The sequence below is a fragment of the Argiope bruennichi genome, chromosome 1 (assembly GCF_947563725.1).
Source record: "Argiope bruennichi chromosome 1, qqArgBrue1.1, whole genome shotgun sequence".
Taxonomy (NCBI): domain Eukaryota; kingdom Metazoa; phylum Arthropoda; class Arachnida; order Araneae; family Araneidae; genus Argiope; species Argiope bruennichi.
In genome coordinates this window covers 108871447-108943535 of record NC_079151.1, presented here as the reverse complement: position 1 = coordinate 108943535, position 72089 = coordinate 108871447, and the positions used below count along the sequence as shown (strand labels likewise).

General features: G+C 27.8%; 3 protein-coding genes across 5 annotated transcripts; 1 reads left to right on the top strand and 2 right to left on the bottom strand.

Annotated features, from left to right (window-relative positions):
* Nucleotides 1-2880: 2880 nt before the first annotated feature.
* LOC129971912 (legumain-like) lies at nt 2881-20873 on the bottom strand. The gene is made up of 13 exons (XM_056085892.1): nt 20638-20873; nt 17614-17711; nt 17451-17532; nt 14168-14253; nt 11551-11623; nt 10270-10335; nt 9659-9728; nt 9243-9361; nt 7843-7932; nt 6720-6794; nt 6431-6547; nt 5572-5736; nt 2881-3204 (listed from the first exon to the last, which is right to left on the bottom strand). Exons 1-13 carry the CDS (start codon nt 20797-20799, stop codon nt 3079-3081), a joined length of 1329 nt encoding a protein of 442 aa, XP_055941867.1. The 5' UTR covers nt 20800-20873; the 3' UTR covers nt 2881-3078.
* A 16618-nt stretch (nt 20874-37491) lies between these two features.
* LOC129966556 (legumain-like) lies at nt 37492-54760 on the bottom strand. Its single transcript, XM_056081006.1, has 13 exons — nt 54450-54760; nt 52080-52177; nt 51911-51992; nt 50976-51061; nt 46465-46537; nt 45531-45596; nt 43255-43324; nt 41421-41539; nt 41238-41327; nt 40360-40434; nt 40089-40205; nt 39028-39192; nt 37492-37905 (listed from the first exon to the last, which is right to left on the bottom strand). The coding sequence occupies exons 1-13, from the start codon at nt 54636-54638 to the stop codon at nt 37780-37782; spliced, it is 1356 nt and encodes a 451-aa protein (XP_055936981.1). The 5' UTR covers nt 54639-54760; the 3' UTR covers nt 37492-37779.
* Nucleotides 54761-54998: 238 nt separating this feature from the next.
* Nucleotides 54999-64052, top strand: LOC129967749 (coiled-coil domain-containing protein 85C-A-like). Of its 3 annotated transcripts, none has more exons than XM_056081909.1 (9): nt 54999-55077; nt 55575-55827; nt 56039-56290; nt 57618-57834; nt 61190-61263; nt 61966-62037; nt 62261-62314; nt 62730-62831; nt 63458-64052. In XM_056081909.1, exons 2-9 carry the CDS (start codon nt 55672-55674, stop codon nt 63491-63493), a joined length of 963 nt encoding a protein of 320 aa, XP_055937884.1. In that variant the 5' UTR covers nt 54999-55077; nt 55575-55671; the 3' UTR covers nt 63494-64052. The 3 variants fall into 3 exon arrangements, with proteins under 3 accessions (XP_055937884.1, XP_055937885.1, XP_055937883.1); XM_056081910.1 differs by having other exon boundaries at nt 55029-55138; XM_056081908.1 differs by lacking the exon at nt 54999-55077 and adding an exon at nt 55287-55405.
* The last annotated feature ends 8037 nt before the right edge of the window (nt 64053-72089 follow it).

The window sequence follows — 72089 nt, the reverse complement described above, 5'->3', positions numbered from 1 at the left end:
CAATCAGAACACAAGAAATTTTTAATTTCCTTTATTCTGTTTTATTTTTACTCAAAAGTACTTCAGAATGAATCTGAAAGATCTATTCATTAACAATGTTTAGTTTTAAATGCATCAAACATTAAGAAAATAAACCGAATCGTTTGAAATAATCAGCCGAAAACCTGTTAAGCCTATCCTCTTTAGCATGGGGAAAAAAACTGAAGCCTTACTCATTTGGCGGTGGGGAAATGAAAAGATTTTTTTGTTGGGAAAGTTAGTTTTTAATTAATAAATAAAGTTTTAGTTAAAAATTAAAAAAAAAGGGACCCCAGGTGCACATTCCCGACCTCCAAGGTATGCATGTGCCAAATTTGGTAGCTGTAGGTTGAATGGTCTGGCCTGTAGAGCGCCAACACACACACACACACACACACACACACACACACACACACACACACACACACACACACACACACACACACACACACACACACACACACACACACAATTGAGCTTTATATAAGTATAGATTGTCAAATGGCAATAGTCAGATGTAAACTAATCACTGTATGAATTCCAGATTGCTTCATTGGGAGATTTTAAAGCAGCATTTAATTCGATGGTTCTCTTAATGAATTAATGGAGTTGCAAAATATTCGAAGTGTTCGGGAGTGCTCATGCCATGTTACCAAAAATCTTAACTGAGTTAGAAGGAAGAAAATGTAAAATATATCAATTTCATTTCCATAGATTTTTTTCTTCAATATTAATAAATATATTTAATTTAATTTGATCCACAATCTATTATAATATTTTCAATGTTAAGATGAAATTCAAATTCGTCCATCAAAACATCAACTTTTGCTAATCATTAACTTCGAAGTAAGTTTCTCACTTCCATTATTTATTTTGTAGTATATGTACTTTTTAATTTGCACGTATAGTAATTTAGAACGATTCAATTCAATCCATGTTTTTCAGTCGTATCTATCTTATCAAAAAGAATTTTTTAAAGAAAAATGTATTGTATATTTGCCATTAAAAGACTAAACATCAGTAATTTGGAATATCAAAGTGGTCACAAAAAGCAACTAATATTTCAATAATAAAGATAAAAAAAGATGAAAGTGTTAGAAATGTTAAAAGCTGTTTGCGAAAAGTGTTCTAAGGATAATCAACTTTTTAGATGCTTGCTGTTGTTGATGCCATTTGACTCCCTTGTGTTTAACACATACTATCTAATTAGACAATTCTTTTTTTCTATTATATCAACCGAAAATCGCAGGTCTGAGATTTTATAGGTAACTTGCCAAAGAGAATATAATGGAATCGATCTGAAAAATTGATAACCAAATAAATTTTTTTCTCCAGATTTTCTTTTCCATCTTTATGGAAAGTCATGACTCCGACAAGTTCCAAGCCCGATTTCATGAAAGATCACTCCATAAAGCTTTGTTCCGACGGCCCGTTGCCTTTACGGATATAGTCGAAAATCTGCCATCTCACCCACTGTAGGACCATTCTCACCTGTGGATGGCGATCGGAAGCTTCCCGCAAACTGTCGGTAAAATGAATAGACTTACCCTCCCCCCCCCCGGAAAATCACAAGTGATGGGGAAGAGGGTAAAATGCGTCGGATTCAAGGTGTGCATAGACCATCGGAATGGGGCTTAAACAAGATTTTGCAATACGCGTGTTGCATTTTACTCCGTGAAAATTATTTGTTTACACATTTTATAAAATTTTAATTGCTGGAATTCTCTTTTTAATAGCAGTTTATATTAAAGTGTATATATGTGTCATTACATGCGAGTATTTAATCTTAGGCCTATTATCGACTCTAAAAAGCTTTTATATTGCCTTTTCTTGACGTTATTAAAAATAAAATTTAATCTCTTAAGAAAGCTAGTATAAATTTTCGAAACTCAATATTTGAGATTAAAATTTTTTTGCCCGAAATTAATTAATTACCGTTAAATATCTTCAAACTTTTTGAGGAAATGAATATAAAATTGCACAACGTAAATGCATTTGTGTTTTAGTTTTTTTCTAGTCTACATATGGAGCATATAAACGCAGGCGTAGGCTTGGATGCAGCAGTTAATCCAGGATAATTTTTTTCATTGTAATGTCTAAAATGATTTTATTTAATTAGGGAGATGAGTGAAAATGTTTATTATTAAGACTGAATAAAAATACTGAATACTGAAACCTGTTTTCGAAAGAAAGAATACTAATTATTGGAAAAAAGTTAACATATTTTTCTAATAGTTGATTTTGTGTTCCAAAAATTAGTAAAAAATTAGTGGATTCAACAATACGTACTCTACACTCGTTCTATAATTTATATATACATAAAAAAATCATCATTAAATATACAAGCTCATTGGTTGTTTAAGTTATAGATTATTACTTATCTGCTAATTTCATTGGGTGGAATATATTATAATGCCTTTATTTTATTTAGAATTTTTAACATTTCAGCATTCAAATTATATTATAATTGACTTGTTTTAAAATAATTTCATTTAGAATAAGCTGTAAGCAAAATAATTTGCTGCATTCATTCGCATGAAAAAAATTCTTTAATTATTCTTGTAAATCATGAAAATAAAATGAAAATATAACTTTTATCAATATTTTGATTTCTTCCAGTCACTTGTAAAAACGATTTCAAGTCTCTTTACACATTACAAGACATATGATTCTTTAAATACTTCTAACAATAATTTTTAATACATGTTCATATTCATTTAATATTTTCTTTAATATTACTTTAAAGCCTAAATTAGATTAAGAGTGTAAGAAAGGTATGCTAATTTTACTAATTTAAAGGCTGAAAATGATTTATTCGTTGTTATAATTGACAATAGCAACTCATAAATAAGCAAAAATAACTGAAATACATTTTACTATTTATTTAGAAATATATGAACAAACAGATAAATGAGAACTAAAAAAAATGGAGGATTCATGCAAACGATTACTGAATTGGAAAACATTGACATCAGATTTTAATAAACAAAATTTTTTGAGAACTATTTTTTCTTGTCCAAAACTTTTTCTGTAATTCCACTGATGTATTAAAATATAGAATTAAAGAATGCCGTAAGTTGGAGGATGAATGCACACTCTGTCCATAGCTGCCATGATATCAGCAGGATGGACTCCTTTTTCACATAAGTTAACTAGAACATACATGAAATCTAAGGCATATGCATTCTGTAAAAAGAAAAAAGAAATTAATTAGACATATAAACATATCGTAGCTTTTAAATCAGAATGCTGTATTTGCGTTATTAATCAAAATAAATTTACCGTTTATCCTTATAAAGTAATATATCTTGACTTTTCTAAATTGATAAAATATTTTTAATTTCTCTTTATTCTCGAAAGAGAATTCTAAATTTAGAATTTTTATATTCGAAAATTTTTAGATAATTGAATGAGATTTTACTATTTTTGATGCTGCTTTTCCATAAGCATTATCTTAGGAGCATAATTCTTATTTTTTAATAATTTGGTAAAATCAATAAAAAAAAAACATGTTTTCTGCACAAATAGAAAATATAGATATTATTCTATTAAAGTATTATGAAATTAATTCCTTCTGTATATACAAATAATGAATGTATAAAATTATGATGAGCTTTTTTAAAGGAATTCTGGAAATATCCATAATTCGAAATGGTGCAGTCTATCCCATTTTCTTAAAAGTATAAAAGTATTAGTTCCTAAAATGCAAGATAAAATGGTCTACAAGACGTAGCTTGATTTCCTGAATTCCGAATCAGCATTTCCAATCCCTCCTAGTTAAAATGTTCTTCTACAGAGAAGCATTGAAAAAGATCGTTCCATAGCCACCAAATTAAACAGCTGCATCAATAAAACAAAATATAGTTACGTTATCACCATAAAACGTGTTAAAGGCTTCGGCCATTAAAGGAAGAAACTATCATGAAGTTCTAACACGTTTTCTTGAGTACTGATAAGTTGTCGTCTCTACTTCTGGAATCTGTGATCAGCTGCAGTTAATAGTATAATTTATTTACAAATTCTTGAATTGCTTGATTGCTTACATTGGACTTTTACCAGAATTGCTTGAAATTTTTACTTTTTAGTATAGCAAGATAAAAATACTGTAATTGCCAAAAACTTTTGTAATAAAATTTTGATGAATCTAAATGTTTTCAATCTCTGATTTTTTTTTTTCTTTTTAACAATTTGTGAGTGAGCACGATATTTCAAAAATAGAACGCCTAATAAAAATGAAATCGAATGTGATATTTAAATCAAAAGTATAATCTGATCAAATGTCGGACAAAATCCCTCAAGGAGAAAATCGATCCATGCGTTCGTCCATATGTGAACATTATTCAAAAACTCAATGAGCAAAAAGGAGTGAGAATTGGTATATGTTTTTGTCACCCAAATTGAAGGAGTGTATTAAATTTTGGACTAAATCCAACCCAGGGTGTAAATATATGTATGTCTGTCTACTCTTAAAAGGACATATCAAAATTAAAACAAACTGGATGAACGCATTTCCGTGCAAGCTTATCGCTTTAAAATTGTACATCTGCATTAAAATTTTTACCCAATCGATCAAAGAGAAAAAGTCGATTATATATATTCTATTTTCTCTCTGAAAAACTTATCTATATGCAAAAATGTGTCTGATTATAAGACATACACGAAAGTCCAAAGGAGAAATATTCTCTTTCTGGGTTATCTATTCAATTAATTTGAGTCGAAAATGTAATGAATATAAAATAATATAGAATTAAATTAATGAAAAACTGAAACAATTTCGAATGAACATTTTTTCGAAATATTGAACGAACTCTGATAATTAAACCAGCTGGAGTAGTTTCTCCAAAACTTTCTCGCATATTCTCTAATTATTAGAGAATATGTGAGAAAGTTTTAAAGTTTTAAAAGTTTAAAAGGTTTAAAGATGTTAACATCAGTTCTCTACCTTTCACACTGTTGGGTAAAAGTGCGAATAAATGACTGTATGGTTTTTACGAACGATATTTGCGAAATATAGATCTTCTGTAGATATTTTAAATCATTTTTATTGAAAATATCACCGAGAACTTTCGATATTAATTCCTTGGCATGCGGTTAATACACAAATACCCGAAAGTCGAATATGTATTTTGTATGCCTTTTTCCGACTGATTGGAATAAAAATTTAGCATAGAATTACAATTCTAGTAACAAGATCACATGCAAAATTTCATGTTTTAAAGTCACTGCGCATTTGAGTTATTGCGTTTACATGCATACTGATATATGGCCTGTTGATATATGGCCTGTTGATATATGGCCAACGTTTTGTCAGATTTAGTCCAAAATCTGATAAGGATCTACATTTTTGGTCCTAAACATATGTACCCAATTTTATCTATCTAATTCTCTTTGTTTAATCTTTGTTGAATTGTTTTGTACTCCGACAGTCGGACGAACTTAAAGGATATCATTCAAAATTTGTTAGCAATCTGCAAATTTGATGTAAAGTCTATATACCTAGTTTCATCTGTCTATTCATAGACAAAATTATAAATTAAAAAAAAGGCTCATTACCTTTGATAGGCGGAAGCATTCTTCGTTGAAGTGGGCTCGAACTGTATCGTAGCACTGGAAGTTTCTCAATTTGTATCTGTTATTCATAGTATCGCTTTCTTTTTCTTCATTTAGGAAAATTTCTGCAACGATGTGGGATACTGTGTTCTTCAAAAATTGCCTGTTCTAGAAGAGCAATGGTATGTTAATTAAGCAAATAATATAAGTGAGAATGTTGACTATCATTTAAACACTGGGTAACGCATGGTAAAAAAAAAAAAAAGAAAAAAAAAGTTATATCTTTGCACAGTGTAAAAAAGTGAAGAAAAACGTTTAATTTTTAAAAAATTAGATTGATTTAGATTATTGATAGTTAATCTAAATTTAAATTGAATAGATAAATTTCTGTGAAAATTGATTGTTCAAAATTAGAAAAATAATTTTAAAAAATAAATATAAATCTACAGTTACTGCAATTAATAAAATAGTACACGGATCGCTATTTTAATGAAAACAGTTTTCTTTGCACATTTCATATAGATGTTTCTCATTAATATTTTCTTATTAATATAAAATATTTTTTTACAATATGCACTCACAGTTTTTGTGACAATTATCATTATTATTTTTAAATTGCATAATTCATTAACGTAATAATTTGTTATATATCATTGCACTATATGTAACTTTTTCAATCTTCACAGAAGAATAATAGTAACGTGGGTGTCAAAATTTACTTCATTTGCTTTAAAGCATGAATCCATCCAGTGTGGGATACTGCACAGGATATTTGCTATAATTGCATATAAGCCTAGATTATGACTGCTATTTTAATGAAGCATTGTTTGCAATACAGATAAAATTTTACTTATGAACTTACTCTGTACATTTTGTTCAGTTTTTTGAGCAGAGCCGATTGTTCTTCTTCGGAATTAGCTTTTAAGAACTTCCTCCTGACGATTTCGATGGGCACATCGCGACTTCGAACCGAGTCTCTCTACAAGAATAAAATAATAAAATCTGAGTCTCTCCTCAAGAATAATAAGTTTGAAATTACAATAATTTTTCTAAAAGAAATTAAATTCAATTTATTGACATTTCTAAAGAAATTAATTTGGCTTTAGAACAGTAAAAAAAATTTGTCGGCGATACTTCTAAAACAAACTTACTTCTACTTCTGGCAGCACGATGGGTTCAGCATTCTTTCTTCCTTGGAATTCACTAACATGCATTTGGGCAATGCTCTGCAAAAGTAAATGTCTCAATTATGAATAAGCACACAGAAAAATTTCTACTAAAAATTATTAGACACATTTATGAATTATATAATTAAGGTAACTGAAACATTTTCTGCATGCAAAGCCGCGAATTATGTAAAGATCGGAAAGGAATAAATGTCCTCAGGCATCTGGATATTGTGAAATGAAAATAATGTATTTGCTCCTTTTTTAAAAAAGCTGAATACGATGATGGGAAGTGTAAAATAGCACTATATATAGGAATGCATCAGCATTGACAACAGGAAATAAAGTTGTGTAGCACCTCTTTTTCCCCTTGAGCAGAGAGCGCCCCCTTGTGGCGTTTTACAGAAGCCCCTTGTGGCGTTTACAGACAAGCAAGTAGTTGAATGGGAGACCTGCATCCTGAGGTCGACTTTTTCCGATGCGCAACCCTTGCGCTAACGCCGAATGCTTTCGGTTGAAAACGGTGGAATCCCTCCACCGTACTGTTTACTTTAACCTAATTGTCTATGTGTGTTTGTAAATTTTGTAGTGTAGCTATGTTTGTGTACATTAAAAATATTATATTTAAAACCGGGCAGTTCATTAGAAAATCACAACACACTCACTATAGTTGAAATTTCTTGTAACGTAGGATCTAATTCATCATGAGTATTTACTAAAGCCATCAAATCTCAATTAATCAATAATAAGAATTAAATTTTGTCTTGAGTTAAGATGTTTATCATGTAATTTTTTTATTGAGGCAATTTTGAAATAGGATTAATAGGACGAAGCTATATTGTATAATAAGAAATCACCTCCCAAATATGTATTTGTTAGATTTAATAGTTTTACAAAATACTGCAGAAAAAATTCCAATATTGCCTTCTTTTATCGATAATTATTTCACAGCAAATAATTTGTGGAATGGATTGGAATAGGATTCATTTTGCAAGAGACCTGCATTCACTTAGGTACAAATAAGAGCAATAAACTCAAAATTTGTAAAATGCTAACTAGTTCACGATTGTGTAATATAACATTCAAGTTTAATTTGTGATGTTCGTACCAAATCTCCATATTCCTGGACGTGGCTTTCGGTTGTTTCCTTCTTAACAATCTTGAATTGTTTCTGAAGAGTTTCACTAGTCAACACTTCCTGCAAGACAAACAATATATGTATTAATATTATTTGTGATAAGAATATTAGTAAATGCTAACGATATTTGTGGATAAGTTTTTTTTTTATCGTTGTAATAAAATTATAATATGAACGGGTTATGATTGATATATGCTTTCATTACTGTTGCTGTCAATTACATATTCGTTCAGAGAAAAAATTTATAAAGGAATCCAGCAGGAAATTTGGATTTATGCTACAAATTCAATAGTAATTTTTTTTTTTTTTTTAATATTTCGTAGTTGGCAATTTGTAAATTCTTTTACTAGGTCTTTTTCTGATGCAGATCTTTCTTAAATTTTTTTGACTATTTCTATTTCACAGCATTCTGCTTGATAAATTTATTATAAAAATTTCAAGATAATATTTGAAAAACTACAACACCATTTTTCTTTTAGTTTATGTGACAGCTTTAGTTTAATTTATTTATTGATAGTTTCTTATGGTTTCACTTTGCTTTCACCCCTTTTTTGGTTTAAAATTAGCCAAAAGAACTTAATAAACACATTTCAGCTTAATATGGTAGTTAGTTTCATATTTTTTTATATACATTCTAAAAACAGTTGAAAAGCAGCAGTAATTTTCGCCTTTTGTCCTAAAAAAAACAACAAAAATATAACACTATCCTTCCACAAATAAAAACAATTAAAAATGAAAAATAAATTTTTCAAGAAAAATTACCCTTTATGGAGAATTCTATGAAGTATATTATCTTTAAAGAATTCTATGAAGTATATTATTATCTGATCGACATTACGCATTTTGATTCCAAAAGGAATTTTATCACATCTGTTTTTGATATAAACAAAGATAATATCAATGATATCATTCATCAGTCGAATGTAGAAGAAACATGAAATATTTTTAATGAAAATATTCTTTTTTTTTTCGAAGAGAAATTTTGAATAACTTCGAAAAATTTGGTAGAACTTTACTAGAAGGTTATATATAAGATGCTTATATTACATATATATTCGCCAAAATGGTTACATTCTCGGGTTTACTTGGCGATTTTTATAATATACTAAGATCACCAACATTGAGTTGCCAATTGCCATGTTAGAAATAGTTCATTGTTTTTTGCGATCTACCGTGGAGGCCGTAAAAATAAACGAGTACCATTTGATATGATTTTTTTTTTAGTATTCTACAAAGGGGTAAGAACTGATACATTTAACTTCACCACAAATATTTTGTAGCGCTTTTATTAACATACACAAAATATATCAGTGTGCTAATTATAGTTTCTTCTAGTTACAACAAATATGAATTAAATTTCAAATTCTTACTTTGTCAGAATCTTCCATCCAGTGAACACTGTAGGAATCACCGAGATATGTTTCTCTTTCATCGTCGAAATAAATGGCATACGAAGATTCATCAGGGTTAGCGGCAGTAGTAGCATAAACTAAATTTTTAAAGAAAAAGTATTTTTTTAAAAAATAATATTTGGTATTTTTCAAATTACTATTTTCTTCTATCTATACAAAAACTTTAAACTTAGAATGAATTAGTCCACCCATCTCAAAGCAATATTATCAAAATGCTGCTGTTATTTTGAGATATAGATAAGAGTTATTTAGAGATGTGAACTAAAAATTTTGATATATGGACATAAAATAATAGGTTTATTCATAGATTTTAAATAATTTTGATGTGGTTATATTATGAACGGCAATATGATAAAACAAAGTTACGAAATTACCATTGATGTTGTTTGGAAGTAAGCCATCGAACATAGATCCAGATTCACAAGCTTCAATATAAAAGACCATCTGAAAGAAATCATCAATTTTTCTTTAAAATAATTTTAGATTCAAATGTGCAACATATCCCTCTGCATTTTTTAAAAATACCTTTCTAAAAATATTGCTCAACTACTACTTAATATAGTATTTGGTGCAATGTGAATGAGAAAATTTAGAGACATTTTATTCTGTAGGCTGCATTTTTTTTTTTTTTTTTTTGATCTGAGGATAATTTTATTCTTTAATTAAGGATTTTTTGGATTTTCTTTTACTATGTAAGAAATTAAGATAGGTTATAACAATGATTATAAGTTTTTCATTACTTTTTTAAACTCTCTAATATCGAAATAAAAGGCATTTGATTATCTCAAACCACTCGAACCATTATTATAAAGTTAAACATGCCAATTTATTTCTAATGTTAATGTCTGCTCAAAATTTATAATAAATTTACAAAAACTTTTCAATAATAACGCGTTTATCATTTTAAATAAATCGATAATCCTATTCAAAAATTATTAACTTTTATTACCTATTTATTGAAAAATAAGACTTTTCTTCTACTTACCTTTGCATACATTTTTTTCTGGTGCATGTATTTTATTGCGTTATTTAAATCAGTTGAAGAGAGTTCCTGAAAAAATGAAAATATAATTTTAAAATTTCATTCCAACAAAATTCTATTTTTCACTGCATTCGGCAACTTGCACAAAACTTGGCACTTTTAAAACACATAAAAAAAAAGGATTTTTTTTCGGAAAAGACGGACAATGTGTTCTATGGTGAAGCTGAGGACACGGTATATTTTACTTCAATGCAATATTTGGAAAAATGAACGAAAATCGTGTTCTGATCCCTTCCCTGGTACAATAAATAATTCAAAACTTTAATTAAATTCTTAATCTTTAGTTCTATGGTAAGAAGATCGTTTTTAACATAGTTGTTTATGAACTTATAAGTGTAATGCAAACCGAACTATCATGCGTCCCAAAAGATTTAGCAACTTGCTAAACTTTGTAACTCTACTTTTCTACTTTATTCCTTTGCTTTTATTTGTATAGCATTTACTATTATTTATTTTTATCATTTATTTTATGCTATCTAATTTCAATATATTTCTGATTTTTTTATTATTAATCGTATATTATTTATATATTTATTATTTTATTCTAGTTATTTACTCTCTTACTTATTTATTTTAATCGCGCTTTCTTATTTCTTCTTAGTATATACTTTTTTATTATTTGCTTCTCTTTATTTTAATTTTTTTTCTAAAAATTTCTAAATTAATGTATCATTTCATTCATTTAATTACTTCAAGACGAACTATGAAATTGGTGTTTTCAATAAAGGACTAGAAGGTTGAAATATCTCTGAATGGGTGAGTCAACATAAATCTTATTTTGTTGAAGACTTTCAAAACCAAGCTTCATTTGGTTTCATAAAAGCCTTAATATAACAGACTTTTTTGAGGACTTCCGGTCTGCAGGATCTCTCTCTTATGTATGCGTGGGAGGGTTGCTTCGTGGAGATTCTTCTTTGGCCATACGGCTTAAGCTAGGACGGACTTTGCGTTTCGGTCCAAACCTATGTCCAAACCTATATCCAAATCTACGCTTTATTTAGCTTCCCATTAGTATTTAAGCCCGCATCCTGATTTTGAGTAATTAAAAAAATGACAAATGTTTTTCAAAGTGACAGTAAAAGCACATAAAATATGACTTTTTACAATTAATTTTACTAAGAAAATATATATGTGAAACCAGCTTTAGATCTTACTCATAAACCAAAATAGTCTAATTCGTTAAAGGTATTTCTAAATTAATTTATAAAAACACTTTTCACTTACATCTTCAGGGAAAGCAATTATTCCTGGAGCCCCGTGATCAGCAAAATACACGAAAACATGGTCATTAGGACCACTGAAAAAATAAAAAAAAATCATGGTAAGGATAAAAATGTGGACTGATGCTGACTGATTGCTACAATCAAGAATATGTTGACGAAAAAAATAGAGATGTTAGTGTAGTTGGGTGTGATTATAGATGTCCGGTTGAAACTATTCAAGAATAATTCAAGCGTATTAGGCGCTCAGAGCCAAAGAAGAAATACAAGAAACCGATTATTATTGTTTACTTACATTTTCACATATGCATCACATATGTTTAACTTAGAATATGTATTTAAATTGAAACAAATCAAATAAAACCATCAGAAATAGTCTTCCCAAAACTTTCTCGCATACTCTCTAATAAAGGTGTTATTCCAGAGAATGGTTTGCATGGCATTGACGTACAATAGCTACGAAATATCAATCTTTGGGCTAAATTTAGCATTTTTACTGAATCTATCCGTAACATCGGAAATTCATTTTTATCGTTTTTTCCCTATGCGAATATTTGAATTGTCGACAAATTTATCAACTCCCAAGTTTTCTGCAAATTCTATCATATTGATATTACTGCCGGATAAATCATTTTCTTCAATCAAATATATACTTTTATCAATGGGCTTTTCTGAAATGATTACTGATATTGGCAATGAGGAAAACCTGTAAAAAAAAATAAGAATAGAACTCTGTTTTCTAATATCTAGTAAAATTTGGCAGTAAATCAATATTCGCAGTGTTCTCAGAAATTCATCTTGTATTGTTTGTATTTAGTCGCAATAAAAGCTCGAATACTTTCATTTCTATTAATCGAGGTGTCTTTTAAAGGGGGAAATATGATTTTGGGTATCTCATTAAAAAAATCAACAATTATTTCAAGAAGTATACCAAAATTTACATTTGAACTGTTAGTCACGATTACATCGAAAGTTTTTATCTCAACAATTTTAGAGGGAAAAGAAAATTAGAAACGTTCTGTTTTTAAGCACATCAATAACACTGTGAGTGTATCGCTTCCATTTTCATGAAAGAATTGCAATATAAAAATGTCGGAAACTTTCGTCTTGCTGAATTGGGAGAAATTTTTTGAGTGCATCTTTAAAGAAACTTTGGGAAAAATAGAAAGAAAAGCTGAAATCATTGTGGTAGCAATATTCCCGAATCTCCTCTTACTATTGATTGATTCCGTAGTTTGTTAAAAAGTGCATATGTGACAGCATTTGTAGGCTTTTTAAAAAAAAAATTTTTTTGGAAAGCTTTGTCGACGAAAGGAAATTATAATTTTATTTCTGTTAACCAATTTTCGACTATCCGAGGCGAATATGGTCCCAATTAGTTCAGATAATCGAGATACTATTTTACTTATATTTGTTTCATCAATATATTGATACATTTTATTTATAAGGTAACTTTCTATGTTAGAAAAAAAGAATGCTAGTTTTTCAGGACGGAGAAGCATGCCACTGATCAGGTACCCCTGGCCTGGTACTTATTGGTAATCCCGGCACTAAAGACAATTTGAATCTTGCATATTTATTTATTTCAGATGCTAAAATTCCACGAATACCCACTGTTGTATTTCTTTTGAGTTTTATAAACTTTGGCTTCTGAATTTGAAGTACGTTATTTGAAGTTTAGATTACAGATAATTTCTCTTAGCATCACAAAGGAACGCAAGGAAACAGAATTATTTTATCTATTAAAAAGGCAAAACAAACAAACAAAACAGACAAAGGGAAAGAATCATTATTTTTTTTTCAGATAAAAGGTTACAATAACTGATCCGTAAATAAGAAATGTGCCCAATGATTCGTGTTATCGTTAGTTGTTTACTACTATTAAACTCTTATGTAAGCAAGAAATACAACCAAGCCGATAAAATTAGAAAATATAAAGCAAGAACATAAATGGGAAGATAGAAATGGCATTTCAGTTTAAACACAACTGAAATTTCTATATATAGAAAAATATTTTTTATTATTATTATCTGTAAAATCAGATTTTACAAAAGAATGGGGGAAAATTAAAAAAAAAATATTTAAAAAATTGCTTAAAATTTGAGTAAGTTGTCATTTTAATATAATTAATTTCTTGTTCTTAGTACATAACCTGAGATATTTGTTCGTTCTCAAAAGTCAGTACTTATTAAGAAGCAATTAAGAAATACCTTTCATGATTTATGCTCAAGTAAGAAAATATGTGTTACAGAAAGAAGTAAAAAACAGGTATCTAAAAGAACTACAAAAGCAATCTATGGGCCGTTTCTATATTTTATTTTTAAAATAATTAATTCGAAATTCACCACCATTTTAGAATCGAATTAATATGTTTCAAAAAGGAATGGTATGCTCCATTTAGCCCTTTTTTAAATATCAAGTATATCAGGTTATTAAAATTTTTTAAAATTATTTTCAGATATTTGGACCTAAAAATAAAACAGCTTTTTCCTGTTTAATACAAAAAATTTTATTTCAGTGATATAAATGGATGAATTCTTTTCGGAATAATTATTTCTTTGAAATAAAAATTTGGCATTTCTATTAATTAATACATACAATGCTATGCTTTATGCTCATACCTTTCTAAGACCTTTCCGCTGCCGATACCATCCACCGCTTTCTTATCGCCCTTCAAAACAGCCAGGAAAGTTTTGGGTGTCACAGCCTAATAAGGAAATAATAGAAAATTCTAAAGCTCTAATGCTAAAAGATATTTGATAAATAAACATCGAAATAAGCATTTGATAAATAAAATAGGTGATACTCATTCTTAGAAAGAATATGTGAAAACATTTAACAACCTTCTATTAAAATACTCTGTTATATTGGACTAAAATTAAGGATTTCTAACTTACAAATGAAATTCACTGTCAATAAATGCACAAACTATATTTTATGTCAAATATTTGATAAAATTCTTAAAAGATATATTCTCACGCATTTATAAATAAAGTTTAGTAATAAAATGCAAATTGTTAAAGTAGTTATTAAATGTAATTAATGGAATCAATTTATTATTATGTGATAATCATCAAATGCGCCGAGCGAATTTAACGGAAATCTTTATTAACTTGTTAGAAAGGTAATCTCACGGCAAAGTAAGACCATGTAAATGTTAGGTTATATGCGAAATTATATTTGTCATGTGACTGTGACGTCATGCCAATTGATCCAGCCAATCATTCCTAGAAAACTGCAATTAAGTAGTAATTAATTGTAACTAGGGATTGCAATACCGGTATACCGGGATACCGAATACCGGTATTTCGAGCCATTTGTACAATTTCGTAATACCGGTATTCACAAGTTTAAATACCGATTTTTCGGTATTTACTAGAAATTTTTTAAATTGTCTCCACTACATGTTCAGCTATCGCGAAACATAGCAAAATAGTATACGTTTTTGTTTTTATGTCTCTCTAACGGGCGAAATTAATTAGCTAATTAATGGTTTAATTAATTGCTTAAATCTAAATTAGCAAAACATGGATTATCCCTGAAAGAAAATATTGTCACCTTAACGAATGATGTTGCAACAATTATGAAAAAAGATTAGGAGTAATAGATGTATTATACCAAAAAAATAAAGAACAGAAGAATCCAAATACTGTGGATATATAAATTTCAGATTCCAACTTTTAAAAGAGTAAGAGTGAGAGTGATATTGACAATGAAGATAATGACAATGTAATTGTTGAAGAAGATATTGCTAATGAGGATGAAATATTAACCTATCAAGAAATGCTTCCTATAATTTATAAAGTTTTTGTATGTGGATAACAATTCTAAATAGTCAAAAAGCAGTAATAATGAAGTCCGTATTTTTAGAATAATTTACTATTGGTTCTTTCTTTAATGTATTTTATATAATTTTAATTTATTTTATAAATATTTATGAATTTTTCAAATATAATTTTTTTTATTTAACACGAATTTTTCTTGTTATTAATAAGTGAGTTTTTTTAATCGCACTTATTGTATTATTTTGCATGATGACGAAAAAAATGGAATCTAATGGAAACGTTCATGTTGAATATTTTATTATAACATTTTCTTTTTTTAAAGGTTTGAAACCTAGAAGAAATTTTAGATTTATTAAAGCAAAATGCTTTATTTCTTGACAGCGATAGTACGAGGCCTAGTGACGGAGATAATAATGATCATATAATAATTAAGAGGACTTTGTAATTCTTAATGTGCTTAACACGACAACGAGATTGATTTTGCTATCTCCAACTACTGGATTCAATATGCTAAATTAAAAAAAAATAGTATTCAAAAATATAGAATTCTGACAGTTATATCATCTGACAGTTCTATATTCCTTTGATCTAATAAATTATAAAAGAAACAAAGACAAAAAAAAAGGGGGGGGGATTTTCGTCCATGGGAAATGATGAAAATGCGCCAGGACAGCACAAAACTGCTGCGAACTAATAAACAAAAGAAGTAGGACAAAATGAAGTAAGGTATTAAGTAAGACTTATGGATGACAAAAATGCTTCTAAATGCCAGGATGTAACATAATGAATAGAGTGCTATGCATAAAATACAATATGTATTTGTGTGTGGTGCAAAATATTGCCACGAAAAGCATAAATATAAATAAAAAAAAGATTTTTAATTTTTTTTAATTAATAAATGTTTCAAAATTAATTTAACTAAAAAAGTTTTTAAATTTTTTTTAATTAATAAATGTTTTAAAATTAATTTTTTGTAAATCGTTATTAATATTTATATTTTAAGCGAAGGCAAACCAATTTTGAGTGTTCCTTTTTAACTATTTGAAAATTCTTCGTTGTTATACTCCGTAAAATAAAGCTCACGTATGTGGATCTTAAATCATAAATCTCTTAAAAATCAGGCTCAGTAAAAAACAAAAAACAAATCAGATTCAGTTAAAAAAAAATTTTTTTATCAATAATGCCACAGTGTACATGTAAAAGCTGCGAAAGGAAATTTATGTTCTTATGATAGCTTTGGTCTGAATAAAATAAACACTGAACATCTGCTCAAATATAAGTGTGCGCAAATGTGGATGCCACATAACCACGAGATAGGATAAACACATAAAAAAACATATGAATTTTTACAAAGTTATTAAAATAACAATTAACCCAAAATGTTAACATAATGTTAAGCTAAAGATGTGAAACTAAATAGCTATTTTATTAAAAGTTTTATCTAAAAGTACTGCCAATAATCGCAAAATATTTAAATCTGTCACTATTAAAATATCACTCACTCTATGAATATGCGTTATGAGAAATTGTGCTGTATGGGAAATTTATCTTTGCAGGTGTCTTTAGTAAATAAATAATCTATACATCACGATTTCCAATAATACTTTTCCCCCAATGCGTGACTTTTTAACTGAGAGAATGAGAGTCTACTTCATTTATATGAGAATCTACTGCATTTCTATAATCGATTTTCTATCGAGGAAGAACGTTTTAATTTTTTTTCAAACTAAAATATACAAATGCGAATAAACAGTTGAAGCAAACAAAGACTGATTGAATTCGGAGATTTAAAATATTAATATCAATTTAAATTGTGACATATTTGGGGATCAATATCCTGATAGACATTCAATCAAAACAGAAAGTAGAACCCCTCCTCCTCCTGCTATTGAAATTATGGAATAAATAAGAAGTAGCCAGAAAAATAATGTTAAGAATAACTAGTTTCTACCTATCTTCTAATTTTTCTGTCTGTTCTGTATCATGTCTTTTTACTCAAGAAATTATAATTTAATAAAATTATAATTCTAGAAAATATTATTTTGTTTTTATGATGAAAAAATCTTATAAACTAGATTACTGATGAAAATAATCTAATATTTAATCATATTATTCTTACCTCTCCAGTGTAATCTTTAGGAACACCTTTGTAAACATCCTTTCCTTGAGGGTGGTTGATAACAATACCCTTAGTAGGATTTCTATAAGATAAAAAGAAATTATGTAGTCAGCGAAAAAATGAAGCAATTTTATTTTGTTTAAAAATTTTCTTGAATACTTACTGGTCGTTGTAGGCGATATCATCCTTCATCAAAACAATGATTCTCTCATCGGGGATTCCATGATTTTTCAGAATTTGATAGGAATGGCAGATATCAGCCTGAGCATAAGAAAAAAAACGTTACAAATGTCTTGAAACGAATTTTTAAATATTTAATTGAAAGTTTAAATACTTTTAACGAATTCTTTTGGCAAAGAATTCTGCAAGAAGAGGTTACTTGGGAAATGTAAGTCTCGTGTGCCAATAGACGGTCAACTAATAGTCGGATCTCAGTGACCGTGACTGAATTGAGACAGTCGATCTCACTGATGTCTAATTGTTGAGGGCAAACTTTTCAGATCTAACACCATATACAGCAAGGAAATTTTGACCCTTTTTTTCTGGAGTGTGGGTTATGGAGGCTTGATGGCAGTTTTAGTTTTAAGATAGGTTCACGTCCTAGTTCCATTAAAACTCTGCCATATATATTGTTTTGAAATGCAGGAAACGTATTGCCAAGACTCCTCAAACATTCGCACTATGGAATGGAGTTCAAATCTGAGGAATGAGTGCCAGCTCCTACGCTATTCCCTTAATGAAACAACATTCTGATTTTCGAAGTTCACCTCAAAATGCTCTTCAATTAGTTTCGCAATTAATAATGGAAACATTTACCTAAATAAATCGAATTGACCTCGATTGGATTAGAGTCAGCCTTAACTTAAATGATGACTTTTAGGTAAAAAAGTAGATAGTCCATTATATTTAAGTTAAGCCACTAACACATCGATTGACAAATGATAATAAGGGATTGTTTGTAATACTGAATTTCTACTTCACTTATTTAACTCACAGACATGTTGGTCGGCATCTTTCAATAAATATTTAGAATAAGCTTGGATATAAATTTTTATTTGCAGAGAATTCAAATCTATAATTATTGCAAAAAAATCTTTTTATTTATTGACGTAAATTCGGTTTGTGATACCAAATCCTCAAACTCTTGTTTCTGATATAGTAAAATAAAAACACGTTTTTGATATTAAAAAGTGATAATTACTTTTTTTTGTTACTTGCATGGAATTGAAAATGAACATTCTGTGTACAGAAGAATATAATTTTATTTTACACAAATGGTTTTGAGATTTGTGCTTATTATGACGCATCTCAAAGCATAAGACCAAACCCATTTTCGTTCCTTGATACACAAAACTCGAGTGAATAAATTTCTTTAGAAATATTTTTTTTTCAAATGAAAATAATGTTTGCCATTTAATTAGTTTATTGTTCTCGTCACACGTGTAATGCGATAAATAAATAAATAAAACATGTTTCTCAAATTATTAAGAGTAGAACTAGATGTATAAACAAGAATTTCAAAAAAAGATTCAAAGTTTAATTAATGCTTATGAAAGCTGTTCACTAAAAAAAGGGTATAATGTGAATGAAAGTTTCCAAAGAAAAAATAATTAAGGATGCTCAAGTTGCTGAATAAGACAGAAGTTTAATAAGAAGTGTATTAGCTTTAAAACACTATCACGACTATTTTTTAAGCTTTGATGGTAATAGAAAAATAGAATACGCATAGTAATATGTTTTTTTTTCTCATTTAATATATTACGATGCTGTTATAGAATGATGCTATAGAGCATTTCATAGGCCTATTTAGGCTGTCTCAAAATAATTGTTAGTGGCATTGTATTTCCAAGTAATACTATTTGATAATCCAACAACAATGTAAATTGTAATTTATTCATTAAAATGTAGACAGCAAGGCAATTTAGAAACAGAAAGAGGCTTAGAAATCGAAAATGAAGGAAGTATAAGAATTTTTACTATCCAAACCTATTTTTGAAAATTCATTTCTAATTTTACATTAGAATATTCATTGTGCATTAGAATAATTACTTATAATAATTATTTTCGTTCATTTCCATTATCATTACATTTTTGTTCCTTGCTGTAATATTGGCTTACCTTAGAAGAATATAAGAAATACCGTGTTTACCAAAAGAAAAAAAAGATGCATTTAAGTCTTAAAAGCTCGAATCAGGTAGAATTCCTCTGAAAGCACGAATCGTTACTTCTAATCGTAATCATGAAATGTAATCATACTCTCTTCTGATCATGACTAAGCATTCTTCTGTGAAAGCTGGTAGATACATGGTCATTACGAATTTTTTCATGTAAATGCAAGAACTGCCTTTCAATGATGCTATAGTAGTATCATTAACTTTCCGATCAGATGCAATCCTGAGTCTAATTGTGAAATGCAATAAATTGGCAATTACGTTTCGTTTTAATAATTTCTCCAAAAAAACTGCTTGATTGCATTAAAAATTTTACTACTTAGAGATAAGATTTGGAAGATATTAGCACTTCGGCTTGATAAAGCGTTTTTTAGTTTTGCTTTTGTAAAATACTGCACAACGCAGCATCAGAAATTATTGTGATATTTTTATTGATAAACTCCATATGAAAAATTAATCGAATTACTTGATTAACTATTTTATTAAAAAATTTAAATGAGACATCATCAAATATGTCTTCCAATAGTATTCCAAAATAATTTTGAAATTAATTGCTCAACTAAAGTATTGACGCATATAAAATAAAATTTTGGACGATATTTATATTGTTAACATTTTAAATATTTTCAGAAAACTTTTACTTAGTTATTTTAGTTAATCATTTAAATTCTGAGTTTCAGATCGTTGCAAAAATAAAGCAACGCTTAATACAAAGTTACTTAAAATTTATAAGTTAATGTGAGCAAAGAATTAAAACTGTTGACTGATATTTTATATATTATATAATAGAAAATATTCTTCTTTTTAAAATCATCGAATGCTGGAATTCGATAAGTGAAATATCATTAGAAATGTTATATCAGACCCAAGTGATGAAAATATTCCTAGTTTCAATAGTTATGGATTTTTTTGAACAACAGATTATTACAAAACATATTATTCAAACATTTATATAAGGAAATAGAATAATAAAAGTAAATCTAATTTGCACTGAAATTTTGAAACCATGTACTTACTTGGTGACGATAATTATCCCAAGTGTCAGATCCAGCAACAAGAACTGCCCACAATTTTCCTTCTGCAGCAGGTTCTTCCAAATGCTTTGGAATTCTGGTGAAAGCAGAAGTAGTTGCTGCAAATGCAACTACCAACAAGACAGCAGCACACCTGAAATCCATGTTCAACAACGATTACGAATTACTATGAAGTCGCTAATCGAAGAAGTAATTGCCCATCGATTGGAGCTAGTTTTATACACAGAAAAAAAAGATAAAATGTAACCCTTGTTTTTATTTTTCCTCTCCAGAGTCACACAAATTATCATATGGATCCATTGTCTGCCAAGTGATAAGAAGAATCTTATGATTAGAAAATAGAGATGACAGTATCACAAGTGACAAGATTAGCTCGCACGAGACGGTTTTATCAGCAATTTTATTTGTAATCCTATTTTTGGAAATGAAATATTGTAATTTCATACATATTAATTTTACTTGGTACGAGTCAGTAAATTAATAAACCATAATTATCATATACATAATTAGGAATACAAAAGAGCAAAGCCCTGATCCCAATCACTTATTCAATTTCATTAGTTTTTATTTCGTATGAAAGATAATATCCTCTAAAAAATTGTCTTCAGTAATCATTGTTCACTCACCGACTTTCATTTCAGAAAGGAATCTCAAAAACTCTACATTATTGTATGTTATGAAAAAAATACTAAAACACAATTTTCCAATCTCAACCCCTGCACTAATTTCGCACTTTTTATTTCACATAATGTTTATAACTCCTAGATTGATATTTTCCCTTAGGAGTTCTAAATATTTATTTTTTGTTCCCTAGAGGTATTTTTTTATATAAATAAAAAAATATATTATTTTTACTTCCAAGTACACGAGGAATATATATAAAAAAAAGTTGAAATTGTATTGCATTCGTCAAAAAATTCATTGATTAAATTTTGAGGAAATTCCATGCTTTAGACTCCCTTAAGACCGAAAAAGTCTATTTTTGAAATTTTTATACCTATAAGTGAGCAAGATGACTGATAAACTATTGGAGCAATGTGAATGAAATGTGGGAATAGTGAAACTAACAAAAATAAAGATTTGTAACAAATTTTGAATCACGTTCATTAATGGTAAGATTAATTTTTTGTCTATTTATCCCCGTGTGCGTTAACATGATATCTCAAAAATACAAGAAGCTAGATAAAGAATTGATATTGTTTTGAAACTCACCATTTCGAAATTGCGAGAAGTATAGAATACACCTGTTTTATTCCCTTCGACCAATTTTTTTTTCTTTCTTTCTGTTGTTTTATTTTAGATTAGCCACTTTTGACGACTAGTTGAATTGCCAGACTATTGGTGTGTTTAATTTCAATTAAATCTCTTATGCATAACTTCATATTCATGATTCCCTCATCAAAGTATTTTTAACCAACAGAATAAGATTCCCATTAAATTCTGTGCATTTTAATAATCTAATACTTGTTTGTTTGATGTGCGTATGGACCTTCTTAATGGAGTCAAGTCACATGACACCACAGATAATTAAAAGTCTGACTATGCTAGTAGTCTACCTTCTATTTGCATGTTGAGTTTCGAAGCACTCGAACTTCAGCTTTTAATTCCTGAAGCAACTTGTTCGCATTCTAAACAGAAATGTTCTCCCTTGGCTTTCAAGAATGGTAGAAAGTAATCTAATAGAAAATGTAAGAAAACAACGAAAATGATATGAATTTTATTGCAACAATGAAAATCATGCAAAGAATATATATTATTTTAAATTGTTGAAATTAAGAAAAAAATTGTATGGTAGTTAAATTGATATCAATAATAAGATCATTTTTTACATTTTTAAATGAAATAAAAATAATTTTTATCAATAATATTTCAATTATTTATTGGAAAGTCGTTCCTCCGAGATGCGTTTCTCTCTGCAGTTGATTGAACAGTATCTTTTAATTTATCTTCTAAATACTTGAGGTCTTATGCTATCTCAAATAAGGTTTTTTGATGCATAATTAATTATTTAATTAAGTTTTATTTTGAATCACAAGGGAGCATAAAATTCCACTACAAACTCAGCTGTTTTTTTTTCTTTTTATATGAAGATTTGGATATACAATGCAACATAATCATGAAATTCGAATTGCTAGTCATCTTGCATGGAACATGTTTCAAGGGTTTCCTCTTGCCAGCTCTGGGCGGCGTTCGCTTGCTAGTGCAGCTTGATATGTATCCCAGCGATATTTCTTGTCTGTGCTCAACTCATTGAAATCAGCGCCTGAAAAAGTACTATCTATTTTATTGTTCTCAATAAATGGAGGTGGCAAATTTTGACAACTTTAAAACATTTTCCAATCCTACCATTAAAAGAAGTAGGTCCAGAAGTTGGACCATCAAGAACAATAATAAATTTCCTAAAATGCAATTCGCTTGAATGAAGCAAATAAACCGCTGCTTGTTTTGGGAATTTCAAAGAATTTTTGAACAATAAAATTGATCTTTAGAGACTCTATTGTTTGTTGCGTTGACATTAGAATCAAGGACTTTAATACTTTTCTCATCAATACAATGTTCTTTTATAAATTTCAATATTGATAATATTATGCAATGCCGGAATCACTTTCTGGATTTACGTGTTCAAAATATGTTGAATGTGATTCTTCAACCAAGGAAATGCGTTCTTGTTTAGCTATTTTGATAGACTTATCACCTACCATTACTTCACTTATTGTTTCACCTTTTCGATAATCAAAAAAAAAAAAAAAAAGTGTAATTATGTCTGAAGCATGAGATCAACTAAAATTTTGACAATATTCACGTAAAACCTTTGATTTATCTATAACCGCTGACAGATGCTTTGACAGTAAAAATTTAAGTCCTGATCCTTAAATCCTTTTAACAGATGAGTTATTGCTGTGCTTGAAATGTTTCTACTGGCACATGCTAAAGAAAAAAACGAAGTAGAATTTTTGGTACCTGTCTCCAAGGTAACGGAGAAGCAGAATGACTTACATCTAAGTGTAATAGTTTGTCATTTCACTAAATTGATATTTAGCTACTTTTAAAAACCTTACTGCAATATAGACTATAAATAAAAAATAAACATTAACCTAAAAGAGAGAGTTAAAAATTTAAAAATATACGTATTTGGTAAAAATAAAATTAAGATTTTCACATAGATTAAGGCGGACCTAAATTTTACATGAAAAATATATAAGTTTCAAAATTAAATGGCATTCTAAACTTTATATTTTCGTATTTAAAAAAAATGTTCGATCATGACATTTCCTAATGTGTTACCCATTTATGTAATCATTTTATTTAATAATTTTTCATTTTAAGTTTTATTTAGTTTTATTTTCCTTAAAGACAACAAAAATTACAACAAAAGTAGATTCAACCACGTAAATAAATAATTAATGGATCTAGTAAAGAAAAATAAATCTTAAAATACAAGAAATTTGCTAATAAAAAATAGATTAAATGCAAATGAAACCACCAGTAATAGGTCTTTGTTCTGAAAAAAAAAATGATAAGATAAGAGATCTCAATCTTGATGATGCAGATATAATTTTTTTTCTTCCATTAAGTAATACACTAAAGTTTGCAATTTTGCCCCAGAAAACAAAAATTTGTTATTTTGTTTTTAAAGAATATTGAAAATCTGCATTATTGACAAAAACATTTAAAATTTAGACAAATTCCGAAAAACTTTAAAATATTTTTGGTAAATATGAGACCATAATAGCAATTTTTAATCGAATTGAAATTTTGAATTCTCAAAACAAAATTTTTTTTATAATAATCTCTAATTAATATATGTAGGTATTTAAAAAAAATAGCCAAAATTCAGAAAAAAATTGCATGACAATTAAATTGCTATTATTATTATTATTATTTTTTTTTTTGAGTTTTTAAGCTTAAAAATAATTTTATACATATTATTTTCGGAAGTTATTTGATGTAAAATACCAAAGTCTTGATTAATTTTCAATTATTTAAAAACCAAGCGAGAAAGAAGTTTTAAAAAATCATTTCCAGCAATACATTTCCATTTTCCAGAGTTTATATGCCAAATATGGTAGCGGTATTTCAAACAGTCTGACTCTCTCCCAACCTTGGAAAGTAAGAATGCCTATCAAAGAGCGAGTTTTTTAAAAGCTAAAATGAAATTATAATTAATTAAAAACTAAGAAAGATTTCGGTGTTCGCCCACGATAGCATTTGAAAATAATATAGCCCAAAATGATTTTTAAATTTAGAAAAACTCTCTAATGATACCAGTTTATTTATTGGGTTTTTTTCTCTGAAATTTATAATTTTTGAATTTTTTTTTTTTTTTTTTTTTTTGTAAATATAATTTTTAATAATATTGTTGCAAGGATATTTAAACCGCTTTCACTGTTTCTTCAGAGGTTTAAGCGCGTTAATTTTTTTCTATTTTTTAAAGATCAGATTCTTTTTATTATCTACGCTTTAAACAAATAAAGTTAGAGTACAAGAGCAAATTAAAGTTACAGTATAAAAAAACGAATTGCAGTTAAAAGATAAACAACCCAGATAGTTGTTATATTTTAATGTCTTTGTGATGTCTTGTAACTTAACTCTACTTAAAAAGTTCACTTAATAAATAGAGCAAATACAAGACCATTAAGATAACATGGCTCTAAGTTTATCACAATTTGATGATAACAAAAAAACTTGGCTTTTTTTGAGGAAATTATGAACATCAAAATTGAATCAAAAGAGATTTAGAGGATATTAAACTCAACCATTTTTCTCAGTGAATGATTTGATTGCCAAAGGCGGCAAATTTCCATTAAAAATATGTAGAATGCATGTTAACGCTCTCCATGCATCATCGTTTGATCTACTACTACCGAATTAGGCCCGTGTGTATCATAGAAGGTGGGATATGCATCACAGAAAGAGTTTTCAAATAGAATCTTTAGTTAAAATTAGGATGAATTTTGGCATTTTTTTTTTTTTTTTTTGCCATAAATTCTAAAAGCATTGTTGCACAAAAATGAATTTTACAGCATTTAAAAATTTTTTTGACAAAGCAAAATATTTTTTCGTCAATCTGTCTCTTTAATTATACATATTTAATGGGCGTGCAAACTTTTGCTGCATTTCAGTTATTTTTAAAGAATATTTTTTCGCCAAATTCGTCCCTTTTATTATACACATTTAATGAATGAATGTGTATGTCTGTGTCTATGTGTGTGTGTGTTTGCATGTACGTCTATGCGCGTGTGTATGTTGGTGCTCAAGAGGCCAAACCGTTTGACCAAAAACTATCAAATTTGAGCCAGATATACTTTGGAAAGTGGAAATTTGTAACTCGAATTTTTTTTTTTTTTTTTTGAAATTTTAACTAAAATTTCTATAAATAAAAAAAAAATGTGCTAAAGTTTGTTGTTTTAGCTATCAAACTTGTTCGCGGATGAAAAGTCTTTTTTTTTTATTTGTTTAAGAAATTGAAATGTCAAGAATATTTTACTGAATATGATTCGTTAGGACCTTGAATATGATTCGTTAGGACCTTGAATACGATTCGTTAATAATATGAAGTTTAGACTTCATAATTTTTTAAAAGTACATTTATTAACTGAAACAAAGTAAAATATTATTATTTACGTAATTTAAATCTTTTACAAAGTAAGGCTAAAAATTAAATTTTATGATGAATCAGAGAAATTTTTATTGAATAATTCTTCCAGATATTGCAAAAATTATAAAAGAATATTCTGTAGAGCACATAATACTTCAATGCTGAGCGATTCCATACGTTTTCTCTGTACTCCTGTTTTTTAAACCCTTTAAAGGGACATTTTTTTCTCGTCAAATTATGTTAAAATATTTTGAGGCTTGAAATTAAAATAAGAAAAGGGATTCATTTAGCTTATTAGATAAATTTAATTTGAATAATTAATTAATTTGGTTAATTAATAATTAAGTGACAAACCAAGACACATCATTTTGTGTAAGATAATGAACTGAAGCATCTAAGTTTCTGTCCTTCTGAAAAAATTTGTCAGAACTTATGGCAACCTACATAATTTCATACAAAGATTGATAAATTTGGTAGGAAGCATACTTCCCACGGCCTTAGACAGGGTTAACATGTTTGATTTCAACAAATAAAGATTTTGTTTTAAGGGAGGCTTAATTATTTCTTCTTCAATTTCAAGTTACGTGAGTCGGCAAAAAATTAGAAATGCATGCTACAATAGAATGGCTTAAGCCTAATATAACGACGTACGTATAACAATATGAGTTACATGACTGTCAAAATCTGAAGCTTAAACGTATTTTTCTGAAGAAGCTATTAAGAGACCAAGTTAAATAAAATACCGAATTCAAAATTTTAGCGAGCACTAATTCCATGGGAAACAGCTGATTGCGAATGGCACCTAGTTGCAAATAATTCTTGAAAAGAAGATACGTGTTTACATAAAGTTGCTTAAAAAAATCTATCCAGTAGTAGTATAAAGTTTATATATATATATATATATATATATATATATATATATATATATATATATATATATATATATATATATATTGTAAATGGTCATTATAAATAAAAAAGGAAACATCGGAAATATTTGATAAAATTTCTATGAATATAAAGCGAAATTTAATATTAATAAACTAGTTCCGTACAACTGAAATATTTTACCATTTGAAATTTGTTTTGATAAACAGATTGGAATTATAAATTTGTAGGAAATAAATTTAAGTGTTTTATTTTTATGCAGATTTGGTGAGCGATATTAAATTGCTAAAATATTTTCTCATATTTCAGATTTTATTATTTCAGCTTTTTTGCGGTTATTAATTTGGAAATTACAATTTTATTTTGTTGTCTTGGATTAACATCATTATTCTTTGTACAAATTTGAATTCTTATTGATTCTATAAAGTGATCTGCTATAGTGTTTATATAGTATGTGTAGCCAGTCAGTGAAGTATTCATCTAAAGAAATACGATTTTATAATTTTATTTAATAAGTGTTTTGATTAAAGGCTCCAATGCTTCGAAAAAAACTAGAAAACGAAAATTTTTATACCAACGAAGATGAGTAAAATTTCGAAATGGAATTTGAAATAAGACAAAATCAAAATCAGTACTTTTGTGTTTTTGAATAATCAGCGAAATTTCTTTTTTAAAGCTTTTTCCTGTATTTTTTTAAAGATAAAATTATAGTCTGTCAGATTTCAAGTTCTGAAAAGCATCTCCTTTATTTAGGCGATAAAATCAATGATAATAACTGTTAAGCGTTACACCTCAAGTTGCAAGAATCATGTTATCTTCAGCATATCAAAGAAGACACTTTAGTTTGGAAAAATAAGAGCTGAAAAATATTAGAAATCCATTTTTTTTATCTTTCGGAACTGCCTTACCTTGTAGTTCCGAAAAAGACGAGCATGGTATTGTTTCGTTCAATGTTTGTTTACATACTTCTAAACATTTACGTATCTATCATATCATTCATGTTTTGAAAATGGCTTTCAAAGATATCGAAAAATTATCTGCTATTAGGTTGGATAATGTTATTTTTTAAAATCAAGTTTCAATCAAACTTTTCTTTTCTTTTGACACTGAAAAGATATTGTCTTCATACAGATTTCAACCTAAATCGGTGAGTGAATCAGTTTACTAAGAAGAATTGATGTAACAATATATATATATAAATCCTCGAAAATATCAGTTTTAATTCATACACCTTATTAAAGAAATAAAAAAATATTTTTATGTTTGAGATATAAAATAGCAATTAACTTTAAATTAATATTTTTTCTGAATATTTTATGTTTATAAAGTATTATTTCTGAAAAAATGCATTTGAAGTTAAAGATTATAGAGGGTATCCCAAAAAAGAACTTTTATTTCCCTGAATATGTACATAAGCATATACTTACAATAATTAAGTTTCATTAAATAAAGTGGAGAAATTATATAAAAACACTTTGGCTCCTGTGTAAGTTGATGCTAGTTTTTTTTAAAATTAAATTTAAAAATTCATCCAATGTTACCGTGTCCAAATATTAATCTAGAAATACATAATCTAATCATCATGACTTGTACGAAATTTTTTTATTCAAATATAATGTTATTTACGTTGGTTGGTGGATAGTTGCAATTTCGACTTCACAAGGTAGGCAAGAGAAACTAACCATTTAAGATATTTTGGAGAAATACAAGAATTCCGAAGAAGCAAACAAAATTCTTTGCTCGAAATTGTGCATTTTCACGAAAAATTTCATATTTCAGTAATTAGGAACATTTGGAAATGCAGACGATTTACACTGTATGTAATTGTAATGCCAGCCTAATTGTAACAATACAAACATCGTTTATTTTTTTAATTCCTGTCATCCTTCGAGAAAGTGTGCTTTCGGAGCGGTTTAGTTATAAGAAACTACAGGATTCTTATTTCCTAAAGGAGAAAAAGGGAAGATGCCGCATTATACAAATGATATAGAAATATGATACATGACATTTCTGCTCATTTTTCATGCTTGAGTACGAACAGAACTCATTTCTATCGGGATTAGTTCCTCTTCCTAATCCCAGATGGCAGAGCGTTCCCGCAGTCTTGAAAGTTATGTATAAAATATGTCTTGTTTTGCTTGGCAGTCAAAAAAGGCAGACGTTCACGTGAGTGTAAGCGATGAGATGAATAGCTGTCGAGGAAAAGCAGAGCAAAATTAATTTAACGACCACGGGAAAACCTAGCGAGTTTCTCGTGAAATTAGTAGTTTATGAAAATTTTTTTTATTGACATTAAGAAATATTCGTACCCTTGATGAGGAATTGCTTATCGGAAATTGTATAAAAATAAGATGTGGCTCGATATCAAAAAATGGATGACTTCTCAAGAAAACTTTTTCTTGATAATTTTTGGGTAAAATCTTCTATTTATTGCAAACAGGAGCACAGGGTATGTGCTCACAAACAGTGCAGAAATACTTCATTAGGGAAATGCCCGCTATATTTGATAATTCCCAAACCGATAGCATAGAGAATATTTAAACTTAATAACTAGTGCCCATACAATAGTCGTAGAGTTCACGAACTGTTTCATAACCACAACAGTTATATAGTTAATTAGATGATCAATGCATAGAATTTTACATTTGGGCCCTACTTCAAGTAATATCAAATCCTTCTTTTCTGAGAAATGTAATTTGGGCAGATGAATATTGCTTTAATTGAGAAAGAAGTTTTAATCTTCAAAATTATCATTTTCGGAGAGATAAAAATCCATTCTTCCTACAAAAAGTTCATAAACCGTAGCAATTTCCTATAAATGCGTGATGCGATATTTTTAGAAATTTGTTGATTATTTCCATTTTGTGTACAACCGTATACGCAGTGATTAACGATAGTTAGTTTTGATTGATATTGTGTCTGAATTAAGAAATGAATTTTCTTTTGCAGTATACACTCTGCAGTTTTTAACTACAAATTAAAATAAATGTTTTTATGTCAGAAATGACAAGACATGTCACTTATAACAAGTTCTTTTAGTAATTTTTTTTGTAACATGTGCCTCAAAAGGTTCAATATGTCGGAGAGTGACCAGTGCAGTTGTGGTGGGATAGGCACGGCACTTCATTATGCTACGGAGTGCATCCTTACAATCTCCTGGCATATGAAAAAACCATCACCAAGCCATGAACAGGAATGGCTGAAAAGAGTCGCCAAAAACTTCCTTTCCAGGCAAAAAATCCACAGTATAATCAAATTTATAAGTGAAAATAGAGACCTATTCTTGCCTCCCTAGCACTCAACATCAAGTCTCATACCAAAAAAGACTAAGGGAAAAAACAAGCACCGCAGTCTCCTGTCACACATTTCAATCAATCAGAGATTGTCTTCATTTCCATTTCTCAAATTATTTTACATCTGATTTTTTTTAACTGCATCCTGATCTACTATATCATAAAAAATAAGTGAACACAGATTATATGCATATTTTTACACATTTTATCTCTCAGCACTATATTTCTAAGTTTATTACTACAAATTATATTTCTAAGTTGAAAAATTATGTAAACGGTCTCATCATGATATAATTTCTTATATAATTGTAAATTCTGTATATAGTTATTTTTGTTTCGTTTTCCTACTGTAAATATTTTGTTAATTAAATAAAATTCCCGTAACATGCCCACCAAACCGTTCAGTGACCAGAATGGTCACGGATACGGGGGCATGAGACGGCGTTCTGTTCTGTAACATGTGCCTTATCCCTGAAAATTATTATGGAAGACTCTTTGAAATGTTCTAATTCAATAAACTTAACTTTTAATATATCTGAAAATTTTACGGATAGAAACATGAAACTTCATGTCTGTATAGATTTGTGTAAAATATTTGAATAATTGACATTTTTTTCGCTATGGTGGAGGTAAAAGAGTTCAGTTTTTTATTAGTATCTTCTAAAGAAGTTAAAATATTTTCATACATTTATATACCTTATTTGATTAAAATTTCTGATTGGAAGTATATGTCTTATTGCAATAGTTAAGGAAATAAACGCTTGTTCCACTTTTTAGAGATACTTTGTATTATAATTAAGATGCATTCAAAACAAACACAAACCATGTTTCAAATTATGTATTACTAGCCGCCTTTGGCGACCAGCCGGTTCGCCAATCTTAAGGTTCGTTAAAATTTTAATAATTAAATATTTTATGCAATTTCTACTTTAATAGCTTCTTCATCAAAATATTTTAAAACTTCAAATTTTGATTATCATATAATTCATTCATAATATTATAAAGGCCTTCAGTCATAACTTAATACGTATCTCTCTCATTTTCTGTTAGCACCCGTAGAATTTATGCTTTAAATTAAAGTGGAAAGAATTTATCTTCAATTAATATAATAATATTTTTTACTGAAACAAAGCATTTTTTTATAATCTGATTACTGAAAATAGAGTCACTCAGCGTTTAAACTTTATGGGCACTAAAGAATATCTTTTTAAATTTATGTAATATCTCAAGAGTTGGTCAACAACATTTTCTTAGATTCATTATGAGCAGATCGATTAATTAACAATGTTTAAATTTAAATGCATCAAACACTAAGAAAATAAAACGAATCGTTTAAAATAAACGGTTGAAAACAGGTTTTAAAAAAACTGCTTAAAAAACGATGTACTTAAAACTATAAGCATATACAAAAAATATATAACTAACATAAATACAATTTACTTACAAACAAAAGCATGCAACTAACCCAAAAATAATTTAAATCATCCATTGATAACGTTGTCATGGCAACAATCAGAACAGAATGCGCATGCGTGAATTTTCTTCGCCGGTTACGTAACGCAAATACGTGATTTTTTCTACGCCAGTTGGGGTAACGCTATGCGGATTAGAAATTTTTAATTTCCTTTATTCTGTTTTATTTTAATTCAAAAGTACTTCAGAATGAATCTGAAAGATTGATTCATTAACAATGTTTAATTTTAAATGCATCAAACATTAAGAAAATAAACAGAACCGATTGAAATAATCCGCCGAAAAATTTTAACCCTAGCCTCATTACTGTTGGGAGAAAAAAAAACTGAAGCCTTTCTCGTTTGGCGCATGGAAGATTTTTTTGGCGGGAAAGTTAGTTTTTAATTAATAATTAAAATTCTAATTAAAAATTCGAAAAAAGAAACCCCAGGTGCACATTCCCAACCTCCAAGGTATACATGTACCAAATTTGGTAGCTGTATGTCAAACGGTCTGGCCTGTAGAGCGCCAACACACACACACACACACACACATTGAGCTTTATTTTAAGTATAGATTAATGAAATTGCCGAAATTGGAGGTAAAAAAAAATTTAGATCGATATGTATTCAAATCGTCTGAAAATTTCTTCGAAACAGTTCCGTAAAAAAATCTGCCTATCAACGAATTATCAAGAATCAATTAATTTTTTTTCTCCTTTTTTTATATCAGAAAGAAAACCGTGATATGTGATAACTAAATGTTATTACAAACAGAAAAATGTCGCCATGAAATGCTGAAATTTCAAAACTTACAGAAATATCAAAAATTTTATTACCTTCACAAATAACTATACAAATTAATTTTTTAGTTTCAGGTGATCTCACCATCAAGAGAGAAAAACATTGCATCTCAAAGCGAGATCAATGACACAGCGTATATCATATTTATTTAAATTGCTTTTTATTGCCGTTATAAAAGAGTATTAAACTACATTTGTTATTTCAGATGAAATATTATAGCAGCAACTTGAAGGCTGTCACATGGAATCATTCCTTCAATTTCATACCACTATCGTGAGCGTTTAGTGTTTTTAATTCCTTTGTAAAACTGAAAGTGCATACAATATGTATAGGATTTCATAGCAAGTGTACGAAGAATAATCTTATGAAGTTATCCATGTTTCAGAAGAAATACATATTAAGATAAAATTCTTGGACTAAAAAAGCTTTTAAATTTTGTTAAATTTGCCAAATTTCATTCAAATTAATGATTTCAAAGTAAAGATCACATAACAAATTTCATTCTTCTACTAGAGTTAGCGTGGTGATAGACAGATGTCATTTCATTTCATTTTTTTTTTTTTTTTTTTTTTTGCATAAAATGTTTTGAAACGTTCGCTGAAATCTAGAGGATAATTGACCACAGCTCATTTCCTTGTATAATGAGTATATGGACAAGTACAAAATAAAATTTAAAAAAAATTCAAATATTGCTTTATCATCATAAATACAACATTTATTCAGATTTGTAACCAAATAAGTTTTCACTTATTGAATTCACTTTCAACTTACACCATCGCAATATTTCATAATTTAAAGTTGTATTAATATAATGCTATTAGAAAAATCTTTAAATTTTTAACGTTTGCTTAGAGAACTGAAATAATTCAAATATTGTTGATCTAATACGTAAAAATCATAAATGTAACATTTTTATTATAATGAAATAATCCTATAAAACTTAATAAATTTCCTATGCGATTAACTATCGTTTCCGACTCACAATAAAATTCCTTTTTTTTAAAAAAAATAAAAACCGATAATTTCACTAGTTTAAAACATCTTTACGGTATTTGTTAGGAAATTTCGGCATTAAGGTTATAAATTCCAAATTATTTTGTCTCCCGTACTTTATTGAAAAAATGATGCAATGCATTTTGAACCTGCTTTTGTGCGTCATTGGTATGAATAAATCACTTCACGTGACATTAAACTTTTAACTATTTAATCGGTATCGCATCTGATATTTATGTAACCTAGCAACTGTAGCTAATATACAAATTTTAGAATTAAGACATGAGATAAATACGTGTCGTTATGTTTTGGTTCGGTATTGGTCTCAGGTCCTGTAATGACCGTTTATGTATTTATAAGTTTCCCCGTCATATCTGTAAATAGTTCATCATGTGTTCAATTCTATTTCCTCGTAATAAATTGCATTTAAATCAAACCTTTCCTTTTGTTGGACCCAATCTTTGGAGACTTTTTATTTGTCATCATTTCCACTGCAATACTCTAATATCAAACGGCTGAATTCCCAGCCGTTTTATAAAATATCATTCTAACAGTATTCGCATCTCACGAATTAACATTTAAAAAAAATGTGTCAAAAATACTTCATTCGTCATAAAAATTAAGATAGCTATTAATTTCTTAGGGAGGGATCAACTAAAGAAGCTGAATAATGAATTAATTTGAGAAGTAATTGAAATTCTTCAAAATTTATATAAAAACAAATGCAATATTTAATATTTGAAAAATTCTGCGCTTATTAAAGATAAATCTGAATCGTGCTACTTATTCGTACGAAATTTCAGTAAAGAAAAACCTTTCATTGCTATTTACATGTTGAAATTCACTTGATATATGCCCCCCCATTGTGTTAGCTGTTTTATGAAAGAATTTTCAACATACAAAATTAAGATTATTTCAAGAACTTCTGCGAATTTCGGAATATGTTACATATACCTAACAGACCTGTTGGAATGAATAATTGGGAAACCTCAGCTTTCGTAACGGAAAAACTTTGAGATAGTAGTCAATTAACTATATTAATTAATTCAATTAATCAGCTCATCGACAAAAATAAACCTATTCCCTCGAATCATTTCTATCGAAATCAATTTTGTGGAAATGCGATAGTAAATAACAAAATTACAAAAGTGTTCCATTTTTACTTTTTCGTATGCGAAGTACAGAGAAAATATCGTAATCGTATTTAAATTCGAACTGGAGATTGTGACGAATCTCCTCGTTTTAAACCCCTCTGAGTTCGAAAAGAGAAACATTGTTAGAAAATGTCCATCTGTCTGTGACGAAGATAACAAAAATGCTTTGAGCTAGACCACTGAAATTTGGTATACGGACTTTACACCACATTTGCGATTTCTATCAAATTTTGAACGAACTATGTTCAGAGGAAGTCTGTCGGTTAGGCTGCTCAAATACGAATTAACACAATAACTACAGAACGAAAAGAATTCGATAGATAACCGAATTATTTGTCCACATTATAGATTTAATATCTATAATGTGGCCATCTATCGACGTTTGTATTAAATGTAACAAAGGGTTGACAATCGGCCTGTCTCAACTTTCCGATAAATGAAAATAGAAACTCAAAAACGCAGAGACTGAAATATATTAAATTTGGTATAGGATTTTATCAGTAAAAGTGTAGTTTTGGGTCAAATTTCTGTGTCGGATATTATTTAACCCCATGCTAGGGATTAATTGCCAAAGCACTCGCCAAGAATCATATGATAAGATTCCGTAAAAAAGCTGAATTCATGCCAAAGGGTAATTTTTCATAACTACTGAAAGCGAATGCCAAGCAAGGCATTCGCGGTTCTCTAATAACTCAGTGTTCTCTGTAATATCACAAGACAGTTTCGGGAAGACTACTTTCACTATGTTTGTGTTAATGATTGTACAAGATCATACGGTAGTGAGCAATATTTTCATGACATTCTGAATATTTCCCAGAAAATTCATACAACTTGATTTGCGGTAAAGTACAAATACAATGGTACATAAGGATTGTTTCAATGAAATTTCTCTCCTCAAATTTTATTTAAAAGTAATTTTTATTTTCGAGCTTCTTTTACATAGATTGATAAGAAAATGGCATTGGCAATATAAAATTATACAGTAATAGCTGGAATATAAATAAGAAAATGGTATCGAAAGGGATATCACTGCCTTTCCACCTAATTCCCAAAATCAATTATGGTATATATCAACCTGCAACAACGTATTCATGCCTCTTGTGGAAACCATCCCCTCTAATTTAGCGATTCTTTGATATCTTTTTTTATTTTATTATCTGAAAAGAACATTACTTCCAATAATTGCCTCTTCAGATAGAAATAATCTCTAGAAGCTAAATCAGGACTGTGGGAGTGATAAATCCACACTTCCCACTTGAGCCTTTTTGTCAAATCTTGGGCTTGTTGGGTAGTAGGGAACCTGATATACATTGTCTCTGTCTTTTTCAAATGAGCAATGCTATTTCACGATAAATTATAGGCCTGTTATATGCTTCTCAATTATTATAATGATCCAGTTTATAAATCATAAAACAGCACATTTTGCTAGAATTATAAACAGCATAATCTAAAACTTACAAAAGTTAATTAATAAGAAATGTAATTGAAATAATGTTCTAAAATATATGTAATTCTGATTCTATTTGAACAAATTGAAGGAATGCCTGTGGTAAATTTAAATGAAATTACTACAAATATATATATATATATGGAAAGCTTAGAATCCAATTTGCTGATTTGTTAATCTCAGCCTGATTATCAATTTACTCATTATATGGCAGCAAGACAATATCTTAAAACTGTGCAGCCTTGGAAAGATGATGCATGTAAGTACATTGCATGTTGAACACAATGTCTGTGTAATAAAATAATACTCGTATGCACCAAAACAAATGCAGGATAATTTATAAACCTGCTTACAGGCAATGGACAGAAAATACTTCAAAGGCAAAGACTGGCCGATTTGCAAAGCAGCTCCTTTTCAAAAACTTGGCACAGCATGTGAAGTTCAATGCTCACCCAAGCTTTCATGACAAGCAGACGATACGTAGCCTGGGCAACATTATGCTTTTGACACAAGGTTTTATTAATTTAAGGGCGTGGTTCAGAAGGGGTCCCCAATAGATGTAATTTGTGACATTTAGCAACTCATATTGGCAAGCATCAGGCAGATAATCTTCTTTGAGCAACAAATAACCTATATGCAAACAAACTGTAGTTTGACAGCAGACTAGTATATAATGGGAACTGTTGAATCGATGGAAGTTGTCTTTGAAAAGAGTATTTAAGCACAACAATATTAGCTGACAAATAAAATCTTATTTTAAAAGTTAACATCTTAACAGCCTTGCTGGAAATTACATCTATTTCCGGCAATCTCATTGTAGCTTTTTCCTATCAAATATGAGTGGAAAAGCAAACATAGATATAGCCACCGAAGAGAGTTGCAAAGGATGCAGTATTGTTGGAAATAGTATAAACTATAACAAATAGCCTCATCAACAGAATATCTTGTTGAGATACTAGTATATAAAAAACATATTTCTTAATAATTAAACATTTTCTTTTATGAGTTATTATTTTATTCTTTTAATAAAATGTATATGCTACAACCAGACTCTGGAAATACTGAAATTTGCACAAGACTATATATAGAAATTCATACAAATCCAATTTCACATATATTGAATATATATGTTGATTTTGCTTAACTAATGTAATATTTAGTATAAATGGTCTTAATTGAAGTAATAAAAAAATCCCAATACAGAATATATGGAAAAAAAACTGTTCTTTATTAAATAAAAAAAAGGAGATATAAAGTAGATATAATCACAGAAAATGAAATTAAGATGCTATCAACATAACACTTTGCTCTGTAGTAGTACACAGGTAGATAAAAGTACATAGAAAGATAGTGGTACATAGGAAATTCATAAGAAAGAACAAAAATATAAAAGCATATATCACAAAATTATAATATGAACATTATTTGTTTACATAAGTACAGAAAATGCTTAAATATTAAAATGCTTATTAATTATTCGTCTAAAAAAATTAACTTAAACAATTCCATATATAGGAGGATGAACACATACTCGTTCCATAGCTGACATGGCTTGAGCAGGTAAAATACCCTTTTCACATATATTGACTAGAACATACATGTAGCTTAGAGCATAATTATTCTGCAAAGTAAAAGCAAAAGGGCATTATTATATTTCAAATTTACAGGAGAAAAATTAGAAAAAAAAATGATTTTCTAGATTAGAAACTGTTTGTAATAATAGATAATGCAAAAAATAATCTTCTATTCAGGGTTGTAAAAATAAACTCACAATTTCGAAATTACAATCAAACCATTTTATTACAGTTTCATTATTTCAGAAATCCCCTAGTTTTTTTTTTTTAAATTCAGATTCAGATATAATATAAGAAAAATTTAAGCAACATGATAATTTATCTTTAGAGTAAAAATGACTAGAAATTTAAATATTAAACAATTAATTTAGAATTTGAGAAAAATTTATCACATTTACAGCTGCGTAAAATATGTTGCTTCTATTACTTCTTATGCAATTACCACTTTTATAAACATATAATATCATATTTCTAATGTTTTCGTAATACCTTTACTTTAAAATGCTCAAAATGTTTTAATTAGGTTCTATTGATAAAAAGGTCTACAGAGGAACAGATTATGATGTTTTCCTCACTTTTTATGATGTAGGTTCTATATTTCTACATAATTATTTTAAGCATAATTTCAATATTTAAATAGTCCAAGACTTATCAAATTATTAAAAAGTTCTTTATGGTATTAAATCTTCTTTCATAACTGAAGGAACTTTAAGAAAATAATGACTGTCGAAATATTCAATTATGAATTTTAATATTTGAGTGACTATTCTTAAATAGCTATGATCTGTAGAAAATACATAGCATAATGCAAAAGTAATTTTTTAAAAATGCAAAATTCCCCATAAATTATAATCTTTTTCTTTATATTTTAGTTGAAGCGAACTTTTTAAAAATTGTTAGAAAAGACAAAAATGATAAAATGACAGAGAAATCTTGATTACTTACATAAATTAGATTTTGTTTATATTTATACAAATTCTGATTTTAGTCAAAAGTTCTGATTCTTAATCAACTGAAAATATAGACATGAATTGCCAAGCACATTAACTTGGAATAATGATATATAATTAAGAAGAAAACAAACTTGAAGAATATCGAATTAACACTGAAGAGTCATGTAACCATTAAATAAATTCATCCATTATATGAAATAAAATGAAATTACTTACTTTAGAGAGACTGAAGCATTCTTCATTGAAATGAGTTCGGATTTTATCATAGCAATCGAAGTCTGTTAAAGTATAATGATTATTCATTATGTCATCTTCTTGCTTCTGATCATGGAAAATTTCAGTGACAATTTCTGAAACTCTTTGAGAAAGGTATTGTCTATTCTAAAAAAAAAAAAAAAAGAGAAGATTTTTTAAAAATTTGAGGCATTAAATACCTTTATTTATGCAAATTTAAGCAACTAAAACGGAAAGGGGAAAAAAAAAAAAAAAAAAAAAAAAGATTGTACACAATAAGAAAAACACATTGAAAATTATCTTTAAAGTGCTGTCACTAATTCTCACATTTCAAGCAACAATAATCTGCCTTCTATGTTTTCACACTTAATTTATAGATGACTATTAAATGTGATTCTTGTAAAAGTGAACTACATAGTAAATAGATCAGGCCAAAAATATATTTGTTTTATTTTACTTATTATCTACTTCTATGTAAAATTTTTATAACATTGATCATGCATAATTATAGCAATAAAACATTAATTTAAATATAGATAAATGACTTGGAAAGCCCCAGATTTCTTGAACAATTCATATACATGAAATATTTCCAATTATATTAAAACACTTTAAGCATTATAATGTCTTGACTGTCAACATGCATTGCTATAACCACAAAGATAAGTACTGATGTAAGCCACAAAAATCTATTATTTTTCTTAAGAAAACTGTAATTTTACAAACAATTTATAACGATATGCTCACTAAAATACAATTAGATAATTCCTTTTACAAATATTTTCTTAAAAATATACTAATTACAGGAATTTGAAAATACTTTACGATTTACAATATTCATCACTTATTCTAAATTCTGCAATTCCAAAAATGTCACATATTGTAAAAAAATTTCTTGAAAAAGCATAATGAAGCATAGAAGAACATAAATATCACTGATATGTAAGGAAGTTTTAATTTATATGAATAGAAAATAAACATTTTAATAAATATAAAATTCTTAAATGCCCTATTATGCATTATATAACTATAAAAATACCTACTCTGAGCATTTTATTTAACTTCTTCAATAAGGCTGCTTGTTCATTTACAGAATTTGTTTTCAAAAATTTTCTCTTGACAATTGCTATAGGGACGTCTCGACTTGAAACTAAATTCAACTAGAATGAAAAACAAAAAAATATTTTTATGCCAAAAAATATAATTCTTTAAAAATCTAAATAATTTTATAATGCTAACAAATGACAAACAACATTTTCAAACTGTGGAAAGCATTGCATTTTTTTTAAAAACGAAATTCTCTAAAGAGTTTACCTCAACTTTTGGTAGAATTATTGGAGTTGCATTTTTCCCACCTTGAAACTCACTCACATGCATTTTGGAAATTTTCTATGAAAGGAATGCAAAATATTTTTTTAATAACTATAAATCATTTAAAAAAATTAAGTCTATATTTATTTCAAATGCATAGAAAAATGCTCGTTTCAAAATCAAACAAAATATTGCTAAATATTAATATGTAAAATTACACTAAGAAAGAAAAATTAGCATGTAACACCATTTAATTAATTATCGATTGAAATAAAAGTCTTAAATAAAAAATATTCAACAATGAAATTCAAAAGATATATGATTAATGGAGTCGAGAGGAATTTGAAACATGCTGCATACATTAAATAATTCTTTAGCCACAAATTCAAAACTACATTAAAATTATTAGCAAAAAATAAATAATGCACATAGCCAACTCCCAGACATTTATTTTTAAATAACTATGCATGCATAACTTATATAAACATCAAGAAAAGAATACTGAAACAAAATTTTGTAAAAGTTTTGCAATAATTCTCAATTAGATAATTCAATTTTATACATTTAATGCATACATAATAATACAAACTTATCTATTTTAACTTCACTCAATCACACATTTTGAATCTAAGCAAAGATTTAAAAATTTACTAGATCCCATGGATACAATTTTCTATCTTACCCTCTTTCAATTTCCACTGAACAGCTGTTCAATTCAAAAACAGAAATTCATATTGTGGGCAGATAAATCTGTGTTCTAAAATTTTATTCATATCCTTTAACAATTATACTTGCAAAGTAAAAATGAAAAAAAAAAAAAAAAAAATCAAAAATGGAATTTTAAACATGAAAATTATTATTATTTAAATGAATTGATTTACCAAGTCTCCAAATTCCTGTACATGACTTTGGTTTGTTTCAGTCTTCACAATCTTATACTGTTGATTAAGTGTTTCTTGAGTTAGAACTTCCTGTGGATAAAATGAAAACGGAATCAAAATTAGCAAATTATAATGTAAGAAAATATAGTGTTAATTTTTGAAATAGTTTTAGAAGTATTAAACCTTATCAGAATCTTCCATCCAGTTTACACTGTAAAAATCACCAAGATATGTGTCTCTTTTTTCATCAAAGTAGCATGCATATGAAGACTCATGACTATTAGCTGCTGTAGTAGCAAAAACTAATTGAAAAAAAAAAATTTTTTTCAACTTAATAATATAACAAGTTATATTATATAAAGCAAATACACTAGACTGGTATGCAGCAATTTAAACATTTGAAACAGCAGATAGAAATAAAATAAATGTAAAAAATTTGGTTAGAAATTTTAACGATTTTTTAAAACATACTAAAATTTTCCATCTAAGAAAAAAATTCTATAAGTATACAGGGTGTCTATAAATGATGGACCCGATTTTAAAAAATCATATTTTCAAAAGTTCTCGCCGGAATAAAATAATTAATGCGTAAAAATAACGAGAAAAGCACGAAGTACTAACAGATGGCAGCACATTTACGATCGCTGAGAGTAAGAAGCCCAAAATGGCGACATTGTGCGAGAAGAGTTTTTGTGTGTTGGAGTACGCAAGGGTTTTTTCGACTGCTACTGTTCAACGTGCTTTTAGAATTCAATACGGTAAAGAATCACCAACTAACAAAAGCATTTTGCAATGGTATAAGCAGTTTAAAGAAACAGGTTGCTTGTGCAAAAAGAAAAGCAGCGGCCGGCCAAGCCTTACGAACGACGCAGTGGAGAAGGTGAGGGAGTGTGTCGATTAGACTTTTGTGAACGCATGCTAATGGAATTACAAAATCCAAATTTTGCCAAAAAATTGGTATTTTCAGATGAATCGACATTCCATTTATCAGGACATGTTAATCGTCACAATGTGAGAGTGTGGGGAAGTGAAAATCCTCATCAATTTCAACAGTTTATGAGAGATTCACCCAAAGTAAACGTTTTCTGTGCAATGTCATGTGAAAAAATTTATGGGCCTTTTTTCTTCGGTGAAAAAACTGTCACAGGTGACAATTATCTCGACATGCTGGAAATTTGGTTATTTCCGCAACTGCTTGAGGACAGTCCCGATTTTATCTTCCAACAAGATGGAGCACCTCCTCATTGGTCTTTGACGGTTCGTAGTTACTTAAACAATGTGCTTCCACAAAGATGGATAGGCCATGCGGGTGACGATGATTTAACGTTATTAACATGGCCACCAAGATCTCCTGACCTAACCCCATGCGATTTCTTTCTATGGGATTACGTGAAAGACCGTGTTTTCGTACAGCCAATGCCGAAAACACTCCCAGAATTGAAACAACGCATTTCTGCAGCATTAAAAAACATTACCAGAAACATGTTACAAAATGTGTGGAATGAACTAGATTATCGATTGGGCGTATGCCGTGAGACAAAAGGGTCCCATATCGAACATTTATAAGGTAAAAAAAACTATCTGTTGGTAACAAAAAAAAAACTTCGTGCTTTTCTCGTTATTTTTAAGCATTAATTATTTTATTCCGTCGAGAACTTTTGAAAATATGATTTTTTAAAATCGGGTCCATCATTTATAGACACCCTGTATTATAGAATATTTAATATATGCCATTTTTCTTTAATTCTTATTATTTTTTGATAAAAAAAATTAAATCCATATTTTGAGCTACAATATATATTGAAATTGATATGAATAAAATATCATTTTATTCATATTAGAATAGCTCTGCATAAATAATTAAAGCATAAATATCCCTAGTATTCTAAACTTACTTCCTAATATTTAATTTTTTTTTCTTTCATGGAAATAATTTATGTACTCCTCCCTAACATAAAATAAATTAACTTAAGAAAGCAACACATAGAAAATATTAAATAAAAGAATATTAAAGTACCATTTATATTGTTTGGTAGAATGTTGTGAAACATAGAACCTGATTCACAAGCTTCAATGTAAATTACCATCTGAAATGAAAGAAAAAAATTCTGTTGATTGAAAAATAATTTTAAATTCTAAATTAAAAAGTATGTAAAAAATTTACTGAACAAAAAATAAATTTTAATTTATTAACTATTGCAATGTGACATTATTTATGTTAAAGGAAAAAAAAGGGAAAATATTCCCTAGTATTTTCTTTCAATAAATGCATGCATCAAATTCACATTATATTATTTAAAATGTCTGAAAATAAAAGTTAAAAACATTTCTTATGCTGCAGTTACAATGAAAATTCCAAGTTATGTTAAAAAGGGAGGAAACCTATGTCAAAGAATGATGAGGAAATATTATAAAACTAAAGTCAAATATTAAAAGGGAGAATGAAAAAATTGTTAAACATTTGTCTTTTTATTTCAATCCATGACCAATGTTAGTTAAATTACAGATCATATAACATTATTCGTTAACAAATTATCTTCGCACAAAAGAGTATACCACTTTAAAATTAAGATGAAAATAATTTTATAACATATTGCAGTACATTAAAATATTTTTCTAAAAGTAAGTATATTATGTAAACAATATATTATATATGTGTGTGTGTGTGTGTGTGTGTTAATGAATACAACTCTAATGCAACTTATATTTTAAAGAACATGGAAAAAAAGAAATTAGATAAAAAAATGCCAGCTTTCGCAAAAAAAAAAAAAAAAAAAAGACTTGCTTTTTAAACTAACCTTATTTATTCTCAACAGTTAAATTTCATAAAAAACCCCATTAAAATTCAGATTTGTGACTTGTAGCATTGCCAGCTATAATTACTATATGGGAAAACATTTCTTTAAATACTTCTTTCTAAATACTGATGATAACTTCATAATTAATAGTAACAAAGAAGTACTGGATTTCCTTAAAGATAACAACATTAATAAACTTAATACTTTTGATTTCAAAAATTTATACACCAATCTACTTCATGAAAAATCATTCAATGTCGAATATGTCTTATTATACTACTAATAATTATTAAATGTACATCTTTCATACATCACGAATATTTAAATGAAGGTGTTATTCCTAAAAATAATTGACTAGAATTATGTAATTTTAATATTACCGAAAATTACGTTTTTAATGGAATTAATTTTTATAAACAAGTAAAGGGCATTCTAATGGGAACAGCTTTCTCAAGTGCTTTAGCTAATATTTTCCTACATTACTATGAGAAAGAAAATAATTAAATTTAATAAATGGGTGGAGGTATATTGATGACTTATTTTTGATAAACTTAGATAATACCAATATTGTGACTAATTGCTATCCAAAAGATTTAATTCTAACAGAAACAAATAAAAATCAACTTGAGGCTACCTTTCTGAATCTAAAAATCGAACTAGCTAATGATAAAAAAATAGTTGGTATCTACAATAAAAGGGATGAATTCAACTTTAAAATAATGAAACTTTGTAATTATCATTCTAATCTAAACTCTAAAATTTTCAAAAATCTAATTTTCTCACAATTTAACAGGATTAAAAGAGTTTGTAATAACAAAATAACAACCTCAAGAAATAAGGGTGACCCTTGAGAAAGTCTTCAGGTCAGATTCTTATTTTATTTTGATACTTTTTCTCCTATTAACTTGGTTTTATATATATATATATATATATATATATATATATATACAAAAGTATTAGAATCAAGTTAATAGGAAAAACAAAAACCAAATAAAAATTATTAAAAAATATTAAAAAAGAATCCGGCCTGAAGACTTTTTCAAGGGTCACCCTCAGGCAGGGATTCAAATAAAGGGATTTTTTCTGTGAGGACATACAGACATTAAGTCTAATAATGATTCCTCGTGATATATATATATATATATATATATATATATATATATATATATATATATATATATAGTATAAGTGAGAGACAAAGAATTAATATAAAATACTTTGTATTTTAAATATTTAATTTATGAAAAGATATATTTACACCAATATTAATTATTAATATTTCTCAATAACATTCAGAAATAATTCACATTAAATAGTAATACCTCAGATTTTGAATGGACTTACATATTTATAATACAATATTTTTAAAAGAAAATTGAATTTTGAAATGCATTATTTATAAATAATTATAACTGGAAAAAAATTCTTGAAAACATAAAAATTTTTTCATTATAAGGTAAAACACGAACTATTCAGTTCATACATTTTTACTTACTTTGGCATACATTTTTTTCTCATTCATGTAATGTATAGTTTTATTTAACTGTCTGGCTGTTAGTTCCTAAAAGAAAATAAAAATTAAAATGAGGAATTAAAAATGTAAAAATTTCACCATTAAAATATGTATTTAAGGAAAAAAAAATACTTATTCTGTGCTTAATTAAATGTTTATTTTTAATTAAAAATCAATCAAATTCTGCCCATTAAAATGATATTCAGAGATTTTAATGAAACTTTTCCAAATACTTTTATTTATTTACAGTTAAAAAGAACTAAACATGCTAGTATTAATTTTATTAGATAAACATATAATCACTATTTCTAAATAAAGGATTATTCATTTCATAAACAACAAAACTGGTAATTGCATATAATTTTATTAAAAACATAAAACAAATACATAGAAACAACACCAAATCAGAGTTGAAAAAAGAAATCACTTCATTGAATGACAACTTTTAATTATCCACGAATCATTTGTAAGTGTCAATGATTTATTATGTATTTTAAATATATCAAAAAAGTCGCACATCATTCATAATAACAAAAAGTCACACATCATTATGCTAAAACTTTTAAAATCAATACATATCTTTATCAGTTTTATATTAATTGGTTTTTACAAATTTCATTTTCAGAATCTTCACATTATAACCTAAACAACTAGTATTTCATATTGTACAGATTAAATTAAACAGAGTTGAGAATTAAATAAACAGAGTTGAGAGTTTCTAATATCTTTTCACAAAAGGCATCTATAGAGAAAGGCATCATTCAATAAAATAAAACTATTTCCACAATAAATATGTTATTCTATTATTTATGATTAATTTTTATCACATATGTGTATGCATTAAAAGAATAACACATCTGGAAATTACAAAATTTAAATAAAAAGTTCGGACTGAAAAACAAATATATTAACTCACAGACTCAGGAAATGCTATTAATCCTGGTGCTCCATGATCAGCAAAATACACAAACACATGATCATTTGGTCCACTAAACAAAATTTATTTTATCAATTTCAAAAAATAAATTTTAGACTTTTACACAATGTATATCTCAAAATTTCATACATAATTAAAATAAGTTTTGATGCACCTAAAATTTTCATAATTATTCTTTTTAATTTTTAAATAAATAATTTAAAACAATAAAAAGAATACAAGAAGAATCTCATATAATTCAACTGTTAATTAAAACCAAATAAAAATGAAATCATGTAGATAGAAACAGTGAACATGATTCATAAAATGCAGGAATAAATAATTAAGAATGAAACTTAATATTAGAAAAGTCAATTCAAGAAGTAAAAGCAATTTTAGAAAAGCACGATGAATGTAATTTATGCATTCATTCGTTCCGAAAAATAAGTAATAATAACTACTAATTTCCATTAACAACAAAATAGCACTTCAGGAAAATATTATTCATCACAATTAAAATTGACAAAAATAATTAATATTAAAATGCAAATGCTCATTTTACTGAAACATCTTCCTATTATTTTTTTTATAAATTATGAAAATCAAAGAATACAATTGAAATTTAAATCACACAGAGATAGAGAAACACACACAGCATACCCACTATAATTGCAGACCTAGAGCTAATTTCTAAATTAATAGATATATAATCATTAGTTTGATTTGGAATAAAACTTTAAATAACAAACAGAATTTTATGTTATTTCAGTTAAAATAATAGATTCAATCAATAAATGCATTATTGAAAAAATTAAATTTATTTAAATTTATATTAATTTTAAATTTAATTAAATTTAAACCTTTATAGAGTTTTATAATCCTATCTGTCACAATTAATTGAAACTATTAGTATAGTACATCAAGAAAATTCCATGTTGCACTGTATTAGCAAATGTAAAAGTGTTAGTTTCTCATGAACAGGGGTGTTTGTGGAACCCCAAAAAATCCCCTGAAACTTTTACGGACTTACTACCGGCATTTTGGAGTTTCGAGAAGCGGGGGGGGGGGGATGAAAAATTACAATTATGAAATATTGAATGACCTAATTATAAAAGTTCAATGAATTACTTTTTTTGCAAAATTAATAACCATAAATTTTCAAACATATAAACTACTACATTTTATGCAAATATTTTAAATTACCTGAATTAATTCTTTAAAAAAAATTATCTAATTTCTGCTGATTTTTTTTTATTTTCTGATGTTTGTCGGCTTGTCTTTCTTTTGTGGTGAACTTCATAATTGCAGGAAGATTGACTTTTATTTTCCTCATTTACAGTTGAAGAAATTTCCTCGAGAACTGCACATGCAGAGGTAGAAGCAGTTTGCTTTTCTGCTAATGTAGAAGGTTTTTCAGAGACTTTTATAGGTGACTCATCTGAAATACATGTTTTTAAGTCCTCTTGATATGTTTTCCAACTTCTGTTCATATTCAGTAAGAGATCTTTGTGAATTGGATCAGTCATTGGATTTTTTGAGCCATATTTTTCACATGAGGTTACTTTAGAAGCCATTAAATCATATTTAATAGTCTGCACTGCATCTAGGGAATCAATCTTAAGAGAGGTTCTACAGTCATTGACAAGTGTATCCATTAAGTTGAATGCACTTTCCACTAATGGGCCATGGAAGCAGCTAAGGCAGGCTTTGACCAATTTAGCCAATGTTGGATACTTATAATCATTTGTGAAATCATCTTTTAAATTAAAAACTTTAGACCAATATTTATCAATTGTACACTTGACTTGATTTCCACTTTCATCAGATGTGTAGAGCATTTCTTTGGTGATATCAATATCACTCTGGTATAACCTTATTTCAGCTTCTACTTTTGACTTTTCATTGTCACTAAAAATATGGGACATAAAAGATGATAATTTTTCAAAAGCTAATATTGTACTGGTTTTACCTCTTAGCTCTGGATCTAATGCTGTAAAACTAATTAGATATGAATTTTTAAGGGGTAATTTCTGTTTCATATGCTGAAATTTCAAAGTGAAATTCTCTTGCGTACATAAATAAAAAAAAATATTTCAATAAGCGAAACGAAAAATTTACACGTGCATCAATAAATGAAACGAAAATTGTACACAGCGGAGAAAAAAAAGTTCCGAAGCGATCAATGACAAATAGCTAATACGGCGAAAAATCCCCCTTCTCTACTTATTGGCGCCATGCCAGGAGAGATAAGACCTTTGAACCCAGAGTCACGTGATCGCACATCTGGTCGCGAAGTCTCTCCCTTTTTTTTTCTGCCGCGCCTACTTGCCGAAAAGAATCCAGAAGAGAATATCCGAGAAACGGGGGAATGAGTCATAACTCGCAATAAGGAAAGAACAAAAAAGAAGTTTTCCCCCCTTTTCACGCATTATCACTGCCTTTGGAGAAAGAAAGGAAAAGTTTTCACCACACACGCTGACCTTGCGTTTTCTGCTTTCAAAGCAAACAAAATTACCCAGATCAAAATAAATAATTCATTATTATTCCTACTTCCTTTTGAACGACGATCCCCGGAATTTCCGGGTATCGAAGTTCAAAATCCCCGGAATTCCGGGGTTTCCCCGGAGCACAAACACCCCTGCATGAAACAAAGAAGAAAAAAAAAGTTCCATTTTGCAGCAAAACATAATGAATTACTAAGATTTAAATTTTAATATTTCAGTACAATCAAGCATCCCCTTTAGAAAATGGTCGTTTTTGAAACAGTCATCAAAATGATCCAAAATATAAATATTTAAAACTTTATGACTCAATCAGTTTTGGTGATATTTATAAAATATTTAATTAAATATGATTAATACAATGTTGTTACATAAATATGGAAAAAATATTCCTGGTGTTTTCCATGTTTTTTCCCTGTATGTACATTCATGATACGAGGGAATGTAAAAATAGCATTCATGTGCTAGATATAATGCAATAAGATTTTAAAGATTGGAAAAAGCATGGAAAGGGAGCAACAATTTAATATTATTTGAAATAATAGCATATTAAAAGAATTTTGATATTTACATTAAAAAAAAAAACAATTTCCCTTTACATATTATCTAGAATTTAGCAAGACAAAATTTATATATTAAGGGGGGGGGGAGGGATATTACCTCTTATGCTCTATAATTTTAAGTCACATAACATAAAGGATTTGGTCAAAATAAAACACCAAATATTTTTGTTATCATGATACAAATAATTTAATAATTACTTAACAACAACAAAAAAACCTACAAAGCAAAATTACTTTTTTTTTATTTATTCATTTTTTCCAATTCATGTATTTGGGCAAGAATTTCTGCAGATTTTTCAGCTATCAATTTCTTGCAGCTTACCCTTAACAAATAAGGTGCAAGAAACACCCTTACAAATAAGTTTTTTTTTTTTTTTTTTTTTTTTTTTTTTTTTGTATGGCCTAACATACATTTTTAGCTATTTCACTTTCAGTGAACATATGCGCAAATATTCCCGAAATATCATTCAATGATTAAAGGAAGAATGTGACCCAACAAGCTTTAATGCCCATAAAAATTCAGCTTTAAATTATTGTTCTTGAACTAAAAAGTTTGAAATTGACTTATTTTCAGATATTAAATTTGACTTTTTTGGACTTTATCCATCATCATCCCCTTCATTCCTTTAGATACAAAGTCTAAGGTTAATTATGACTTTTTTGAATTCACATGCAATTTTGTTTCTCTTTTTTTGGCATGACTAATAAATGCCAGTTTTTCCATACTATTTAGGCTTATTATTTCTTACAAAGTGAGCAGAACGCACCAAACGGATTTTGCGGGACTTCTCGAACCTTTTCAACAAAATCAGGATTGTTTTTTTATCCATCCAATTTATAATATGGATTTGAGCAGCTCATTGTTTTAAAGAAACTCTCTAATTTACTCTGAATAAATTCAAAACTTTTCAAATGATAAACGATTCAATAAACTCACTTGTGAATGACTAAATACCACCATGATGCATACACAGATTGAATCTTGCTACTCCCACTAGAGAAATGTATTCTAATCTTTCATACAGTTACCAAGTCTCATGCATGCTCATTAGCTACAAATCGAGAATCTAATCGGGAAAGAACAACTTTCTCACAAATCAAAACTGGAATGATCTATACAGAAAAAAAAAGGGGGGAAGAGTAGAAAAAGTGCGAGTCCCCACATTACACAATCGCGAATGGTATTGTTATATCATTGAAGCGATGATTATGACCTTTTATTATTGCAATCTTTAGTAGAGATTGACATTTTTTAGATGGGAAAATTATAACTAAGAAACTGGAAATTTCCCTCAATTTTCAAATTTTCCTACTTTTTTAGTCATTTAAAAAAAAAAAAATTCCCTGTGTTTTTCTAGGGAATTTGTTCTCAGTTGTTTTATGCAAAATATAATTCCTTAAAAATTTGTACTTATTTTAAAAATTAAAAAATAATTTTATTTAATACCTTTTTAAAACTTTTCCACTTCCAATACCAGCAACAGCTTTTTTGTCACCTCTCAAAACAGCCATGAAATTTTTTGGTGTTACTTCCTTTGAAAGAAAGAAAAGCAGGAAGAATAAGTAAATGAAATAAAATTAATAGCATATGATTAAAAATTACAACAGTGGGTAGAGCATATGATCATAATTCCCTGTACAAAAATGAAATTAAGTTTTAATTTTTAAAACTTATCAATAAAGATATAAATTATTCCACATATATACATATTTTTCAACCCGCATTTCAATAATTGAAAAATATTAAATTTTTCTACAAAGAAAAAGACAATAGACATAAAGTTATTGGTATATGTATTAGACAAGTAGGAATCGATTCCATTAATATTTATCAAAATCACCAGTAATAAGTTGGTGCTATTTATAGTAGCTACAATTTTGAATAATTGAAAATACTGAGATTTGTTTTAAAATCAGTATTGTATTAACTGCATGCCATAGATGAATTTTAAGTTTAACCATATGTCATTGATAATCAATAGATTAATAAGACATCTTTGGCAATTCATAGCTGTTGTATGAATTCCTTACAATCTTTCAACAGCAAATTTCTCAAAGGTTTGTTATTCTTCATAAAGTTATAATGATTATTCAAAAGTAATTTTTCTCAATAAGATTTCCCAACCAAATATATCAACTAACATTTTTTCATTCATCAGAAATAACAAACTATTAATAGTTCAATAATTTCTCTTAATATTATTATTATTTATTTCAAATTCGTAAACAATGTACTGCAAAATTTTGTATACTCTGAAGAGAGCTTTATCTGTCTATCAACAAATGTATACAAAGGAAGATGTTTATTTTAAGTACAAAGAGTCCATATATATATACAGAGAGAGAAAGAGATGGGAAAAAAGGGGGGGGATTTATACTTACTCGTCCAGTATAGTCTTTTGGAACACCTTTATAAACATCATTTCCTTTTGGATGATTGATGATTATACCAGGAGTAGGATTGCTAAGAAATTTAAAAGGAAATATGTTTAATGCAATATTTGGACAATCAGCTTTTTAAATACTATTAAAAAAAATTTTCAACGCATACTCTGTATTATATGCAAGATCATCCTTCATCATCACAATTATTCTTTCATCAGGAATTCCATGATTCTTTAAAATTTGATATGAATGACACACATCAGCCTGCAATGAGAAAAGATTAATTAAATATTAAAAAAGTAAATTAAAGCTCTTTACAATTAATAAAACATCACATGCCTTCTCTGAATAAAATATATTACTACGATTATTCATCCTGTGAAACTTTTGGTGTGTGGCTTAACTAACTGCGTGGAAAATTTACTTTAAATTAAAGTATCAAAACATTACTAATTAATGAAACCCTGCCAGCCATGTAGGATAACAATAATAAATTTTAATTACAAATTAAATAAAACATATATAGTTCATGATACATTGGTCGCATATCCAGCGACCAGCACGAGGCAGAAGTTTGGAGCAAGTCGGCGAAGCTAGGAAGTGAGTCACTCATTTTCGTTGGAGAGCAAAGTTCATCTCCAGAGGTGTGAGTGATGGTTGTCGCCAGCTGGCGAAACAAATAGTCATTTATCACCTGTTTGGCCACTGTTAACTCAAATTACCACAGACTCTTTGACCTAGAGCTAAAAAATTTACCACATACATAATTTGAAAAACTTTTAATTAGAATTTAAAATAATAAAAAATTAAGTAAAATTTTGATGTTTTACTACCATAACTTCTAAAAATATTGTAACACTAAAATGATTTTCACAACCTTTTTAAATAATAATAAAAAAAAGAAATCCTTTTTGTGATGCAAATTTAGATGCTATAGATTTTTCCCTTTATTTTGACCATTTTAAAAGTATCTTTATGCTTAATATACCACAATAACTACCTTTTGTTGCAAAGACATTCAGACCATTTTTGTTATTTTACCAAAAATTTAACTATTTATATTTCTTTCAAAATACCCAATTCTTGTTAAAAACTAAGTAATTAAGATTCTATTTAAATATTTAAAAAAATTTTTTTTCGCAAAATCATTATGGTTTCTTGCTTCCTGATTTTATTTTATTTAAATTTTTTATAAGAAATTAAGCAAAACTTGGATAGTAGGCATATTATGAAATAAATCCGTCTCATGCAGACTAACTATACTTGTTATTCTTTAAATGTTTTTTATTAAGATATTTCAATCTAGCTACGAAGCTATTAGATGAACTCACATAATAAAAGTTAACTGTTCTAAACTAATTTTAAATTAAAATCAACAATGCACAAGGAATATAAAAGTGAAGTTACAGCTTAACAGAAAGAAAAAATGCTACATGTTAGATAATGAGAATAGTTTCACTTTGCAAGTTTGACATACGACTTGAATCTATTGTCATACACACAAAGTAAAAATTAGATGCAAGGTATTAAACAATATTATTTAAAAAATGCATTTCAAAATAAAAATAAATTCTTCACCGAAGGAATCGTGAATTTCAAACTATACATAAGAGATTTAATTGAAATAAATTGTAAAATAAAGTATCAAATAATAAGTCTGATACAAATCATTTTCAAGATGATTTTATTTTCAATCAAGGAAAAGACACCTTTAAAATGCATATTTTAGTACTTAGTAAAACACTGACAGTTAATTCAATTTATACTGGCATTTGAATCTCTTTCATAACAAAACTACTTTAATTCTTGTTGTTTCAAAAAAAAAAAAAAAAAAGACATACAAATAATAACAAAGAAAGACATATAAAAAAATCCTGCAACACATTAAATGGTGAAAGGAAGTGCGATTTAACTGCAACTAGAAATTCGTATTCAAAAAAGCATTAAACCAAAACTACAAAATGCATAGACTTCTTTCAGTTAGAGTTTTTATCTTTATCTAAAATAAACAGTTTTGTAATGTTTATCTTAAAAATGCCAAAAAAAACAAAAACACATTAAACAATAAGAAGAAATAACTCAGATTATGTCTAAGAATTAACTTGTACAAAAACTTACTTATAGAGGGAATCTAAACGAAGTTATTAAAATTACACACATCTACAGAAAATATAATAGCAATGCGCTCAATTATAAACTTATATATTTTTTAAAAAAATAAGAATTATATTAGTCTTCAGCTTTATGGCATGCAATGATGCAAATTGCTAACTAGTCCAAAATAAATATTTAAAAAAAGTTCTTTTGCAATACATTATTAAAAAATTACACATACATTTTTTTTCAATATACACAAAATTATTGAAGAATACAATGTAGAAAATTAAAAAATATATTTGTACATACTACATGTAGCTTAAGCATAGTTGTATAATTTTTTTAGGAATACAAGATATTTCGAATTATCTGAATGGTTTGATATATCAAAAATATTCTTTAGCTACCTAAGCAATTGATGTTCATATACATAACTTACTTGATGTCGATAATTATCCCAAGAATCAGAACCAGCAACAAGAACGGCCCATAATTGTCCTTTATCAGAAGGTTCATCTAAATGTTTTGGAATGAAATTAGAAGTCGTACTCTCCACGAAAACAATAAAAAACACCAAAGAAAAAAGCCTAATAACCATCTTTATGGGCTTTAATGTATAATTCAACATCAAATAGAAATGAAATCTACTGTTAGCTTTTCATTAAAACGTAACTCACAGATTGCCTATTTGTAATGAATTTCAGCAAAGCACTACAACACATGCGTCAACACTTTTGTTAGTAAATAATAGCAAACCTCGTGACAAAAATTCCATATCATTATCAAGAAAGTTGATACAATTATTTGTTTCCTAAAACAAATTTTGCCACATAGATATATAGTTTTTTGCAAATACAGCAAATATATTTTTCACGTTTATAACATTCAATGAACGAAAAATTAAATCTCTGCTGGTGGGTAAAGAAAAGTAAGGCAAAAATCTTTGTATCCGGTTCAGAATATCGCTGTAACTTTAACTGACTTAATTAAAATTCCAGAGCTAATGAAACAAAACCAGCAGACGAAATCATTTACGACTGTCAAATAAATCAAAACACTGATTATTGGTAAATATTTTCTAAATGATTTTTCTTCATGAAAGCGCACCCTTATAAAAATTTTAAAGGAGTAAATATAAATTCATCAATTTTTAAATAACTTGTTATTTGAAATATTTTTAGTGAAGGCGATTCTCTTGATTTATTTTTGCAGTTGTCAAAGTTTCTATCATCACAACTATTTTTATATATTTTCAACTAATTTCCTATTATTTTAAATCTCGAAAAGCTACTTGCTTGTAATTATTTATCCATCTTTTATATGGGTATTTTAAAACATTTCATATACCTTTCTTCTAAATTGAAATATTTCATATATTGATAAGAAAATCTACAGGTTAGCATGTTATTTATATAATTTAGCAGTTAGGTTTTGTTTTTGTTACATTTTCCGTATCATGAAGAATTAATGATAATGATCGATTTTCTATTTAATGGATTAATTTTCTTTTTCAGAATATTTCATATTTCAATTAAATATTAGTATTTTTTTTCTTGTTTTAAAGGGTACTTATTCCTGAACTTCGGGAAACTGTGAGAAAGGGTATTATACATTCCATTGCTTTTCAATTATGTGAGTGAAATTTGCTTTTTCTATACATTATGGCTACTGGAACAAACACTCGAATGAGCGACGAAGAATTGCTACGCCTGCCACCCCAAGAATTAGTTCGAAAGTTGCGAAGAGCAGAGGCTGAAAATATGAAGTTGATGATGAGCCATGGAGCACTTGTAAAGGACATTAACCAAAGAATGCAGGTAATTATCCAGATTAAAATTGTCTTGCCAGAAAAATATTTAAAATTACTTTCTTTTGTTATTTTAAACTTCTTTTATAATATATGAAAATTAGCATTTTTTTAAATAATATATTTAAAAATTTCATATGTACCTAAACTAGAAAATTTTTATATATACTAAAAATTTTTCCAATTTGGTTTCAAATTTTTCTTGATAATTTTTATTGCAGGCTCATTTGCAAGAAATCCGTAACTTGAATGAAATGAATCAAAGATTTCGCGATGACAATCAGGAATTAAGAGATTTGTGCTGCTTTTTGGATGATGATAGACAAAAAGGCCGTAAACTTGCTAGAGAATGGCAGCGATTTGGTCGTTATACAGCTAGTGTAATGAGGCAGGAAGTTGCATCTTATCAAAGTAAACTTCAAGAACTGGAGAATAAGCAACAAGAACTTATTCGAGATAACTTAGAATTAAAGGTTTTGTTATAAATATTTTTCTTTTAAACATTAAATTTTATTCAGAAACCTATTTTTAATATTTAAATTATTATTTTTTTAGCATTTTTACTGGTTTGAATTTGATAAATTTCTCCATTTAGATTTTATTAGTATAACCATTGTTTCTTATATTTCTGTGATTTTTTAAAAATATTATTCCAAAACAGTTATAAAGTAAAATATGTTTGAAAGTGTCATATTACCTTGTTGTAATTCTGTGGAATAAATAAATTATATAGTTTATATTGGCAATCAGAGCATTATAACTTGAACCTTTTTGAAAATTATTTACATCCACATTCAGACAAATCTAATATCATTAATTAAATTTCTGGTGAAATAAAGTTTTAACTCACATCCCCATATTATATATGATATTATCGATTTTAACTTCTGAATTACTCAAAAAATGCATTGTGTGATAGACAAATGAAGTATTTTATTGCATCTTTTTAAGTAGTATTGTTTTTAACCTTTGTGTGAATTAACTCAGATTTATTTAATTAATTTCAACTTTTATTTAATTTTATTTTGCCAAAATTAAATAATAGTATGGTTTATTGAAAGACCAAAAAAATTATTTTTATTGAAATATCTGTAAAAAATTTTCTTTCCTAAAAATTGGTAAGTTTTAATAGCTGTTGAAGGCTTAAAATACATATTCAGACAGACAAAATTGTTCATTTTATGATATTTGATAAAATGATATTTAATATGCTTTATGTCATTCTGTAATGCATATATAGATAATGAGGAAGTTACAAGGTATTTTAGATAGTTCTATTATTGATACATTTTAATTCTAGTATCATTAGTTGGTTTAAAAAGTTAATAAATAATAAAGACAAATTAATTGGTCAAATTAAATTACCATTCAGTTTTATAAAATTTTATAACTTCGTAAACTTTCTGCATTAATTGTTCAGCTATTTGTATGGAGATTTTCCTTATTGTTTTAGTACATAACAAAAATGTCAGCTTTTCCTTGACGTTCACATTGCTGCATAGTAGTTTTGAATGTTTAATGGAGGCTTTTCTGTAATCTGACATTCTCTGGTATTTGGGAGTAGAAGTTCATTTGAATTATTAATTTTCATAGTCTTAATAGGTAGTTGTATAAAATTTTAAATTGACCATCTGTATTCTAATAAATAAAAATAGTTATAAATACTTTGTTTCCAAATTATTTTATTATATACTTGCAGTTTATTCTTCACTAACAGTTAAATGTATTATATTTGAATTTTTGAAATGTAAACTATAAGCACATAAACATGTTTAAATAAATAATAATGCATTCTTTTAGAAACTCTGTCTGTGCTTGGATGAAGAAAGAAGTCGTAGTACTTGTAGTCAGTGTGGAGAGCCACTTAATTGTCGTCGGGATGATGGTGATGGCAGCAGTTCATCTACAAACAATGAAGAACTTGGACTTCTCTCACCAATTCATTCCTCTTTCTCCTCATATAGAATGGGACAGAATATGGACGATTCTGGCCAAAGACATCGTTCTGTTATTAATGGTTGGTTTTTTCTATTATCTAATCAAAAAAATTTTGTTTGTCCCTGGAACATTGGATATTATGCTGTTAATAATTAAATATCTATTTAAAATATATGTGTTAGAAAATTTTATTCTCTTAAAATTTAAAATAAAGTATTGCAGATAGATGTAGAACTGTCTGGATGATTTATAAGAATGTTTGCTTAGTGATTAATATGATAAATTTTATGCCTAAATTTTATCATGTAAATATGTATGTAATATTAATGGGCATCATTTTGAAAAATAGGCAGTAGAGCAGGGAATCTGATTATTGTTAATATTCATTCATTTAATTTCATTAGATATTTGCCAGCTTTTTTTTTCTTAAGTAATAAATAATTAATACTTTATAAATGTTATAATAACTTAAATGTTGTCTGAAACTTAATAACCTTATTTGGGGTACTAACAACATTAAAAACTGTTCATTTTCAGCACTCCTGATATAAGGTGTCTCAAAAGAACTGGATTATTATTTATTTTTTTAAAGAAATCTAACAGTTATTTTTCATTCTGAAAATTTTAATTAAAAAAAATTGTTAGATCTGTGGAGTTATATCAGCGGTTCTTAACCTATGGGTCGCGACCCAAAATTGGGTCGCGAAGCATATTTCTTGGGTCGCACTGAGTCGAACCAAAAAAGTTAGTAATACACCAAATTTCAGACATTTTAGAAATGGCGACTTGAATAAATATCAACAATCGTTTGGATGCACCAAGTAGTAGTGGTTTTATAAATTCTGCCAAACAATTGCCCTTGCTGTATTATTGCCCTTTTCAACAACATATATGTGTGAGGCTGGTTTTTGGGCTCTGTGTGTAATCAAAAACAATTACCGGAACAAGTTAAATCCTGAAATAGATATAAGGTGCTCCTTGACAAGCATTCAACCGAGGTTTGAAGATCTTTCAAAATATATTCAAGCACAAGGTTCTCATTAAAACTGTATGACTTGCATTTAAAAGACTTAACATATGTATTGATATTTCTTTTTTTTTTTTTTTAGGAATAAGTTAAAATGTCAATTATTTTCAAAAAGTTATAAATATATTTTAATTTGGTCAATAAAAATTATTAAAAACACTTGATTATTAATTAAATTTTCCTTGGATCGAAAAGTACTTTTGTTTATCTTTATTATTAAAAAAATAAATAAAAAATTTGTAAGTTAAAAAAAATCATCATCATAGGATTGAAGATTTTTTAAAAATACGATCTAAAATAAAGCAATGAAAAAATTTTGACTTTTGTTTGGGTCGCGACATGAACCTATTTCTCTAATTTAGGTCGCGGCTTAAAAAGGTTAAGAACCACTGAGTTATATGAATGTATTTTTCTTGTGATTTCTGATCTTTCTTCTCTTGAGTAATGCCAGTGAGTTCAGAGATCAGTATTCCTCACATGATCAGTATTTTCCATCAGTTTAGGAAAATACTGATCAAAAAAATAATTTCTATTCAGTGTTAATTTTATGTATTCCTAGAATGAATTGAGTTTTTTTTTTAATGACTTCAACTTGTTGTTGCTTTTTTGCATGCAGTTGCTTCTTATTTTGTTTACTATATTTTAGTTTTATTATTTGTAGATTATTTAAATATTTTTCTTCAAGTAATTTTTGTGCAGAAGTTTTAGAATATTTTATAATATGTTAGAAAGATAATATTTAAATCATTGCTGACTTTGAAAGTGAATACACTTAATAGATTAAGACTTGCAAAAATTGAAATAAAACAATAAACATTACTAAATAATTAAGAATATCAACAACATCAGGCTTAATATCATCTGTTTTTGGAGGAACAGATGAAATTTCTACCAATGACATAAATAAAAGAAATTTAGAATTGATTTCTTGATTTTTTAAAACACTTTACTCTTTTTTATTTCTTTCTTAAAAAAGAAAATTATTGAGATTGAGTGTGAAGATATTGCACTTTCTTAACAATTTGAATAAGCTAGAGACTTGTTTTTACTAACAAAATCTAAAGTTTGTATAACTTTATTAGTAAGAAAACTACTAAAAGAATTAGCAAAATTTCTATAAAAGGGGGGGGGGGATCTTTTTTATAGTTAATGAAATTTGCAGATTTTTTCATCTTGCATTTGTTTCATATATTCTTAATTTTTTCTTTCAAGGATTTGATAATTAAAAAAAATTTGATATATTTTTTTTTTAAATATAACTAACTATAGTGCAATATAATACAGTAGTTTTAAATATGCACTGAAAGTATTAAAGTTAGATTATGCATGAGAAACACAGAAAAATATTTTAAATAAGCTTATCTTGATGTTTTTGAAAAATATTTATCAATTACTGGTGATATTACATATTTAGCCGGCATCCTGGCATAGGAGTAGAGAGTCTTCCCCGTGATCTCCATCCCAGTTTGGGCATGGTTGTTCTTCTTCTGTGTTCTATCTGTGAGGTGTGTGAATGTGCCTCCCTGTCAGAAGGGGTTGTGCAAGCGAATGTAATGCATGAAGTAGCTAAGTTGTATTCTTGGCCCTAGTTGACGCTGCTGAAAAGGCAAGAAACACTCACTCGGCTTAAATCACTGACAGATCTGTTAGCAGGTTTATAAAGTGCCATAAGTAACAAAAATAACATCTTTACACTTGCATAAATCTGGATACTTTTTCTTTCCTGCATAGTGAGTTTCAAAGTAACACAATAAATTACTATGTTAATATTGTTTCGATATGCATCTGGTAACTTACAAAGAAAGATTTTTTTTTTTGTAGCTCTAGTTAAGATTTATTTCAATGTATTAATATGTTTTTGTTTGTAAATAATTTCATAAGAATCTTTCACGTTCTCAAAATGGTTTCTGAAATCAATGTAAGAAACACTGTCATTATTAATTAATGTTGAAGTTTAATATCTGATGGTTGTATTTAATTATTACTCATATGGGGTGACAATACTTCAGATGAACTGCTCAAGCAACCAACAGTATATTTGTTTACGTTTATCTCATGTTTTTTATTACATGACATTCTTATTTTATTGCAAAATTTCTTGTGTAATGAAACTCTTATCAAATTGAAGATACTCTTTGCACTTCATATAACCTGTTAATATGTTTAGAGTTATCTCTAGTTTAGTATCAATAAAATAAAATCCAAGCATGTGATGAAAGGTCAATGTTCCCTTTGCAAATTGTTTCTATCAATTTTATGTTAATATGATGTTTATTTTAATTTTATCATTCCCTTATAATTTGTTTTTATGAATTGAATAGAAACAAGTGTTTGTTCTATATAATTTTCTGCATTTTTTTTATAATGCTTCTGTATTTATCTTAATTTTTTTTCTGATATATTTTAGCTCAAGTTCTGCAATATATTAAAAGCTTAGAGAGAAAAATTCAAGAATTAGAGGAAGAAAAATTTAGAGATATGGTAAGCTAACCAAGTCTTTATTTTACTATAAGAAATTTACTTTATTATGAGAAAAGCCTTTGTTTTTATATATATATTAGTAGAAATTCTTAAGAAAATTCTATATATGATAATATTTTAAATTTTATAGTTATATTTGGTTTAATACTGATTTCAAATACATATATACAGTTAAATAAAAATTATGAAAAGCAATTAATTACTCTATTCTTGTAATAATTATTTATTATAGATTTTTGTTTAACTTACAAAATTCAATGTTAAAATATCATTTTGTTATTTCTATTTGCTATTTTAAATTTTTAATCTGACTTAAATTATTCTCAGTATACTTGTATTTTTATATAAGGAAAAAAAATCTTTAATAAAATTATTAATCTTTATTAAAATTTTATTGTTTTTTTCTTTTTTAAGATCTTACCTCATTCAATCTTTGTTTTTAACTCCTTTGTTATTTTATTTCTTTGAATTTTGCCTTTATGTGTTCTTTAACCTTTAATAAAAAATAATCAGAAATATAAATTTCTGGAATAATTTTGTTTACATATTATTTTAATTATGATCACAAAATTTGGTACATGCATATATAAACCCTTCCATTAAGAAAATATATAATTTTTCTAGATTCATTTTAAAATTAGATATATTCCTGAAACCCAAAATATTTTGTTAAATTCCAACTCAATTATGTCCCGTTTTTAGAAGAACAAAATGAATCATGGTTTTTATGGCAAAAACAGCTGGACTGATGCTAATTCAAGGGATCCTTTAAAGGTATTTAAATGTTTTTTATAGGGATGAATTTAAGTTAATTGTTAAGCTTTTATTGACAATCTTTATACTCTGTACTTAGCAAACATAATTTTTGGCTTTTTGACAATATTTTTAATTATATTAAAATATAATAAGAAATTTATTATAAAATTTTGATATTGGTATAATATTTTTATTTATTTTTTTTATAATTCAAAATTAATTGATATGCTTTATATTTTAGCTCAATGATAATATGTCGATATCAAAACCTGAGGCTGTTGTTCATGCCATGAAAGTAAGCTTTACAATATAAATTGCATGATTATATTTTAAATGTTGTTGAAATTTAAACCTTATAGAATGAGTTGTAATATTTCTGATAGTAAATTACCATTAACATAAACAATAAAATTAGCACTTAATTTCAAAGTTATGTTACAAGTTATAATTCATACTTCTAAATTATCTAGCAATTCTAATTGAAATAGTATTTTTATAAAAAAATGTTATTAAATTTATGTAATGGTAAAATAATGGTTTAAACTAGGATTCCAAAACCATTAATATAATACTACCATAAGAAGCTACTAGGATTTTTATTTTACATCATTTATTAATTAAAAAAATTAGATATTTATTATCTGAATACATATTTATTTCTAATGATGGGAAAAAGCATTTATCTATCCTTTTATTGTGTGTATGTGTAGGTGTTAGAGGTTCATGAACAAATGGAAAAAAGTCTGGAAAGTGATTTAGAGTCTGAAGAATTGGCTGAAGGTGAAAGGGCACTTGTTCGTGAAATGTGCAATGTAAGAAACAATTTGGAATGCTTTTTAAATTATTTGTATTTGCCAGCATTTTAATATGGAATTCAAGATTAATGATTTTTTATTTAAATATTGTAAAGAATTTAATATTTAGATATTATAGGTAATCATTCATTATAGTGAATGCTCTGTTTTATTATAGTAAATGATTTTTCAATAATGATTTGTGTAAAAATTTTTGAGCCAATAACTGTTTAAAAATAAATTGTTGAGATTATTTATAACTTGATTATATGTTTTTAAATTGTTGCATTTCTCAATATGTTTTTATCTTATGGTATATTGCTAACAATTTCCCCATGTTATTGCTGTTGGTGCAGAATATTCAGCAGAAATCTTTTGTCTGAGATTTTTTATTAATTCTTTGTTTTGGAAATGTAAAAAAATTATTTACTTAATTAGTGTATATCAGCACCTATATTCAGTAATATATATATATAAGAAAATAAGTAATATTTCTAAACGAAAAAGTTTATTTTTATCTTAATACTTAAGAAATACAAACAATAAAAGAAGTTAAAAATATACTGAGAAAGATATAGTATTTCAGTTATGTATTTTTTTATAATGATTGAAAATTCATATAATTCAATCTTTTCCCTAAACAGGTGGCATGGCGAAAACTTGAAGATGGTCCTTCTTGAATTTGTAACATGCCATGCATGAAACTGCATTCCGTCCAACTTTATTATTTTTATATGCAATATTTCAGTATATTGCTTGTTATATCTTTTGTTGAAATTTTTTTGATAATATCTCTGAAACATTGCCATTCAAAGAACCGTATTTTAAGATAATTTTGAGGAAGGTTTGAAGTTTTTAAGATATTTTATATTTTCTTGCATAAAATGAAAAAAATGATATAAATTCCTCATTTTTTATTAAAAAGGCTTTAAAACTATTTGCATTTTCAAAATATTGCATTATTATTTTATCACTACTGACAAATGATTTTAAATTGAAAAGGCAATGGAAAAATGTGATGTTTTTTTTTAAAGACAGAGGGGAAAAAAAAAAAAAAAAGACTAAACATGGTAAATGTTTTTATACATTTATGTATTTTGCTCAAGATTCAGGTTTTTAATGGACTTTTAATGGAGAAAAGATTGTACATAAGTGGTATCTTATTTAATTTTTTAAGTGTAACATTTTTTTTTATAATGCTCTTATTTTATGGATTCTTTAAAATTTACTTTTTCATTAAATAGTCACCATTTGAATTGATGTTCTATAAAAAAGGATGTTTTTCTAAAATATTTATTTGTTATAGCATATATTTTTATTTGTTAAGATACATTAATCTATCAGATTTGTTTTATTAATTTCTCTCAAATCTGTACAAATACATTATTTGCAGTCGACGACTTATAAATAATTGCATTATAAAATAGTATTAAAGCTATATGTTTCATTATTATGGATAATTTTGGTACCAATTTATATTTTTTCAGAAATGTTAATTACTACTGTGTTAAAAAATTCTGTTACTGTAATCTATCAATTTAAATTTTATGATTACTAAAATTTAATTATTCAAGTATGCTTTTAAAAGTGTTCTATATTCCTGTTATTTACAAGTAGAAATTCAGTATTCATTATTTGAAAATCTTTACTTTTTCTTTACAAATTGATTGAATGCATTTTCTTAAATGAATTAGGATATCATTTTTGAAGTAGCTTTTACAAAAGGATATCTTGGATTGCTTACTAAAAATTAGTTACAATTAAATATTTTTTAATTCTAAAATTTTTTTTTAAAATTATAGAATAAGATATTTTTTAAAAATAAAATGGGAGGAGGGGAAACTATTTAAGAATTTTAAAAATCCTCTTTTGTTATGTAACTCATAGAATCTTTGTATATATCAAAAGTTGTAAATATCTGTATAGTTTAGTAAGCTGTTATTTTGTTGCTGCATGTTTTTTCATTCATCGATATTACGTTTATATGAGTGTATTCTTTATCACAAAAATATTTTATGGGTTTTTTTTGTCTTTATTATTATTATTATTTGAATATTTATCTGAGAGGAAGTTAAATTTATGTAGTATATCATATCATGAAGCCTAACTTCTCACATTTATATTCTGTGAGAATAGTATTTAATTGTGCATTTATAATTTTTTTTCAAATGAATGAAATTTTAAATATTATACAGTTTATAATATCTGGAAGACCAAACTTCTCTCGGCGTTTTTTTTGTTTTGTTGTTGTTTTGTTTTTTGGTAAAATTGTGTTTTTTCGGAGAAAATATTTAGATACAAATCGCAATTTTCATTTTTATCTACATATGAACTGTCATTTAAATAAAAAAAGATTGAACTTAGTTTAACATGTATTCTAATTCGAAACATCTGCTATATTACAGCATTCGTTTTACAGTTTATCTATCATTACTTATATTTTTGAGCTTACACTCAGTTTTACCATGGTGAAATCGGGTTCAAGATGGTGCTTTCTGACATTATCGGCATCAGAGCAGATAGAAAAATGCTCTAATAGTTAGCTATAAAGAAAAATTATTATTATCTTTGTAAAATCGCGTTTTTCCAGAGGAGACACCTGATAAAAAAAACTTTAAAAAAGCAAAATATTAAATATAAATGCATTAGTAAAAAAAAAAATAAAGTAAAAAGTGTGGTTCAAACCTAGGACCCACAGCATATGCATCATTGATGTTGATCTGACCACTATACTGCCCTACCCACACTTTGAAGTGGAAGTTGAATATATTTATTCTAATAGTTAGTTATGAAAAAATATTTTTTTTTTCTGTGTAAAATCGCATTTTTCAAGAAAGACACTTGGATAGATGAATTTAAAAAGTAAAATCTTATCTAATTATAAAATATGATCTAAATCGTTATAACTGTTTTCGAGATAAGCAAAATAAATAAATTTGCATATATATACATGCTTGTTTAAAGTTTTAATACTTTTCGTGAGAGCTATTTTACTGTCTCATGATTTTTATGAGAAATCATAGAATTCATGACGGAATCATAAATGTAATTTATACCAGCAGCACTGGAAGCTCCATTTATGTTACAGCTTAATAGAAAATTCAGCTTTCTTTATTGTATAGTAATAAAAGAAGTTCTAAACAGTTAAATTTGCTCTAGATGCTGTTATGATTCATATCTTAACATATGAAATTTTAAATGATGTATTCTTAAGAAAAAATAATCAGTGGAATATAGTTTTTTACCCCATTGAGCATTTTCCTTACAAAAATATTTTGAATATTAGTAATAATTTTCTGGAATAAAAGGGGGGAAGGCAATATTCTACTTTGCCAAATGCTCTGCTTGTATTAATTTTAGATTATATACTCTTATTATTACAAAAATATTTCATTTAAAAACTTGTTAACATTTTTTATTTTGAAGTTTATATGACACAGTATTATTAATATATTTTTAAAATGCAAATATTTTAGCTTGAATTTACTTATTTGGTCTTGAAAGATTGTAATAAATTGAATAATTAAAGTACATATCTCTGTTTTAATGGTGAGGCATATGATTTAATTTTTCTTAATTTGTAAATTTCAAAATTCATTACTCCTTTGTTGTTTTTTTAAATAAATTTTACTCTTTGCTCTGTTAGTAAAATATTTTATAGCTCTGTTGTGTTGCTTGATATTCTGAATGCTTTGGGAGTGCTATGCAATGCTATATTTTTATTACAGTTATTTCTTTTCAATTATGCAATGGTACGACTTTATGTTTATCTATTTTTATAATTAAAAAAATTAATTACATGTAAAAATATTACTCATTATTAACCGTTTTTTCATGCAGTTCAGTTTCTGCAATTATTGGTTGTGCAGATGGAGTATTATTATGTATAATATCTACTGTAAATTATATTATATAGATTCTAACTTTGTCATTTGAGAACTGGCAGTTTGGTATTCAATGCTATTGATGACTCAGGAATTGGTTCTCAAGGGTTTAGACTTTATTTACTAATTTAGTTCTCGTAAAATATAATATTACAATTAAAGCAGTATTTAAAACATTGAATAAGTGCATGTAACCTAGCTCATCTTTTTATACCGTCCAGGGGGTTGTTCTGTAGCTATTAGCTATCTGGAGGAAGATAGAATCTTATCATCATCCTTATATATGTGAATTATTAAAAGCCGAAATATATTCTTAATATTCTTATATTTTTTTTTCATTTGATTTAAAAGATTTCTTTAAAAAATCATGATCTTTTAAAGTTTGCTATTTTAATTATTTGAAATATTAGTAACATCCCAAGTTTTAGTTTTTGGGCTAGCAATAATCATTTTTATCACCTGCAAAATGGATTGTATCTGAAATAGAAAGTAATAATATTAAAAAAATTTTTAATTTAAAAATATTGATTGCATATCCTATTTACATACCTGATAGAAAGTTTTGTTAAATTAAGACACATAGAAAATTTAGCCATGAAATATCAAAGAGACACAGTGAAATAAAATTATTTTTTAATTTGGAAGTTTTGAAAGAAACTTTTGCATACTTATTAAGAACACCCCCATCATTTATATGTAGGCATATTTTTAATACTTAAAAAGTTTTTATGTTAAATATATCTATATTTTATACTGAATTGTATTGTTTTATTTCACTTTACATTTTATATATTAGCGTATTTAAAATATTAAAAAAAAAAAAAAAGATATCTGTTACAAGCATTTGTTATCAATAAAATTTTTTTTTATTATTTTCGGATCTTTTGTTGTTGAAATTTTAATTTAATTTAATTTTTTTTTCTCATATATAAGACGTAATATCCTACAAAAATATATGACCACGGTGGTCTGGTGGTAAGGTCTCGGCTTCGGAACAAGAGGGTTTGAAGTTCGAGATCCGATTCTACCGAAGAACTGTCGTGTAAGCGGCTCTGGTGCACGTTAAATCCTTCAGGGCCAAACGTCCTAGTGTGGTGTGGAAGTTTGGAGAGACGGTGTTGCTACCTCAGGTGTTGCCCTAGTCATCAGACCGCGGTTCAAAATTACGAGGTCCGAACCAGAATAGCCCTAGTATTGCTTTCAAACGAGAAGTTAATATAACTTAACTAAACTAAACCTACAAAAATATGATCTTGAGAGATTTTGATGAATCTCCATGTTTTAGATCTTGAATCCAAAAGAAAAGGGATTATTTAGGAATACAATAAATAGAACTAATTAAACGTAGGATATTTGGCTTATGATTTTGGCATTAAAATTGTAGATCTCTATCGATTTTGAACGAAAATACGTCTGTGAGAAGTTTTTCCGCCTCTGTGTATGTGAACTTAATGTCTCAAAAATGCATTTGATTAGAAGTATAAAATTGGGCAAATGATTTTACATCATATGTAAATGTGTATGGGATTTTGGAACCGTTCTGTAAATTGAGTTGATTGCTTGTCTGTTTAGGCATACACTGAGGGGATAAAAGTCATGAGATAACAATATGCAAATATACAGATAACAGTAGCATCGCGTACAAAATGTACTAATGGGCAGAGCTTTCATTTGTATTCAATCTATTCGTGTGAAGAGGTTTATTTTCACACGAATCGCTTGAATGTACGACGAATATTAATAAACTTTGAAAGCAGAATAGTAGTTGGAATTAGACACATGAAACATTCTATTTCGGAAATCATCAGGGAATTCAATATTTTGAGGTCTACAGTTTCAAGAGTGGGCGGAAAATACCTAATTTAAGACATAACTTCCCACCATGGACAGCGCAATGGCCGACCGCCTGCACTTAATGATCGAGACCAGCGGCAAGCAGCACTGCGCGAAATAACTGCAGGAATTAATGTGAGTTGTACGACGGGCGTGTCCGTTGCGATAATGCGGCGAAATTTCGATTTAATGTGCTATTATAGCAGAAGATCGACTCGAGTACCTTTACTAACAGCACGACATTGCCTGCAATGCCTCTCCTGGGCTCGTGATCATATCGGTTGGACCCTAGACGATTTGAAAACTTTGTCTTAGTCAGATGAGTTACGATTTCAGTTGAAAAGAGCGAATAGTAGGGTTCGAGTGTGGCGCAGAGTCCACGAAGGGATTGACCCAAGTTGTCAACAAGGCACTATGCAAACTGGTGGTGGCTCCATAATAGTATAGGCTGTTTTTACATGGAATGAACTGGATCTTCTGGTTGAATTAATTGATCAATTGAACCGATTATTGACCAGAAATGGTTATATTCAGCTACTTGGAGACCACTTGCAGCCATTCATGGACTTCATGCACCCAAATAATGAAATTTTTATGGATGACAATATATGCCATGTCATCGGGCTACAACTATTCACAGTTGATGTGAAGAATATTCTGGAGAATTCCAGCGAATAATTTGATCACCTAAATCGCCTGACATGAATCCCATCTAACATTTATGGGACATAACCGAAAGAACAGTTCTTGCACAAAATCCTGCATCTACAACATTTTCGTAATTATGGATATCTATAGACGCAGAATGGCTCAATATTTCTTCAAGGGATTTCCAACGACTTATAGAGTCCATGTCATGACGAATTGCTGAATTTCGCTGTGCAAAAGAGGGTCCGATACGTTATTAGGAGGTATCCCATGATTTTTGACATCTCTGTGTATGTGAATGCTATTTTCAAGATTTTACTTGAATATTGGTACGTGATAATTACATCAAAATTGAGATGTGTAAATTTTTTTTATCTAGATTAGTCAAGTAGAGAAGGTATTAGTCCCAAACGCATGGTCAGTTATTCTCACTTTGCTATGAAGCTTAAATTCAAAACGCACCATATGCGATAAAATTCGGTGTTTGAATTTCAAGACAATCCAGAAATTTCTTAGTGAAGAAGTGATAAAGAAATAAAACTACTATCATTGAAAGTTTTTTATTTTTTAATTATAAAGGGTGTAAAATTTTTTTTTTTTTTTTTTTTTTTTTTTGCGCGCTAATAGGTTCCGAAGTAATTGAGGCAAACATTAAAATTTCGATTCATTTTCAATCGAAAATCTCATTAAGATGCTGAAACATACTTCTAATTGAATATCTAATACTAAGAAACAATTCGTGCTTCTCTGGGTAATTTTTCCACTTGGAATCTTGTCATGTGTTTTAGGAAAGAGGTATTTAAGGAAATTTTTTACATTTGTGCCAATTTAAATAAATATAAAACCTTATATAGGTTTTAAACACACAGAATATTTTATTATTTATTACTATCTTTAAAATGGTATTAGTTTCCATGTACAATGTGCGACCTCAGAATAAATCTGGTAACTTTATTACGTGAATGTACGAGACTGCTGTTGTATAATCCTCTCTTTTTCTTTGAACAATTTCGGAATTTGAAAATCGTTGTCTATTAAAAACATTTCTCATCTTAGAAAAAAGGCATTAAAAGTGAGATCAGACAAACAATCATTTTCCTGAAGTATTGGAGTGTGATGTTTTGATATCCAAAAGGTGTGAAATGATGCCTTATCGTAATGGAATTTACCTGTTTAGGCTTTCCTTGTGACTTGAATTTTTGAATGCCTATAAATACGAATTACACAGATTAAACTGGAAGAAATCTGCATTGTACGCATGCTTATTTTGTCACTCATGTGATAATAGTTTCACTTATTCAGCAAAAAATGACATAATTCATTTAAACTTGAAAAATATTTAAAAAGTTGCGAAACCTTTTGAACTTGATAATATATTGTGGTAGCAAAATAGTGATGTCAAATAACTTTCTATTTCCCAAATTCTTGGTCTTGTTAAACGTTTTTTAAAGTTTACGGGTTCTATTTTGACTATGAGAATAACAGTTTATGCTAGGTTCCCGCGTCAGGCTAAATGGCAATAAACTAACTGATACCGCGACCATAACTGCTTGTGCTCAAATATGTATGGTGACAAAGCACTCATTTATCTCTTCAGTTAAAAAAGAAAAAGGAAAATAAATACGCTTTGGAAAGTTCTATCAAACCGTGCTGATACTGTGGTAGAGGCCCTCTCTATCTCCACAAATTTCCCAACAACATTTACGATGTCTTCGTGATATCACCCAGCTTCCAGAATAATAAACCAGCGGAAGTGGTCTCTTCAAAACTACTCAATACTCTCTAAGGAACTTGTCATGTAGAGAACGCCTTACATGGTATCGGCGTACAATAGCTACGAAATATTCACTTTTAGCATGAGTTTATTGTATCATACGTGGTAATCTGGTAATTAATCCCTGGCATGCTTTAATAGTATCCAAAAACCCAATTTGTGTTTTAGATACATTTTCCTCAACTGATTGATAAAAAAATTTCACACAAAACTGCACTTGTATACACAAAATCCTATACTAAATCTGATACATATAAATCTATGTTTTTTTTTTTTTAATTATCGTGTTTACTCGTTTCTGAAAGTACAGACCGACAGACAATCAATCAAATTTGATAGGCGTCTACACTATAGATGTTAAATCTGTGTACCGAATTCTATCTATCTAGCCCTATTCTTTTTGTAATTATAATGTTAACTTTTATTCGGACATACAGACTTCCTCTGAACAGATTTTACATAAAACTTGATAGAAATTTACAAATTTGGTGTAAAGACCGTGTACCAAAAGTCAACCGTCTAGTTCAAAGTATTTTTGAGTTATCTTTGTCACAGAGAGACAGATGGTCATTTTCTGAAGATGTGTTTTACGAAATCAGAGAGATCTAAGACTCGGAGATTCGTCAAAATCTCCAGTTCGAATTTTCTGACGATTGCTTTACTTTCTCTATACTACGTATACGAGAAAGTAAAAACATCATGGAGACATCTTGTGCTAATATTGATGGAAATTCTTCTTCAATTCAAGAGTAAACTAACTATAAAAAAACCGATGATTTCGCTATGATTTATTAGCTGAAACAATAATGTGCTTACTTTCCTTCAGGACTGGAAAGTCTTCGAAATGCTATTGGTGTAAATCAGACCATGCATCTCCTCCCTGATCACCAGAGACAACGTTTTAAAAGATTTTCCATTGACTTGTTAGAAGTTTCTGGATTTATAGAGATGCTTTAACAAATCTATATTTTCTAGTATTAGTAGTAACAACAAAGTTTATATTTTTTTATGTCTATGGAGATTAATCTATTTTTAATGACTTTTTGATGAATGATTAAGATACAAGAATTAAGATACAAGACAGATCAAAGCAGAGTGATTGAAAACATTCATCTTGTATAAATAAATAAACAAGCA

Excerpts from the sequence above, each read along its gene's own strand:
- LOC129971912 (XM_056085892.1), bottom strand. The coding sequence starts at position 20,799 with ATGGATTTCAGGTGTGCTGCTGTCTTGTTGGTAGTTGCATTTGCAGCA. Across the intron at positions 5,737-6,430 it reads AACTGAACAAAATGTACAGA|AACAGGCAATTTTTGAAGAA; the intron begins GTAAGTTCATAA and ends TTGCTCTTCTAG. Across the intron at positions 3,205-5,571 it reads AATGCTTCCGCCTATCAAAG|AATGCATATGCCTTAGATTT; the intron begins GTAATGAGCCTT and ends TTCTTTTTACAG.
- LOC129966556 (XM_056081006.1), bottom strand. The coding sequence starts at position 54,638 with ATGTTGAATTATACATTAAAGCCCATAAAGATGGTTATTAGGCTTTTT. Across the intron at positions 52,178-54,449 it reads GGGATAATTATCGACATCAA|GCTGATGTGTGTCATTCATA; the intron begins GTAAGTTATGTA and ends TTCTCATTGCAG. Across the intron at positions 40,435-41,237 it reads TACAGGAATTTGGAGACTTG|AAAATTTCCAAAATGCATGT; the intron begins GTAAATCAATTC and ends TTCCTTTCATAG.
- LOC129967749 (XM_056081909.1), top strand. The coding sequence starts at position 55,672 with ATGGCTACTGGAACAAACACTCGAATGAGCGACGAAGAATTGCTACGC. Across the intron at positions 55,828-56,038 it reads ACATTAACCAAAGAATGCAG|GCTCATTTGCAAGAAATCCG; the intron begins GTAATTATCCAG and ends TTTTTATTGCAG. Across the intron at positions 56,291-57,617 it reads GAGATAACTTAGAATTAAAG|AAACTCTGTCTGTGCTTGGA; the intron begins GTTTTGTTATAA and ends GCATTCTTTTAG.